Genomic DNA, 72,089 nt, shown 5'->3' on the forward strand with positions numbered 1-72,089 from the left:
CTCCGCCACTGCCAAATTTCTCCCAGTCTGTCTCCTAACCTGCCCTATCTTCTGCTGATAGTAGCTTCGCGCATGGACTTTAAATGCGTCACAGCTAGAAGGTGGGTCGGTTGCAGGGGGATTAGAATTCCAGTATCAGCCCCACATGCCAGGGTGCTAGGGGTAATAACAAAATAGTGGGTTTGCGCTATGGATAGGCCACCATGAAGAACGATAGATACAGGAGGGCTGCCACTACCCAAGATTCACAACCAAAAGTTGGAACAGTATGCCAATGTAATATAAATATAGATAGTAAGGGCGCTCTGCTCTGATAATAAATATCTTATAACTCCAAGAAATATTACAAAATGGAAATAAAATGAATGGGTGTGTTTTAAAAAAATCTGTGCAAAGTGCAGTGTGCAAATCTAGTAAATTCCAATAAAGTGCAAAAAAACCCCCAAAAAAACGCACAATATATAAAATTAACCAAATCCGAAATGATGATTTTTAAATGATGATGTTTAAATTATACCATGTGCTGAGGGGGGTGGAGCCACGGAAGATGGCGCCACATAGCAGCTGAACGCCGAGGCTGAAGGCGTGCCTCCCTATCTCCCTAGAGGCGAGCTGAAAGTATGCCTGTAATGCGCTATTAATGTGAGAAGATCCCGGAGCCCAATTGTCCTGCTGCTAGAGCCCCGAGTGGAGCCGAGAACCAGACGCCAGAAGCTAGATCGGTATCTCTCCCCCATGTTGGATTCCTGAAAGGCGTCTGATGGACACAGGAGCATAGCGAAGGAGGAGAGGGAGGAGAAGGAGCCCGGTGGAAGGAGGAAGGACTCAGGTTACCTGAGGTAGAGACGCGGATCACTACGGAGTCTGCTGCTTAATCCCTCCCACGAGAGTGGTGAGCATGTGAGTAGGAAATCAGCGGAGCGGCACGGAAAGCGGTAAGGAGAGATAAAGAGCTGCTGCAGCAGGCCACATAGCTGTGGATGTACGGTAGTGGAGCCTGAGAATAAAGACTAGGGTCTGGGAAGACTGAAGGATCATTGTGGTGAGGTTGGTTGGAACAGCTGCTCACCTTGAAAAGCCATAAAACATTTATGAAAGACTGTTAATCTACATTATTATCAACTTATGCTCCTACCACTGTCATTAGCCCCCATGGATCTTAATTGCATGAGGGATCTGCTGTCCTACTTGATGCTCTGTATTGAGGCCAGGAGAAATGTGAATTGAAACTGAATAATAGAAACAGCTGAAAGCAAGGACATATTGCTGCATATAAACGTTTCCTCCTTTCTCTGTCTCTTTTTGAGAAGGTGCAGAATATATGGTATCACACCGTAGCTGGAAAGCTATATAAGAAGACAGATATTTAAGAAGTATGAACTATATAGTCTGCATGAAAATATGAGCTGCAAAATATCTAATATATAAGGCAATTATTTATAATATCTATAATCAAATATAAGCAGGGGTGAAGGCTCCAGCCGAAACCAATGGATATTATTTGTACATTCCCCCTGCACTTTTTTTTTTTTTGAATGGATATCTGGACATTTGATATAGATATTTTGTCTGTAGTAATCATTGCATACTATTTCCTCTTTTGTGATTCTTCCTCTGCAATTTTTAATTGGAGTAGAAATTTGGATATTTGATATATTGAATATATTTATGATATAATTGCCTATTTATTTACTTCCCCTTGTGCTGTCCCCTACCCCCCCCCTTTTTTTTTTTACATATTTTCTCTTGCACTTTTTGCACTTTTGCAAATTCTGTAGTTTGTGCACTGGTTGGGCTCTGCCCCCTTCCATTTCCGACCCCCCCCTTTTTTTTTTTGCACTTCTGCAAGTTCAGCAATTTTTGCACTGGTCGGGCTCAGCCCCCTTTCATTTCCCCCCTCCCTCTCTTCTTTTTTTTTATATATATTTTTCTGCACTATTTTGCACTTTTTGCACTTTTACAAGTTTTGCACTTTCTGCTCTGGTTGGGTTTTGCCCCCTTCCACTCCACCCCCCCCCCCCCTTTCTTTTTTTTTTTTTTTCTTTTACAACTAATGGGATTTATATTTTAAAAATTTGTATAGTATTAGGAAAAATACCTCACATAAATGAAAAGCACATAGCACTTTAGTATTTTAACATAGGGCGAGGAGGAGAAGGAGAGAAGAAAGGGAATAGATAAGAAAAAGCTGTTCGCCATCTGGGGATAATTGTAATCTTGGGAGGGGACTAGGTGGGTGAATAAAGTGCCCTGGGGTAAAATAGCATCTGTGCAAAGTTGAAACCCAATTTGAAGGGGAAGTGGTAAGAAGGTATAATGGTGAGGAGGGGGGCTAAAGCTGCTCAAACGGAAAGTGGGAAAGGGAATTCTATAAAAACCTATATGGCCCAGGGTAAAGTAGATCAGAGGGGGGAACAGGAAGTAGAAAGAGGAGAAGAAATACTCCCTGCCCGGGAAGGGCAGGTAAATAAAAGTCCCAATATAGAAGAGGGGATCACCCCACAGAAAAGTTGCAGAGAACAATATCAACAAAAGGAGATAGGAAAAATGAAGGGAATAGAAAAGGAAGGAATCAACCCCCAATCACTCCCTATTAAACAGGACCTGGCGGAAATTATGTCACATCTGGAAGGAATGATCAAAGGTGAATTGAAAGCAACCCATGCAAATATTCAGAACATTTTAAAGAGGGTAGAAGAACAAAAAAAAGCTATCTTGGAATTACAGAAAAGGGCTGACTTGGACTGGATAGAAATTAGAAATATTAGATATAAATTGGAGGACCAGGAAAACAGGAATAGACAAAATAACCTAAGAATCCACGGACTACCAGAATCTGTTAGTAGTACTGAGTTGGAGAAGGTGATCTGTGAAGTGTTTAACAAAATAATGAAAAAAGAAGTAACATCTCCTATAGCTTTTGACAGAATACATAGAATACAAACAAAGGGAAAGTTAACACCTAAGATGGAGAGAGATGTAATAGTGAGATTTGCCCAATAGTGATGGACAAACTTCCGACGGGACGTTTCGCGAATGCGGACCGCGAACGCGGCCGATAGTTTGCGAACCGGAACGTTCGCGGCGGGCCCCATTGACTTCAATGGGAGGCGAACGTCGCAAACCTACAGGTCAAATTTGCAGCCACAAAATAATTAATAGCTGTGCAAACATAGTCCCACCACATGGCCAATGACATAACACATGTATGAGGTGAATCTGGGATCGACAACTACAAGCATTCTTTTTTTATATGGAAAATTGTTGTGACAATTCAGGACTGTGGAGCGCATTAAGGCAATGGAGGAGAGGGAAGGTCAGGGACCAGGGTAGGCAAAGAAAAGGGTGCAGGGGATGATCAACAGCAGCGTGACATACAGCAATGACACCTGCACCGTGATAGTCATCTGACACCTGCACCGTGATAGAGAGCACTGACATCAGCAGCGTGACATACAGCAATGACACCTGCACCGTGATATACAGCACTGACAGCAGCACCGTGATAGAGAGCACTGACATCAGCAGCGTGACATAAAGCACTCACACCAGCACCGTGATATAAGGCACTGACAACAGCACCGTGTCAGAGAGCACTGACATCAGCACCGTGACATAAAGCACTCACACCTGCACCGTAAGCAGCCCCAGGAGGAAGTCAGCATAGCACAGGGATGGTGGGAGCCCCTCATAATGAGCATAGCACAGGGATGGTGGGAGCCCCTCATAATGAGCATAGCACAGGGATGGTGGGAGCCCCTCATAATAAGCAGCCCCAGGAGTAAGTCAGCACAGCACAGGGATGGTGGGAGCCCCTCATAATGAGCATAGCACAGGGATGGTGGGAGCACCTCAAAATATGCACAGCAGAGGTACAGCTCCAGGAGGAAGTCAGCACAGCACAGGGATGGTGGAACCCCCTCATAATGAGCATAGCATAGGGATGGTGGGAGCACCTCAAAATATGCACAGCAGAGGTACAGCCCCAGGAGGAAGTCAGCACAGCACAGGGATGGTGGGAGCCCCTCATAATGAGCATAGCATAGGGATGGTGGGAGCACCTCAAAATATGCACAGCAGAGGTACAGCCCCAGGAGGAAGTCAGCACAGCACAGGGATGGTGGGATCCCCTCATAATATGCACAGCAGAGGTACAGCCCCAGGAGGATGTCAGCACAGCACAGGGATGGTGGGAGCCCCTCATAATAAGCAGCCCCAGTAGAAATATGACACCGCTCAACCTCTTCAAAGAGGAGGGTACGGGCATATAGTACGGTGTGCTTTTTTTGGACAAGGAAGTGAGCCAAATGAAGAAAGAAGGTCTGTGTGCTCGATTAAAAAAATTGTTTATAGACATATACATGGTCTACTGGTCACATGTGTTGAATTCCTCCGAGATCCATGCCTCATTCATTTTTAGAAATGTGAGGTAGTTAACACTGTCGTGAGCTAGGCGAGTACGCTTATCGGTCACGATCCCCCCTGCTGCGCTGAACGTCCTTTCGGACACTGGATGAGGGGCAAGCCAACAGTTCCATTGCAAATTGGGCAAGCTCTGGCCAGAGGTCAAGCCTGCCCACCCAGTAGTCCAGGGGTTCATCACTCCTCAGAGCGTCCACATCGGCCGTTAACCCGATGTAGTCGGACACCTGACGGTCTAGGCGTTCCCTGATGCTGGATCCGGATGACACCTGTCGATGGGTCGGCTGAAAGAATGACCTCATATCCGAAGTCACCAACACATCTTCAAACCGGCCTCTTCATGCAGGCGCTGTTGGATTGGTACCCGCAACTCCTTCTCTGGGAGTGGGTATTGCTCCTCTGCCAGCGCACGCAAAAGCAGAATGCAGCATTTCTCGAAGCAAGGCCTGGAAGTGCTGCATTCTGACAGCCCTCTGCGACGGCGGTAAAATTTCCGCCATTTTGTGTTTGTACTGGGGGTCTAAGTACGTTGCCACCCAGTACTGGTCCTTGACCCTTATGCTTTTTATACGGGGGTCCCTATTAAAACACTGGAGCATGAAGGCCCCCATTTGCACTAAACTGGAAGCGGTGTGGTGGCCTGGCTCCTGCTCATCATCCAGGATAATGTCGTCCTCTTCATTCTCCTCTCCCCATCCACGCACAACAGGGATCCCAGAAACGTTTAAAGCATGCTCTTCTTGCTCCTCCTCATCCGCCCCGGCACCATCCTCCTCTGACTCCTCTTCAGACTCCTGTTGTTGACTTGTCTCAGATAGAGTAGCCCCCCCTGGGAATTCATCCAGCATTGCGACTTCCTCATCTTCCCGCTCCTGCTCCTCCACAGCTTGATCAATGACACGACGCAATGCACGCTCCATAAAGAAGGCATAAGGTACCATGTCACTGATGGCGCCATGGCTGCGACTGACCAGTTTGGTGATCTCCTCAAATGGGCGCAGAAGTCTGCATGCATCGTGCATGAGCAGCCACTGGCGCGGTGAAAAAAACCCCAGCTCCCCAGAACCGGTTCTGCCGCAGAGTTCATACAGGTAGACGTTAACTGTACGTTTCTGCTGGAGCAGCCTATCAAGCATATAGAAGGTTGAGTTCCATTGCGTCTGGCAATCGCAAATAAGACGTCTGACTGGCAGATTGTGTCACCGCTGAATGTCAGCAAGGCCATGGCCGTGTAAGATCTTCTGAAATGGGCCGAGATTTTCCTTGCCTGCCGCAAGATGTCCTGGACCCCAGGGTATTTGACAACGAATCGCTGCACGACCAAGTTTAAGACGTGTGCCATGCATGGCACGTGCGTGATTTTGCCGTGTTTCAAGGCGCTAAGCAGATTGGCACCGTTGTCACACACCACTTTACCAACTGTCAAATTGAGCGGTGTTAGCCACTGATCTGCCTGTGAACACAAAGCTGAAAGGAGTGCCGGGCCAGTGTGGCTCTTGGCTTCCAGGCACAACAGATGCAGCACGGCATGGCAACGTCTCACCTGGCATGTCGAATAGGTTCTGGGGAGCTTGGGCGGCGCAGCGGAAGAGACGCTAGCAGCGGAAAAGGAGGAGTCAGCCGAGGAGGAGAGGGAGGAGGATGGAGGAGGAGGAGGAGGAGAAGAGTCAGGCCTGCATGCAATCCGCTGCAGTAAAACCAAATCTACACGGGTGCCACAGATTACATGCTTGACGGCCGTCAGAAGGTTCACCCAGTGGGCAGTAAAAGTGATATACCTTCCCTGCCCGTGTTTGCTAGACCACGTGTCTGTGGTCAGATGTATCTTGGCACCGTCACTGTGTGCCAGAGATACATTCACTTGCCGCTGAACATGGCCATATAGCTCTGGGATGCCCTTCTCTGAGAAATACTTCCTTCCTGGGACCTTCCATTGTGGTGTTCCAATGGCCACAAATTTGCGAAAGGCCTCTGAGTCCACCAGTTTATATGGCAGTAGTTGGCGGGCTATGAGTTCTGACAAGCCAGCCGTCAACCGTTGGGCAAGAGGGTTATCCGGCGTCATCATTTTTTTACGCTCGAACATTAGGCCCACGGAAGCCTGCCTTTTTGCAGAAAAACATGAGCTTGGCGTGATGGAAGGTGGAGTGGAGGACAATTGTGAGGAGAGAGGAGAAGGAGAAGTAGAAGACGAGGCTGGACTGTGAGAGCCTGCAGTGTGGCTTTGTGTGTTCCGTTGCTCCCACTCGGCTCGGTGATGGCTGCCCATGTGCCTTCTTAAGGTGGTCGTCCCTAGGTGAGTGTTGGGCTTACCGCGACTAATGCGTTGACTGCAAAGATTGCAGATGGCAACGCTATTGTCAGCAGCGGACACGTTAAAAAAAGCCCACACTGCGGAGCCATGTGCCGGTGTCCTGGGAGCACAAGATGTGACCGTACATGGTTGATGACTCGCTCCTGATACATTTGCAGTCTGCTTTGTCCCTCCTGTGCAATGTAAGTTATTCCTGCTTCTCCTCCCTATCTGCTGGTCCATATCTCCCTCTGAACTCCCCTCCTCTTCCTCTCTTGTGGGCACCCACGTGACATCACTAGACACGTCATCATCAACGTCACGTTCCCCACCGCTATAAGTAGAGATCTCGGAGTAGGCAGCAACACCGGGGACCAACCTCCTCCTTGGGCTGATCTGGGTACTGTCGTCAGACTGCTGAGTAGCGGTTGTTGCTACCTCCTCTTCCTGATCCAATACCAAGAGTGGCTGCGCATCAGAAATGTCCTCTTGATATGGATCGGAAAATAATTCCTGTGACTCAAGCGGAAGGTATGTGGTGGTGGTGGTGTTGTTGGTGGTAGTGTCTTTGGGGGTGCACATAGCAGAGAGTGAAGAAGAGGGTGCAGATCGAGAGGATGAGGAGGGTGCAGAAGAGTAAGGCTGAGCGAGCCATTCAACCAAGTCTGGTGCGTCCTTTAAAGTAATTGAACGCACCTTCTGCAACTTCCCACTTTAGCTCAAGCCTGTTGCTCCTGCCCTACCCCTACCACCCCTGCGGAAGGGCCTGCCTCTTCCTCTGCCTGTCATTTTTTAAATGACCCTGTGACAAAACTCTCAGTCCCTATACCGATGAAGGACTGCTGCAGTATAGGGCAGCGGTCAGCAGTAGTGCACCTCAACCCTATGTATTGTGGACCGATACCAGTCCTTATAGAATAGCAGACTGTACCTCACTCAACCCTATGTACTGTAGCACCCTAGACAGACCAAGTTACCAGTCCTTATAAGGAGCTTTGTGGACCAAGTAGGTTGTGTGTGAGTGATTAGCAGACTTACGTCAGTCCCTATACCGATGAAGGACTGCTGCAGTATAGGGCAGCGGTCAGCAGTAGTGCACCTCAACCCTATGTATTGTGGACCGATACCAGTCCTTATAGAATAGCAGACTGTACCTCACTCAACCCTATGTACTGTAGCACCCTAGACAGACCAAGTTAACAGTCCTGATAAAGAGCTTTGTGGAAAAAGTGAGTTGTGAATGATTAGCAGACTGCAGCAGAAGGGCAGCAGTCAAGTATAATATTCTTTCTATATTTGGAAGAAAGAATATTATACGTGTACAAGCCTATTACCATACCACTGATACCAATCCTGAAAAGAACCTTTGTGGAACTAATAGTAACAGCTACTGATTAAACTGACCCTCACTGCCTGACACACTGCTTCCTGCCTGTCCCTATATAAACTGACAAAACAGAGGCTACTGGAACAATAACTGGAATAGCACTTTTGTGGACCTGATAGTAACAGTACTAACAGCTAATGATGATGACTAAACTGACTGTCCCTACAGCAGACACAGCGTCCTGTCCCTTTCTCTAAACTGACAAAAGACACTCAGGCTGCTGCAACAATCAGTAGCACAGCAAACCCATATACACCTAACACCTATACCAGTCCTGAAAAGAACTTTTGTGTACCAAATAGCTAGCGATTTGGGTCACTGTAATCTCTCCCTGCTCCACACAGCAACCTCTCCCTATAGAGGCAGAAGAAAGAATGTAAAATGGCCGCCGGATCGGGTGTATTTATAAGTTAGGGGGAATGTCCAAGTGTCCATGTGCTGTAATGTCTCAATTGGCTGTCCTGTACCCCATGATGGATGTGTCATCATAGGTCAAAGTTCTTTTACACAGTAAACGCGGAAGTCCGCTGGGCGAACGGCGCCAATAGTCCCCCGAACGGGCGGACCGCGAACAGCGGAAATTCGCCATCACTATTGCCCAATATGAAATAAAACAACCAGTCCAGCAAGGTGCTAGAAGCCCTGAAGCTATTGAATATGGTGGAGTCACGCTGCTTATTTTTTCTGATCTTTCACAAGAGACACTGAGTCGTAGAAGGGCCCTGAAACCCCCTAATAAGTCAATTACAAGAAAAGAAAATTCCTTATAGATGGGGTTTCCCTGCATGCTTGATAGCTAAAAATCAGGGAATATCAGCTACATTACGATTTACAGAGGACTTGAAAGAATTTTGTAACAAATTAGATATGCCATGTATAAATCTAGAAAATTGGGAGAAGAAACCTCCAGAATGGTCGAAATCTAGAAATCAGTCTTGGAATAGAGTATAGAATAGAGTATAGGGCCTTTCTAGAGGGGGAGGAGAAGGGGATGGCAGAGGAAAAGTTAGGGGAAATGTATGATGAATAAAAGGTTCCTGTTTAGGAACAAGGGAGGAAAATGAAGAAATAATTTTAGGGTAGGGATGAAATAAGTAGGCTCGCTTTGGGGAGGGCGCTGGAGGCTCGGCGGTGCCCACGTGCTCCCTCGAGACCACCCCCGAAAGGGGGTGAGGCTCGGGGGCCCACAAGGGCACCCAAGCCCCTCAGGGAAGGTCCAACCAGGGCTGGGGTCTGGCAATAGGCGCTAGCCTGGAGGACTATAACATTGATATTCAATGTATGGAGGGGAGGGAGGGGGGAGAACATGGTTGGGGAAGAATATGTTTTTTCACATTGGTTATTGTACGGTATACCGACTGGATCGATCCTGGTAAAAAATTCTCTTTTATGATTTTTGACATCACGATTGAATGTCTATGGGTATTTACATTTAATTCCTGTGAAAATGCCCCCCTTGAAGATTGTTACATATAATGTGAGAGGGCTAAATAGCCCCAATAAGAGGTACCAGATTTCGCAGGAATTGAAAAAGTGGTCATCAAATATTGCTTTTCTACAGGAGACTCACCTTAAGTGGTCACATAGTACTGGGTTAAATTCTAAAAATTATCCAACTTGGTTCCATGGATATTCTTCTAGTAAGAGGCCTAGAGGAATTGCTATTGGGTTCGATAGAAACACTCCCTTTATTTTAAAATATATGGAATCGGATTCTGAAGGGAGGTATCTATTTATTAAAGGCTCTATCTTTAATAAAAATGTATACATTGGTTAATATCTATTGCCCTAATTCTCGCCCCTGTCCCTTCTTTGGGAAAGTATTGAACAAATTAGGATGTTTTAAAGAGGGAGGGGGGGTGATTGTGGCAGGGGATCTTAACTTTGTATTTGATCCTGCCCTGGATGCCCAACCTCCATCTCTAAGCTCGGAAGGGAAATATTTCAAGGTATTTAAACAAAAATTACATCAGCAGCAATTAGTGCAGGTATGGAGAATTGTGCATCCTAGGGTGAAGGACTTTACTTATTACTCTCAGGTGCACCGCTCCTATTCAAGAATTGACTATATTTTCATTGATCATCAGCTCTTGGAGGGATTGAGGGGAGTAGAAGTGAAATCAATAACCCTCTCAGACCATGCTCCTGTTATCGACACTTTGGACTTAGAGGACATACTGGCTAGGCAAAGATCATGGAGGTTAGATGAATCTCTCCTACATGACCATAAAATAATTGAGGCTCTAGAAATGGACCTGAATTTATTTTTCATATAAAACAATGTAGAGAATATTGCACCAACTGTATTGTGGGAGACTCACAAGGTATATATGAGAGGGAGATTGCTGCAGATAGCAGAAGCAGCTAAGAGAAGGAAAACATGGACAGCGCGAAAACAACTGATCCTACAAGGAATCCAAGAGCTAGAACAGCTACATAAAGGGTCAAACGACCATAAAATAATGGTCTAACTAATAGGAAAACGGGAAGCATTGAGAGATTTATTAGATCAGGAAACTAGGCGGGCTTTCTTGAAGTTTGCTAAAAGGCAGTATGAATTTGGTAATAAACCGGGGAGAATCCTGGCAGGGGTAATTAAACCTAGAAGAAATCTTAATTATATTGCAAAAATTAAAGATAAAGAGGGTGTGCTAAACTATTCAACAAGAGACATTAGTAAAAAATTTCTGAATATTACCAGCAACAATATAAGGTGAATGATAGCCAAGATCCCAAAGATAAACAAAATAGAAGGGGAAAAATTGAACAATATCTCCGGAAGATAGAGCTGCCAAGGATATCGGAAGAAGATTCAAGTAGACTTGATAAGAGATATTTCTAGGGAGGAAATAGAGAAGGCAATCAAAGATAGCAAGAGTGGGAAAAGTCCAGGGCCCGATGGGTATACATCACTATATTTTAAAAAATGTATGGGACTTCTGATACCTTTTTTTCATCAGTATATGAACTCAATAGGGGGAGGAATGAAGATACGTAAGGAAGCTTTGGGGGCCTATATAAAACTCTATTAGCAAAAGAAGGGAAACATCCAACATTATGCTCCAGCTTTAGACCCATTTCTTTGATTAATGAGGATGTAAAAATTTACGCAAGGATCTTGGCTGAAAGATTGAAACAGCATATGCCAGATTGCATAGAAGGGGATCAGGCAGGCTTTGTCCCCGGGAGGGAGGCGAGGGACAACATACTTAGGACAACCCTTTTAATGCATGAAGTTAGAAAAGGGGAAGAAATCTTCCCTTTTTTTATCAGTTGATGCCGAAAAGGCCTTTGATAGGCTAGATTGGGAATACATGCTGCAAACATTATATAAATTTGGTCTTGGCCCACGAATGCTTAGGTGGATAGAGGCTCTGTATTCCAACCCTACAGCCCAGATTCAGGTGAATGGAACCCTATCAGATACCTTTCGGCTCTATAATGGGACACGCCAGGGATGCCCACTCTCTCCCTTACTTTTTGTGTTCTCTTTGGAACCTCTTTTAGTATCCATAAGAGCGAATAATGAAATTGAGGGAATAAAGGTCTCAGAATATGAGCATAAGATATCTGCATTTGCGGATGATATTATGCTTTATATAATGAACCCTAAGCAGTCACTCCCTAGGATTCTGCAAAAGTTAGATACATATGGGATGGTTTCGAATTTTAAGATCAATAGGGAGAAAACCGACATACTGAATGTTTATACCTCCCTAAGGGAGAGAAGAGAACTTAGAGCTCTTTTTCCTTTTGTGTGGAGAGAAAAAGGCCTAAAATATTTGGGAGTGTGTTTATCGGCACCACTAGTAGATCTATATCAGGATAACTATTTACCTCTCCTTAATAGAATTAAACAGGATCTGAAAGGATACCCGGCACATAGACTCTCATGGTTCAGAAGGATAAGTGCAATTAAAATGATGATTCTCCCAAAGGTTTTATATATTTTTCAAAGCCTTCCAATTAGTGTACCAGGGGCATATTTTAAAATTATTAAATCCTTTATCCAGAAATGTATATGGAATAGAAGGAGGTAGCCGTATTTCTTACAAGATGATGAGCAGACCTAAGGATAAGGGGGGGGGGGGGATATCCCTCCCAGACTTTCAGAAATGCCACACAGCAGCAGTAGTGAGGAGAATTCTGGACTGGGTGTATAATGCCCCATATAAAAAATGGGTTCTATTGGAAGATAATATGAATAAAGTTGCCCTGGTTCAGATCATATGGATTCCAATGAAGTATAGAGGTCTCCCTAGAGGAATGCCCCCAATCACAAGTGAAACATTAAGAGCATTGGACGTGGTACTCAAGAACACAGTAGGGAAAATGATGCCCTTGACAGGAAATAACTACTTTCCCCCAGGGAAAGAGAATAAAATGTATTCAAAATGGACCCATAGGGACCGACTGAGGCTAAGGGATGTGATAAAAGTAAATAGCTTGTGCTCATTAGCGGAGCTACGAGAGAAATATGGCATAACACCGTGGGACGGCTGAAGATATAGACAACTCCAGCATTTCGTAGAATCCCTCCCTAAACCTCTTCATTCAGGTCATAGCTTAACCCCGTGGGAAAGATTGGTTGACCAAGGGGGGATGGGTAGACAAGGGATCTCTAAAATATATAGGATCCTAATAACTTTGATGGAGGAGGGGCTACGCCGCTTTTGAGGAGGTGGGAAGTAGAATTGAATCAATCAATTTCGGAAAAATTGAAAGGAAAGGTTATGGATTATGTCCATTCCACCTCAATGGACACAAGGATAAAATAAATGAATTATAAATTAATGGTCAAGTTGTAGTATGTTCCATCCAAAATGCACAAAATGAACCATGACCTATCACCTTTATGTTGGAGAGAATGCGGGAAGGAGGGTACTCATGCCCACATATGGTGGCAATGTAGCTCAATTCAATTATACTGGAAAGAAGTGCTAGGTCTAATTAAAAAGATTGACGGGACAGAAATAGAATTGGACCCCTGGAAATGCCTGTTTCACGCTACTGGGGGCCCCAGGGAAAGATATAGGGCAGCACTTACTCCTCTCTTGTTGAATGCAGCAAAAGCTCTAATCCCGGGATATTGGAAAATAAAGGAAACACCAATGATAGGGGAGTGGTTTAGAGAAATATAGATAGAATGAGGACTATGGAAGAACTAATACACCTTCTAAGAGGAGCAGGAACAAGATCTCAGGATACCTGGAAGAATTGGTTGGAATTTAGACAGTCTTCAACGTATCTGGGAATTATGGGGGGTGTAGAGGGCGCCTAGAGATTTTTTTGCTGGGCGCTTTCTCTTTATTAGGTATGTTTTTTAGGGGGGCCGGGGATGGGTGGGGGGAGGGGATATGTAGGTGTGTTATATATATGTGTGTGTGTGTGTTTTCCTTCACAAAATTTTTTTTTGGAGGAGGGTAGTGGGGATAGAAGGAGAGGAATCCCCACCTTATATATACTGAACTTAAGGAAGACAGCTACAGGTAAAAGGGAAATAGTAAGATTAAGATAGGATTTCTTGGGTGAGAATGTAAGTCACAGGAGGTAGAATACCTACCCCCCCCCCCTTTTTCTTGGATGGGTCGTAATGTGGATACATTTAAGGGTGAAGTCTCCTCTCTGCCTTTACTTTTTATAGAGGTATATTAAAAATCGATCCAGTCGGGTACCAAACTTAAATCTATGAGAAGTAGTATAAGAGATCTTTTTTTTTGTAAATGTGGAAAATGAACTAAAAATATTTAACTATAAAAAATAAATAAATAAATTATACCACGTGCTAAATGTATACCTCATGGTATACTTCAGTGATGCAAATACAAGTCTTCTAATCAGTGTCCATAATCAGCAGTGCTAAAACATATAAAAAAAACAGTCCAACAGTGCAAGGTGCCTGGTGCAAATAATCCTTGGGGGGTAAAAAACCCGGTGTGATTTTGTGCAATTTTCATGCAATAGGCAGAATTCGCACTCACCAACTCCCCTGCCCCTGCAGGGGTAGAAGCACCTCCACAGTATTAGCCACGGTGTAGCTATTTGTTGGTCCTGGTATCCCGCTCTCTGCTGGTCCCAGTAGTCTGTTTGTTGCCTCGGGATGTGCTGTTCTCATTGAGTATAAGGAAAAAAAACAGCCCATAGCATAATATTGTAACAAACATTCAGTATTTGTTTAGAATAAGAAAACTACTCACAAAGGTACAATTTAAAACCGCAATGTATGCAAGTGCTGCCGCTTGAAGGGAGAGTCTGTGTATGACCTAGGCCTACGCATTTTATATTACATTGGCATACTGTTCCATCAGGGTGCTAGGGGTAACCTTAGACTCCGAACTGTCCTTTCAGGCCCACATATAAGCCCTGTCCAAATAAACCATGCCGCCTTACCCTCCGCAACATTTCCAGAATACGCCCCTTTTTAACTAATGACACCACCAAGCTTCTAATTCACTCCCTGGTCATCTCTCGCCTCGACTACTGCAACTCCCTCCTCATTGGATTACCTTTACATAGACTATCCCCCCTTCAGTCCAGACTCATCCACCTTACCAGCCATTCAGTGTCCTCCACCCCTCTCTGCCAATCCCTCCACTGGCTTCCACTCACCCAACGAATAAAATTCAAAGTACTAACAATAATTTACAAAGCCATCCATAAATTTGCCCCCACTTACATCACTAACCTAGTCCCAAAATACCAATCAAGCTGCTCTCTTCAGTCATCCCAAGACCTCCTGCTCTCTAGCTCCCTTGTCACCTCCTCCCATGCTCGCCTCCAGGATTTCTCCAGAGCTTCTCCCATCCTTTGGAACTCCCTACCCCAATCTGTCCGACTGTCCCCTAATCTATCCATCTTTAGATGATCCCTGAAAACCCTTCTCTTCAAAGAAGCCTATGCTGCTTCTAACTAACACTGTTTTACTTCCTCCATCAGCTCATCCTCCCCACAGCTATTACCTTTTCTTATCAATTGACCCTTCCTTTTTAGATTGTAAGCTCTAACGAGCAGGGCCCTCTGATTCCTCTTGTACCAAATTGTAATGTAACTGTAATGTCTAACCTCATGTTGTAAACCGCTGAGCAAACTGTTGGCGCTATATAAAACCTGTATAATAATAATAATAATAATAATAATAATAATAATAATAATATCCCCCGTGGTAAAATAGATATTTTCTGGACCTTAGGCAGGACTGAGCTACTGACATAGACTAGGTCTATCCTGGACATGGCCACATAGGTGGCAGACTGGCATGTATACCCTCTCTGGAGGGGGTTCTTCCAACTCCATACATTAGTAAGGCCAAAGGTGGAAGCCCAGCGAGATAACGGGGAGTCTACAGCCCCCCCCGGCATCAACTTGTTCAGTGCAGGGCAGGGAGGCATGTTGAAATCTGAGACATTGGATGACCTTATTTAAAATAGTCATATAACCCCACCACCGCCATGGGTACATTTGCAATGACAGCATGTAATATTACAGATTTGCCCCCGGGATCCAGATGTAAATCAATTCAAGTAAAAGACAGGGATTTGTGGATAAGCATGCCTACACCTCTAGCATATGAGGAGTACGTTGCATGATAATAAATGCTCCACCCAAGGTTTTTTAAGTCCAAGGACCCTACTACCCATCAGGTGGGTTTCCTGAAAAATGTATATGTTAGGACGATGGGATTTCAGAAAGTTAAATACTAGATAACACTTTATTCGGGAGTCAAGGCCCCAGACATTCCACGATATGATGGTTAAGGGGGCCATAATTGAGGGCAAGAATAATTTTGGCGCTGTAAAGACAGCCTGGCTAACACTACATCCAGATCCCGGGAGGCAGTCCACATCTCTCCCCACCACATCCCCCCAAGATAGCATACAGAGAAAACATAAGCATGTTCTAAATCAATAAAAACACTTTGAGCACATTCCTTCTTTTGAACTGAGAACCATTTGAAACTGTGCCAAACCGCCCTCCCCCCACACCCACCCAAACTGGGGCATGCTAATGTCCCAAACCAAACCATAGTCAATGACTATCTGGGGTCATGAACAGAAGGCAGCTACCTGTTTGCAACTTTAGAAGGGGTGAAACCAAAAGGGGAAACTGAACAGTATGATGGTAGAGCTAAACAAAGGGGGTGTGCAGATACACCATGTCTGGAGGAGATGCCTCCATCGGCTGGGAGGCATTAGATGGACTCCTGAATATTGTCCCATGCACAAATTGCAGTGTAAGAGCATTGTGAAATGGCCAAATCCATAGGGGACACACATAGAAGGCCAAAAAACATCAGGTTTAATAGCTACCAGTCTTTCCTTAGGCACCAGATCATATAGAAGTCTCCAGCTATAAGTGGTCTCTGAAGGAAGTGAGTCCTATATCTCTCTGGACAGGGATGATGGAAACAGGGGTACAGAGCTAGATCTATTTATGTCTGTCCAACATTCTGGATGCCCCTGCATATTCAAAACAGGAATAGATTGTGTTTTCCCCACGTTTCTCTGAATATGTGCAAGGGGATAGGGACTCATCCACATAGTGTTCATACAGGGATGATAATAGCCAGGGCAGTCATTAGAAAAGGAACAGTTTAGTACTCACGGAGTTTGTACGCCAGTCAGCTGCAGGTGCAGGAGATCCCTGGATCAGCGGGGCGGCAGGGTATTCAGCCTTAGAGAGGCCTCAGCTGGCAAGGTAAAGAACCGCATGGCTTCACCATCCTGCAGTCGGAAGCGCACTGGGAATAACATACTATATTTAATGGCCTTGGCTTGCAGAACCTGTTTCACCTCATCAAATGATCTCCAAAGTTTTGGTTGTCAATTTGAAAACTGTAGAGCAATTCTTAAATACTGCATTACAATTTAACTACACCCATTAGATTTTAGACAACTAAAATTTGTTTTAGTCAACTAAAATGTTCGGGAGATTTAGTCAACTAAATTAGACTAAAACTAAAACACTTGCAGAAGACAAAAATAGCACTAAAACTAAAATGCCATTTTAGTCCTAAGACTAATGCCCTGTACACACAATCAAATTTTCCGACAACAAATGTTGGATGTGAGCTTGTTGGATGAAAGTCTGACAGTGCGTATGCTCCATCAAACATTTGTTGTTGGACTTTCCGCCAACAAATATTGGCTAGCAGGTTCTCAAATTTTCCGCAAACAAAACTTTGTTGTCGGAATTTCCGATTGTGTGTACACTGATTGTACCCACCGATCGACTTGGGTGCAATCAGCATGCCAGATTTTTAGCATGTGATTATTGCCAGTGGCTACAGCCTTGCAGGGATGGCTCCCTGCACCCCCCAGCTGGGAGAACGCAATAGCTCCGCAGGAGGGCTTCCCCCATCAACACTGATTATGTTGATAGGGGAATCGAGTGATTTTGAGCGATTTCTTGTGGTTGCAGGAAATAAATTTGCATGATCTATGGCCAGCTTTAAGGGATTCTTTTGCTTTTTCCTGCTTTAGCCAAGCACAGGTTTCATGTTAAGGACCCATGGACAGTATTCCTAAGCCTGAAGGCTTTAACCTTCTGTATAGCTAGAATAGATAGTTAACCACTTGACTACTGCGCACTTCAACACCCTTAATAACCAGTTTTCAGCTTTCGGTGCTCTCACATTTTGAATGACAATTACTCAGTCATTACTCAGTCATGCAACACTGTATCCATATGTATCCATATGAAATTTTTGTCCTTTTTTTTCCCACACAAATAGAGCTCTCTTTTGGTGGTATTTAATCACTGCTTTATTTTTTATTTTTTGTGCTATAAAAGAAAAAAGACCGAAAATTCTGTAAAAAAAATAAAATTTTCTTTGTTTCTGTTATAAAATTTAGCAGATTAGTAATTTTTCTTCATAAATTTTGGCCAAAATTTATACCACTACATATCTTTGGTAAAAATAAGTACAAATTGGTGGATATTAATTTGATCTTTGTGAAAGTTATAGGTTATAGTTATATAGTTATGGTGGTCGTTGCAACTTTTTATCTCGCTCGGTATTTGCGCAGCAATTTTTTGAACACGCTTTTTTTGGAAAAAAACTGTTTTGTGCTTAAAAAACTGTAAAGTTAGCCCAATTTTTGCATAATTTGAAAAATTAAGTTATGCTGAGTAAATAGATACCTAACATGTCACTCTTCAAAATTGCACACACCCGTGGAATGGCGCCAAACGTCGCTACTTAAAAATCCCCATAGGCGACTCATTATTTACTGGTTACATGTTTTGAGTTACAGAGGAGGTCTAGGGCTAGAATTATTGCTCTCGCTCTAATGTTCATAGCGATACCTCAAATGTGTGGTTTGAACACCGTTTTCATATGTGGGCGGGACTTACGTATGCGTTCGCTTTTGCATGCGAGCACATGGGGACAGGGGCGCATTAAAAAAAAAAAATTATTGTTCATTTTACTTTATTTTAGTTTGACAATTTTTTCCCCAAAAATTATTTTTTTGATCACTTTTATTACTATTACAAGGAATTTAAACATCCCTTGTAATAGGAATATGGCATGACAGGTCCTCTTTACATTGAGATACGTGGTCAATAAGAACCCACATGTCACCTCTAGGCTGGAAAAAAAAAAAAGATTCTGGCTTTGATCATATTGGAGAGTCGGTAGAAGCACCGGAGGGCGGGGCGTCTATGGCTGGGTATTGCAGGGTATCACAGAGTATGGCTGAGTATTGCAGAGTATCTCCAAGTATGCCTGGGTATCTCCGAGTATGGCTGGGTATGGCAATTTATGGCAGAGTATTGGCAGGGTATTGCAGAGTATTGGCAGGGTATTGCAGAGTATTGGCTGGGAATTGAGGGGTTAAATTCGGTGAGCAGCCATGTGGGCACTGCAGATGCAGCCAACAGCGCTGCTGACACCGATCTCTTCTCCCTCCGCTGTACCAATCGGTACAGAGAGGAGAGGGAGGAACCGGCGTCATAACATGACGCCGGTTTGTTTACAAGTGATCACTCCGTCATTTGACAGAGCGATCACGTGGTAAACGGCCGCATGATCCGTGATGCGCCAGGTCCACACGGATGCTCTCGAGTGCGCGCCTCAGGGGGCGCGCGAGAACTGAGTTCTGGGAGGACGTCATATGATGGCCTCCCAGAGTTAAGAAACCGCCCTGTAGCCGTCATTCGGCTATGGGGCCTTTGTTAAGTGGTTAAGCTGTGACAAACAGATAAGATATGTGAAGCGGTACTGTTTATGGCCCAAATACCTTAATTAGGCTCTTGTATGTGTGCCTTCCTGTATGTGTGCTGGCCTGGTTGACTAAAGTAAACCAATTATGTGTCCTATTCATGGTGATCACCACACAGCTATTTTAATAATAATATCTAATACAACTGTGGATGACATGAATCTTTTTAAAACCATCAAAATGTTTTTGAGAATTTGATATTTAGTATGGTGTTAAACAGCATTAGTCTGGCAATGTGAAGAATTAAATAAAAATGTATTTTGCCTGCTGACAAGTAATGTGGAAAGTTTGATATACGATAACATTAAATGCACACTTCCTGAGAATTTGTGTTCATTTGAATAAAATACTCTAAAAATTACCTGCAATAAAGACTTTTTTAATTCAAAATAAAATAAAATGTAATCTTTTAAATTAACATAAAAACTTTATTAAAATAAATTATGGACAGTCAGGGTCAGGAAAGAATGCACCATTCATATAGCTATGTGTCATAACATGTTTTTTGGTTTCATCAAATGGATTTTGTGAAACATTGTTCATTTGTGACAGATTTATTTTCTTCACATTGTCCTGTTTTTTGCCAAAATTTCCGAATAATGCTAACAGCACTGGCAAAACAACCAGTCCATGGAGCATTCCAAAGGCGATAACAAGGAATATAATCTTGAAAAATGTTCTGAAGATGTAACTCTCTGAAGTGGAGAGTACTATGACGCCCAGGATGGTGGAGAGTCCTCCCTGTACTATAGGATAGCCAAGAGAGTGCAATGCTTCAATCATCCTCTCATTTGCCGTGGGTTTCTTGTTTGAAACAAAGGCGTATGAGATATGCGCTGAGAAATCCACTGAGAACCCAATACAAATAACGAGGTTGATCATGGATATGGAATCTAAGTTAACATTCCACAAAGCCATGAATCCAGTGACCCCTACAATAATAGATGCTATTGCAAATGTCACCCAGAGAGAACACAGAGGGTTTGGAATTAGAAGTAATGAAATAACAAGCATAACAATAGCAGCTACAGCAACATTTTGAATTGTATTCTGGATGATTACAGCATACTGATCAAAGTATATAAATGCCGGATGGTACACAAGGACAGGGACTTCACAACTCTTTGCTGTGTCCCGAACTTGATTTAGCATGTTTTTCTCATCTACGGCAGACGTGACATTCATAGTCTGGATGAAGAAACGGGAAGCTTTTATAGTTCCTGACTGAATGTTCACATCTTGTTTCAAAACTGGAAATCTTGATAAATTTCCAATAAAGTTACTTCCATCTTTTATATCCAGGTCAAGCATTTCAGCAAACCCTATGTATGCTTTCAACCAGGACTCAGAGAGGTCTTCACAGACATAGGGGGTCAATTTAAATGACTCTATACACGTATCAATTTTATTACGGGTGTCTACATCCCAGTAAGAAACTTCCTGTGTTACCACAACCATAACTCTGGGACCATAGTCTTCAAAATATAAATCTTCATAGTCGTAGAAAGAACGGACATAGGAGCTGTCGGTAGCCAAGTTACGTAAATCAATTCCTTCCTGTACCTGAAAGCACCCGTATATGCTGCCAGCTAAATATCCACCATAAAGACCCAACACAATGATCTTAGTCCAAATGTTGGTTAGAAATGGACCATAATATTTCTTGAAAAAATTTGTCATGAGATGGTCAGTTTCCGTACCAGTGATTGCACTGAATGTTCCCCCAACACAACAAGCATTATAGAAAGTGGAACGGTGGTCATCTTTTTGCTCTGGCACTTTTTTACAAACCAACCAGTGCCTGTTACTCTCTTCTCTTCTCCCATTGAGGGCTAAAAATGCACCAAAACAAGTGAGGTTATATAGGAAACAGAACAGTATAGCTGTTCCAGTATAAATACAGAAAGATTGCACCGACCCAAAAGAAGTCATAATTCCTATATAGAAAGCTAGGACATCTGTGAGGGTTGTAATTGTTATGGAGACAGCAGCTTCTTCATATGTCTTGCCCACTCTTTCTTCAACCGGACTCTTAACTTTAGTTTGCTGCCAACTGGAAACCATAATGAACATGTCATCCACTCCAACACCTATACCGAAAGTATATTATTACATCAATAAACCATAAACAGAAACAACAATTGTTATACATGACATTCTCTTGTCTATTCCTTGGGTACCTAATCTAGGTGTACTTTATATTATATTAATGATTACAAATAAATGTGAGGAAATCTAAAAACAATACAGAAAAAAACAAATCTGGATTTAGTATATACCCACACAGACACAATAGGCACATTTTTTATCATTAACTTAATTATTAAAATTATTTAGTATGATATTTTCTTAAACATATTCTTTAACTATACAAATGAGGTGAAACACATGTCAATGTAAAAAAGAGAGAGAGAAATAATTCCACAGTAGTGCACTAAATGAATCTACAAATCTCCTTGACATAATGAAGTGATCAACATAAAACACCCATACATTTCCATGGATCAATTGGAAATTTATAATAGTATCTGGGGAAAGTGGCTGGAATTTAAGAAGACAAGGAAATATTTTATAATGAGTGAGATTGAGGGGGAGGACAAGGGGAGGGGGAGGGAGAGAGTGGGGGGGGAGAGAGAGAGAGAGGGGGGAGGGGAGTTATAAAGAAATAGAATGGGTAAATGAAAAATATACTTTGTAATATGTAAATACCTTTGATATAACAGATTCATTAAATAATTAAAGAATAAACGAATCTTTTGGACATGCTCCAGACTGAGGGAGTTTTGGGATGGGGTACGCCGCATCACTCAGCAATTTACGACATATGAGGTTCCAAATGAGGCGGCCTACTTTTTACTACACCACTCCCCGACACCAGTCAAACAGTATAAGAGATCTCTGGTCTGCCACCTTCTCAATGCGGCCAAAGCGTGCATCCCTCTGTATTGGAAGCAAAGCTCTCCCCCAACTGTGGCACATTGGTTGAGGAAGGTGGAGGACGTGCGGAGGCTGGAGGATGTGATTCTCACAGCGCAACACAAACAAGAAGTCTTTAAAAAGACCTGGGACATCTGGTGCATATTTATATTCTCGACCGAAGGTCAGCGTCTATTGTCGCCCTGATTCTTCTCCACCATCCCGAGTGGGAGTGGGCTGGGGCCACCGTCGTGTCCATGCTAGTTCTTCCCCTCTAATCTCTTTTATGCCTGATCCCTGCCTTTCTCTTCCCCCCCCCCCCCCCTCTTTCTTTTTTTTTCTTTTCTTTTTTCTTCCCTTTTTCTTTCTCTTTCCTTTTCTGACCCCTCTATGTCTTTAGCTTCTATTACCTTTTGGTCCCGAGCTTCCCTATTTAGTAGCTCGGGACGTCCCCCCCCCCCCTATTTACAGGGGGGGGGGACATAGGGGTCGACTTGTGCTCCGATGCTTTCCAACTGAACGTTGACAGGGGCTACTAATAATTATCCTCCTTCTTTCTTTGGGTTGCATGTACAACGGAATATTATTTGTTATCACCTGTCTTATGACTTGATTTTTGTACTGCCTCTTTGGTAATCTTTGCCCTGTGTATATGTTTTATTATATGTACTGAGGAGCTTCGACCCCTCTGGAAATCAATAAAATTATATATTTGAAAAAAAAGAATAAACGAAGATGAAAATGGGAAAAAATAAATAAATAAATAAAATAAAAAAGGTATGCATGTGATGCGAAAGAAGCACAGCCAATAAGTAAATGGTGGCGATAAGCAGGAGGGAATTAAATTGACGAGGGCGTAAGGCATGCCACAAATATGTCGATGAGACAGAATGGCTTGCTGCATACTGATGCTAAAAAAACAATAAAAACAATAAATAAAAATAAAACACCCATATATAGTGAAAAGTGTCCATATGGCATTTCCAAAAAATATATATGCTCCAACATATGCCAATTAATATGGTAATACAGTCCAACTTAATGTGATGAAAAGATAGTGAAACAAAATCTCGTTGATCCACCAAAATCCTTCATCAAAGTGATGTGTGCCAATTCCACTCTCTTAAGAATAAAGCTCACTAGATGCTGTTGTCATTCACTCTCATGTCTCCATCCAGATTAATAAAGACACTCTCCACATTTGGGAACAGAAATTGAGACAGAGCCTCCAATAGTGTAAAAACCCCTTAAGTTTATAAGCTAAGTGAGCATTATTCTTAAGAGAGTGGAATTGGCACACATAACTTTGGCGAAGGATTTTGGTGGATCAATGAGATTTTGTTTCACTATCTTTTCATCCTTTTAAGTTGGACTGTATTACCATATTGATTTGCATATGTTGGAGCATATATATTTTTTTTGATATGCCATATGCACACTTTACATTACTGTATGTATGGGTGTTTTATGTTGATGATTTTATTATGTTAATATTTAGGAAATTTGTAGATTAATTTAGTGTGCTAATGCGGAATTATTTGTCTCTCTCTTTTTTTACATTGACATTTGTTTCACCTCATTTGCATGTTTATTGAATATTAAGTGGCAGCACAAACAGATTTTTTTCATTAGTGCAATGCGCACACATATATTCTTTAACTAGACAAGATCTGTATGTTCCATATGCTTTTCTGGAGATGGGTTCTTTATATACATGAGTGTTTAACCACTTCAGCACCGGATGATTTTACCCCCTTCCTGACCAGAGCACTTTTTACAATATTGCACTGTGTCGCTTTAACTGACAATTGCGTGGTCATGCGAAACTGTACCCAAATGAAATTTGCGTCCTTTTTTCACACAAATAGAGCTTGCTTATGGTGGTATTTGATCACCTCTGCAGTTTTTATTTTTTGCACTATAAACAAAAAAAGAGTGACAATTTTGAAAAAAATACATATTTTTTACTTTTTGCTATAATAAATATCCCCCAATTTAGAAAAAAAAAATCTTTATCAGTTTAGGCCGATATATATTCTTCTACATATTTTTGGGAAATCAATGGTAAAATCACAATAAGTGTACATTGATTGGTTTGCGCAAAAGTTATAGCGTCTACAAACTATGGGAAAGATTTATGGCATTTTTATTATTTCTTTTTTACTGGTAATGTCGGTGATCTGTGATTTTTTACCGTATTACAACAGACAGATCGGACACTTTTGACACATTGACATTTATACAGCAATCAGTGCTATAAAATGCACTGCTTACTGTATGAATGTCACCGGAAGGCAAGGGTTTAACACTAGGGGGCTTTGAAGGGGTTAACTGTGTGTTCCCTCAGTGTTTTCTAACTGTATGGGGATAGGACTGAGTAGGAGAGGAGAAATATCGCTGTTCCTACTTAGTAGGAACAAACGACATGTCTCCTCTCCTCTTACAGCACAGGGATTTGTGGCACACGTGGACGAGATCGCTCGTAGCCTCTGGTGGCCGAAAAGGGGAAGGATGTACCCATATGGGATTTCGCCCAGGAGAGCCATTCTGCCGCAGTACATCTGCGGGAGCTGGTCCGGAACCGGTTAATCTGGTTGCTATTATAGTACATTTACAATATAAATTAGACCCACCTAAAATTAACAAGTCATCAGAAGAGATAATGGAAGATATATGCAGAATTGTTGGGGGTGGTTCGCAAATCAGACGGTACCTAAAGTGATATTACATGGAAGGTTTTTTTTTTTATTCAAACATGTTATACTTACCTACAGTTGTTTTATGCATAGAGCAGCCCCAAACCTCCTCTTCTTGAGTCCCCTGCCAGCACTCCTGGCACCTCCCTTCTGGCAAGCGCCCCCAGAGCAAACGGCTTGCTGTGGGGGCACCCGAGCAGGTTTGCTCCCTAGCTGCTCCTCTGCATGTCCATTCACACACAGAGATGTGGCTCTGCCTTGTCCCTTCTCTCTTCTAATTCGCTCACTGGCTGTGATTGATTGGCTTCCACTGGTATCTCAACCAAGGAGTAGGGAGAGTCTCCGGAGAGCCGAGGCTCTTATGCACATCGCTGGATCGCAATGGGGCTCAGGTAAGTATTAGGAGGGCAGCTGCACACAGAAGGTTTTTTACCCTCATGCGTACACATGAAGGTAAAAAACCTTGAGCTTTTAGAACCACTTTAATCTAAGTAATCTAATCTAAGGGTAGGCAAGTAATTAATATTTTCATAAGGAGTTTGGTAGTGGCATCCTACATATTCCTTTACATCAGTGTACTCTTGTCTGCTGTCTAATACTGATTTACTTATAAACATATGTTTGAAACTTACCTAAAATGAGAAATGGGGCATTTGCTGCTGTGACAACAAAAGGCACTCCACAAAGTAGCAAAAGACCAAAACTAGAAAGTACAGCTAACCCAGCGGAAATAACTCCAAAAGAGGCCACCCAAGTTTTATTCCTCACACAGTCACGCCTATAAAGAAATATAAAAATATTATATAAAGAAATAGATATATAAAGAAATAGAGATATACGATTTCAGTAAATATGTTTTTTAATTGTGCGATTTCTAGTCTGAGATTCTTTCCTAAGTGAAAGTACAGCCAAAGATTTTGTTTCTCTTCAGGGAGCCTGGGAACACTGTAAATGTTTGGGTTGGCAGTGCACAGGGGAGAATGAGAAACATTCATTCCTTCCCTTCCCTGTGATGAAGGAAGTTGGAAGCGACAAGGAGATTTAATCACTTCTGGTTTCACTTTAGAGGGGGGATCAGGGGTTTAGTACACCTTAAAGTAGATGTAAACCCAAATGTTTTTTTATTTTATTTTTTTTGGATGTCATAATGTAGAGTATAAGATTTCCTATAATTTGAGCCCAGTCTTGCCACAAAGAGTTAATCCAGCTCTGAGCAATCCTCTTTTATTGTTCAGTGAGATAAATCTTGACAAACAGAGAAAAACTTTGTCAAATCCTCCCCCTTGCTGTGAGTGACAGGTGATTTTCATGTCTCGCGCACTAGCCTAAGAGTCATGCATTATTTTTTAATTCCCTCCCACTCCTTTCTTCTGCTGCTCTTCCAGGATTGGATGTTCCCCACCTCAGCATGATTTGGCATGCTGAAGTCATTTGGTTACTTTCCTGTCTTTTCACTGGATGTTACTGATCATAGCAGAAGTTCAGTGTAAGAAATACACAGGAGAAAATGCATATTGACAAGGGGAGTGTAGAGGTGGGCAGGGAGTCTACTTACATCACGACTCCACCCACCAAGCTCCAGACAACAGACCCACCCACAGAATTTGCAGTTTTTGGGGTCTCATAGCAGACAAAGGGGAGACATTTGACAGGTAAAGATACATGCAGGAGGCGTATATAACTTTATAGATAACCCCTATGGCAGTAGTTTAGAAAGGATGACATTGGGGTTACATCCGCTTTAAGTAGACCTTAAATTTCTCCATTAAGAGAACCTGTCACTGCTCAAGCAGTTGTTTATCACTTGTGATAGCAATAACGTTTAATGAAAAAAAAAATGTTAAGTGTAAAATTACATTTAAATAAAAAAAAAAAATTATTTTGAGTGCCCCTGTCCCTTAATGCTCATATAAAAACACACATGTAGGTCTCACGTACATATGTAAATGGTGATAACACCACACATGTGAGGTATCACCAAAAACATCAGAGTGAGAGCAATAATTATAGTGCTTGAATGCACATGTAATGCCCTGTACACACGGTCGGAAATTCAGACGGAAAAGGTCCGATCGGATTATATTGTCGGAAAATCCGATCGTGTGTGGGCTCTATCGGACTTTTTCCTTCGGAAATTCCGCTGAAAAAAAAATGAGAGCAGGATCTAAAATTTTCCGACAAAAAAAAATCCAATCGGACTTTTTCAGATCGTTTGTAGAGAATTCCGACGGATAAAGTGCCACGCATGCTCAGATCAAATTACGGGACCAAAGCTATTGGCTACTAGCCTCTATGTAGTCCCGTCATACGCAACGAACGTCACCACATTCCAAACGATCGGATTTTCCGACAACTTTGTCTGACCGTGTGAAGGCAACACCAGTTTCGGACAAAATCCGTTGGATTTTGTGGTCGGAATGTCCGACCGCGTGTACAGGGTATAACTCTATACTGGTAACCTGTAAAGGATTTTAAAGCATTGCCTAAGGAAACATGTATTTACCAGTTTGTTGCTATTAACAGATCTTGACATGTTTGGTATCTGTTTAGTTGATGCAACATAATGGTTTAAATTTTACCCCAAAAAATTGGTATTTTGTTGTGTTTGCTTGTACTAAAATTTATTTAAGTGTATTTTCTCCTGAAAATTTGGGTTTTAGAAATGGTTGCGCAAATATCCTGTGACAGAAAAAAATTGCATTAACCACCATGTTATTCTCCAAGGCCTCTGCTTTCCATATTCAAAGTCAATTTAAATTTCGAATATATAATGTTTGGCGGTTTTAATACATTTTCTAGCAAAAAAATGCTGATTTTTACATGTGAGAAATGTCAAAATTGGCCTGGATGGCAAGTGGTTAAAAATTATGATATACGTACTGGAAGACTGTCTTTTTTGAGTTTCTCCTGCATACCTGAGCCCAAATGTATTTACAAAAGATAAAGTGTGGGGATCCTGTTAATCTTTTAAACATTCAGTCATGGCCAGATATATATTAAAAATATAGCTTTTTATTAGAAATTGTGTTTAAAATAGTTCAGCTTTAAAAACGCTTCTGATATTGCATCTAGTATTGCGGTCATCATTGGTTTAATTTTACAAATGTGTCAAGTATTTTATATGTCTTATTTTCCACAAAGTGGAAAAGAATAGTAAAATATAATAGAATTAATATGCAACGCTAATCAATAATAATAATTATAAATCAATACATAAACACTAAATTCCATACATTATAATACCCTGGAGTATTTCAATGTATGGACTATAGAGTTTATGTATTTTTTTCAGATTAAGATTGATAAATTATTATTGATTAGCGCTGCATATTAATTATGTTAGGATTTATGGAGGATACTTTAATGTAGCTGCATTTAATTTTTGGAGGGTTTTGTAGCACTTTCTTTTTAACATCCAGAAGCGAAGCTTAAGGAAGGTCTTGCTATAGTAAAATAGCTCGGTATAGTATATAGCAGGGATATGCAATTAGTGGACCTCCAGCTGTTGCAAAACTACAAGTCCCATCATGCCTCTGCCTCTGGGTGTCATGCTTGTGGCTGTCAGAGCCTTGCTATGCATCATGGGACTTGTAGTTCTGAAACAGCTGGAGGTCCGCTAATTGCATATCCCTGGTATATAGTAAACACATATAATATAATAAAAAAAAAACAAAAAAAAAAATCAGGTGCAAGTATTGCTGCGTACACACAATTGGACTATCTGGCGGACTTAATTTGACCTTGTGTGGGCTCCAGCGGACTTTTTCTTCCCAAAATTCCAGCGGACTTAGAAAGAAGACTTGCTTCAAAATTGTCCGCTGGACTTGGCTTTCTAACGGACAATCCGCTCGTCTGTACGCTAGTCCTCCGGACTTTCCAAATGAATGGACTTGCCCACACACAGACTAAAGTCTGTTAATTTTGAATGTGACTTCAGGTACAACGGGACTAGAGAAGGAAGTCAATGTCGCCGCTTTCATCGGCGAGATTGACACCTTGCGGGGCCCCGTCACCTGGTATGGGTTTTAAGGGTAACCCCCTACGCCAAAGAAAACGGCGTGGGGGTCCCCCCAAAGTCCATACCAGACCCTTATCCGAGCACGCAGCCCGGCCAGTCAGGAAAGGGGTTGGGGACGAGCGAGCGCCCCCCCCTCCTGAACCGTACCTGCGCCCCCCCCCACCCCAAAGCACCTTGTCCCCATGTTGTACCCATTCACCTGAGGGAAAAAGTGTCAATAAAAAAAAAAAACACACTACATAGGTTTTTAAAGTAGTTTATTAGGCAGCTCCAGGGGTCTTCTTCGGTCTTTGGAGTCTTCTTCCGACTTCTCTGCGCTTTTCGGTTCTTCTTGCCGGGCTCCTCCGCTATCTTCTGCTAGCGGAGGAGCCCGGCTTTCTCCTTCGTCGTCGCCTTCTTCTTCTTCCTTCTTCTGTTCTTCCGATGTTGACACAAGGCTCTCTCCCGCTGTAATGCACGGAGACTTATATGACCCCGCCCCTTATGCCTATACAAGTCGCCAAGCACCGTGTCTACAGCATTACAGTGGGAGAGAGCGTTGCGTCAAAAGAAGAAGTACTTTAAAAACCTGTGTAGTGTGTTTTTTTATTGACACTTTTTCCCTCAGGTGAATAGGTAGGGGTACGATGTACTCCATACTCATTCACATAGGGTGGGTGGGCCAGGATCTGGGGGCCCCCTTATTAAAGGGGGCTCCCTGATTCCGATAAGCCCCCCACCCGCAGACCCCGACAACCATTGGCCAGGGTTGGCGGGAAGAGGCCCTTGTCCTCATCAACATGGGGACAAGGTGCCCCCCTTCTCCAAAGCACCCACCCCCCATGTTGAGGGCATGCGGCCTGGTGCAGTCCAGGAGGGGGGCGCTCGCTCGTCCCCAACCCCTTTCCTGACCTGCTGGGCTGCATGCTCGGATAGGGGTCTGGTATGGACTTTGGGGGGGCCCCCGCATCTTTTATTGGCATGGGGGTTACCCTTAAAACCCATACCAAGCGACGGGGCTCGCAAGGTGTCAATCTCGCCGATGAAAGCGGCGACATTGACTTCCTTCTCTAGTCCCGCCATACCTGAAGTCACGTTCAAAATGAACGGACTTTAGTCCGTGTGTGGGCAAGTCCGTTCATTTGGAGAGTCTGTCGGACCTCCGCCAAAAGTCTGTTTGTGTTTGGTCGTGTGTGTGCGCAAGTCCGCTCGTTCGGAAAGTCCGGCGGACTAAGTCCACCAGATAGTCCAATCGCGTGCACGCGGCATATCAGTTTTGCGCCTACATAATCTTACCTTACACATGATGTAATGGAAAAGAATATGGTGATAAAATATGTGATCGAATACAGAGGAATTACAGTTTTTGTTGTCCCTTCAAACTCCTGTTGTCGTGATATTGATGAAAAGTAAGATGTCTAGAGTAAGAAAAACAAATGATTTTACTAAGAACAGTTACAATCAAATCATGTGGCAGCAGCCTTGTCATTCACTACAGGACACATTGGTGCAAATTGTTTTCTATATTGTAGGTCTTTGCAGCAAACCATACACAAATAACAGAAATCTTGATCAGGTTTATATATCCTAAACTATTTTTTAAACATTTGTTTCACTTTTAGTTTTTATTTAAATAATTTAAACTTATTTTTAGAAAACTAGTTAAAAACTTTAACAAAAAAAAACTAGACTAAGCAAAATAAGCAAATCTCTGAAAAAAAATTCAAAAACAATCTACATTTGGCCAAAACTAAGCAAATCTCCAAAAAAAAAAAAAAAAAACAACATGCATGTGAACAAATTTAAACTAGAACTTCAATTTTTTTTAACAGCAATTTTTTTTCCTCTTGAGCCTAGCACCCAAAGTAATTTTTTGCCTTTCCCTACTAGATCTTTCTAGTTGTTCAGGGTCGACTTGATTGACATTATCATTTAAACCACTTTCTGGAACCCCAGGCTGTTATGGAAAAACCTTCTGGGGTGCATCATCTTGCTGGCCTGAGCGCAGTGTACTACTGTACTGAGCATAGCTCACACTCCACCATGTGATCTCTGTTCTCTGCAAGAGGAAGGACCTCTTATGTCATCAAACTGACCAGTAGACCCTTGAAAAAGAATTATACTGTATATGTATATAGTCATTGATAAAAACTGTAGTTAATGCTTTTAAGCTTTGTCTAACAACTGAGGCAGCCTTGATTTGAAGTATTATATTAAAGAATAGGAGTAACACGCATTGAGATTGATTTACTAAGGGCAAATATACGCGAGTTGATTTACTAAAACTGGATAGTGCAAAATATGGCGCAGCTCTGCATGGTAGCCTATTAGTTTCTGACTTCTTGTTTAATTAAGCTTTGTTTAAAAAAAAAAAAAACTGGAAGCTGATTGGTTTCAATGCACAGCTGCACCAGATTTTGCACTCTCCAGTTTTAGTAAATCAACTCCACAGTGCACTACAAGTGCACTTTAAGTACATTTCCTCTAGATCTGAGAGGAAGCTCTGCTGGTTTCGATCATTTAATCAAGTACAAACAAAAATACAATTTTTTTTATTTTAATTTACCTCGCATGTGATTGAGTATTCTTTGCAAAGTGAAGTTGTACCTCATTTACTAAGCTCTGGAGCAAGTGCACTTGCAGTGCACAGTATATTTGCCTTTAGCAAATGAACCCCATTATCTTTTGCATGGAATACCCTTTTTTAGAAAAAAATCCCATGGACACAATTAGATATTTCAATTGAACACCAGTTCACTTCACCTCCCTTTCATAGACCATCTATCTGTCTGTCCGTCTTTTCAAAGTAGAAATAAAGAGAACAAAAATGACAAAACCATTTTCCTTACCTGTACAGTCTTCAGTTGCAGCATTTCTATATTCTGAGACACATTTTTGATAAAGTGTTCAATCCATTGCAGGCTTCTTTCTCTGTCTTGCTGGTTGTCTTCTCTCAGATAATACACTAACCTTACTGCTTTTGCCCTCTGTACAGTGTTGTTGGGGTTCAGTGTCACCCCACCCAAGTATGTTCCCAGGAATGCTGTCCCTTCAAACATGGGGTAACTAATATGTATTGTCTCTATCAGGTCTACATTACTTTGTACTTTGGATAAGAGTGGGTTGATTGGCACACATTTCCCCCCAATATCTTTTGCGCAGAGCTGCTGGAAATTCAAGATTACATTAGCATTTTGTTCCTTTAATGTGACACTAAGATTCTGCACCATCTCATCCAGTTTCACAAGCTCTCTGAATGAATCAACATTGATAATATTATCAGACATGCTGACAGCAATGAGAGAGACAAAAGAGCCTTCTGTATAGAGTCTCTGTGCAGAGAAATGGCCAGAGTCGTTGGTTGGGAAATGTGTCCTCAGAAATTCTCTCTCAGATTTAGCTGGACCTCCTATTGGGGTGAACTCATTTTCTATGTCATTGGCCTGCCTTTGGGGTAAAAAGTAAAAGCCGGCTCCCAGACCGGCAGATATGACCATGGGAATAAAGAGGAACCACCAGGGGTACCTGCCCACCACTTTCCCCAGCTTGTAGAATACAAGAGAGAGGGGTCTCTGTATACAGTCTGTCCGACAACCAGTCATTCTTCACCCTGCCGTAAGCTACTGAATGATACAGACTTAGAGAAAAGCAGGCTCTGTTAATAAATAAAAAAGGAAAATATAAATTGACAGCAGATAAGACAGTAGAATGGTATAACTTGCTCTGCAACGCCTTATGCAGAACAATAAAACAGTTCATTTCGAAGGAAGTTTATTTACTTTCTGATAACATAATTTCTAGTACTAGAGCTTGATTGACTCAACTGACCTTTGTACCTCTAAGTCCAAAGAATTGACTGTCATTTACAGTACAACAAATAGCACAATTTTCTCATGTTTAGCTGTTACTGTATAATTTAACCAATCTTGCAGCTGTATACTACTTTTAGATCAGAACAATGTTTACATGTGCTATGGAGACACTATACGTAGAAATAGATATATTTTGTGCGATTAGCCACTTGCCAACCACCTACAGCAGCTGTACTGCGGCAGGTCGGCTCTACTGCGTGAAACAACGTACCTGTACATAATTTCATGCAATAAACACTAGGGGGCGCGTGTGTGCCACCGGAGGCACGATCGTGCATGGATTGGACACAGTGGATGCTAACCAATGAGTCTGGTGTACCCGTTGTACCCTGGCAACCCACAATCGTTTCCCAAAGAGGCAGAATGGTGATCTGCCTATGTAAACAAAGCAGATCGCGTTCTGACAGGGTAGAGGAGAGAGATCGCTGTTCCTGCTAAGCATCCAGTCAGAGTATCCCCCATACAGTTAGCAAGCACCAGCTAGGCACAGATTTAAACTTTTGATAGCCCCTGATTTTAACCCCCTTCCCTGCCAGTGTCAATAGTACAGTAACAGTGCATATTTTTAGCAGTGATCACTGTAATAATGTCATTAGTTCCCAAAAAAATGTCAGTTAGGTGTTTGATTTGTCCGCCGCAGTCCCAGTAAAAATTTTCCGATCGCCAAAAAAATTTAAATAAAGAAAAATGCCATAAAAATATCCCATTTGTAGACACGATAACTTTTGCGCAAACGAATCAATATACGCTTAGTGGGATTTTTTTAACCAAAAATATGTAGCAGAATACATACTGGCCTAAATTGCTGGAGAAATTAGATTTTTTACATTTTTTTATTGGATATGTTTTAGCAGAAAGTAAAACTTTTTCTTCAAAATTGTTAGTTTTTTTTGTTTATAGTGTAAAAACAAAAAGACACAGAGGTGATCAAATACCACCAAAAAAAAGCTCTATTTAGGGGGGAAAAAAAAGGACACCAATTTTATTTGGGTACAGGCAACAAGCAGGGAAGGAAAACCAAGGCATACACAAGGTCACAAAAGCACAATAAGTATTGCTAGTGGCATTAGCCACTGGCAATAATCACATGCTACAAGTCCAACATGCTGCTTGTTCCTAAGGCCCCTTTCACACTGGGGAGGTGCGGGCGTCGGTGGTAAAGCGCCGCTATTTTTAGAGGCGGCCTGCAGTCGCTAGCGGGGTGGTTTTAACCGAAAAGAGGTTAAAGCCACCCGCAAAGCGCCGTGTCCCATTGATTTCAATGGGTAGGAGCGGTTTAGGAGTGGTGAATACACCACTCCTTTCACCTCCCCAAAGATGTGGCTAGCAGGACTTTTTTGACCGTCCTGCTAGCGCACCGCTCCGGAGGGCTTTCACACTGGAGTGAAAGGGGCCGGTTTTTTCAGGCGCTACACAGGCGCTATTTTTAGCGCTATAGCGCCTAAAAACTGCCCCAGTGTGAAAGGGGCCTAAGCCGTACAACAATTGAATACAATCAGTCTGGACCATAGGTGATTTGAATCATGGCTGGTCCCTGCTGAACCGGCCTATATCTGAACCAGCTATGGACAGCTTAGGAGTTCAACTGGTTAAGCCTCAATACAGTGTGGATGGTATTACTTTGTGTATTAAATTAGTAATCCCTGACAAAAATTTGATGTGAGCACCTTTTGAACAGGCAAGCGTGTGAATTGGAGCTCAGAGTTCTACCTGCTGGAAAAATGGTGGTCAACTTTCAAAATATAGTGGGCCTCAAGTATAGGTTCTGACACCAACAAAGGGCAGCACATTATATTCTGTGAATGAAATACTACAGAAAAGGGTCAGAGAGTGCGGATATGCTACAGGAGATGGTCAGAGCCTATAAAACATACTGTAGGGGTTTTCGGAGACTGAGGACTGTAGTGATATAGTAGTAGGGAATTGAGGATTAATAATTATTATTATAATTCAAATTTTTCCCGCAACAACTAGGTCATCCAGGCAGATACATTTTATTGGGTCCTAGCACAGAACAAAGCCCACAAGATACTTGCAACAGATGACAAAATCCAGCAGAGTAAATATTACAACACTGAAGAAATGGCTAGTGAGACAGGAAACCTAATGATATCACAGGTGCCAGCCTCGGCTAGCCTCCTCATACGATCAACACTAAAGAAATGGCTGCACTCAAAGATCCATCAAAATTCTTATTTAATAAAACGAACATCCCAAGTGTTACAAACAGTTCAAATGGTAGACGTGTTTCATAAACTAACAGGTGCACTTATTCATTACCTTCATTGGTAATGAATAAACGCACCTGTTAGTGTGTGAAACGCGTCTACCATTTGAACTGTCTGTAACACTTGGGATGTTCGTTTAATAAATAAGAATTTTGATGGATCTTTGAGTGCAGCCATTTCTTCAGTGTTGATCGTATGCGGAGGCTAGCTGAGGCTGGCCCCCTGTGATATCATTAGGCATCCTGTCTCAACTGGAGCAGCGAGTTCTTTTGTTTAGAGTAAATATTACAGTGAACATCAGACTTCAGAGTCCCATTCGTCATTCATATTCTAGCAAGAATAGAGACACTACAATCCTACATATGTCCAATCTATAAATATGCACCTATATAGCTTCCATACATGCAATAATGTGTATTATAATCTAGACCTGTGCTTCCATCTTGATGAGGAAAGAATATGTATATATGAATAAATGAATGCGTCTAACAGCTCAAAACTTCACCTGAAATACCAGTGTTTGACACTGGAGGGGTTTCTGATTGGATGACAACATACGTTTGATCTTAGCATGAAAAACCTTACTTATAATTAGGCCAACATATAACCATTTCCTATGAATACCCTGTCAAGTCTAATTAACATCAAGAAATACTTCTTGAATGGTCAAATAACATACTTTATCATCCCTAAGTATGTAAACAATGTACTCTTTGAAACTTATAATACATGCCTATATATTCTTTGCTTATATACCTTAGGAGGTCCAAGGGAGGGGCTATGCTTGTGTATTCGCCCTGACCACACTAGGAACAAGCTGTGATACTACATGTGGGATAGAGGCTGTAACACACAATAGATGAATTCTCCCTAGATAAATTCTATTGTTACATCTTGCACCACGGGGAGACGCAGTCAAAAGATTCCAACATACTCTGTAAATCCATACAAAATAACTTCTTACTGTAAGTGCCATATTGAACTATGGATTATATTATGCAGTGTAGCGCCTCTTAAGAGATAATTACGTCTGTACATGTAAACACTATACTCTACCCACTTAGGTATATCCCCATATCTGCCTATCTATGGGGGCCCTATCTGCCGCTGGTCCTGTTCCTCATTCTCTGTGATCCACACATGTTGTCTGTAAGTACCTAGGTTCATTGCTCTAGTATATAGTATGATCAGTACATTTGTTTAAATTGTAATTTTTGTGTTTATTCCTGAACAGGGTTTAATATTGTAATTAATCTTTCATGCTCCTGAAGAGTCGCTAATTGACAACGCGTAACATGTTGAGCACACTACTGTTTGCCTAGCGACAGGCTACGTGCCCCTCTACAGCTATAGCCCCCCGCTCCATTGTCGGTCCTTGGTGATCTGTGGATTTGTTGCACAATTGCCAGTGTTAATACTTTGGAGTTTTCCTACCTGTATCCTATTAGGGGGTGGGTATGCTAGCACAGCAGTTTGGGTTAATATCCTCAATGTTTATAATCTGTTTTCTAATAAAGGACAATATCTACCTTTATATAGGTTTTTCTGTTTTTGATATGGTGGTTACAAAAATCCCACTACCTGTGGTCTCCATTTTTCTCCTGTACCCTTTCAAATGCCTAATTAGATAAATAGGCTTCTTTTCCCCAATAACGAAGTGACCTTGCATAAAATTAACATAGCAGCAAGTCATCAGCCCTCCTTCTGTTATGTAAAATATAGTAGGCTTGGACAAATTCTGGCCTGGTCAATATGTCAGTACTATATGTGTGTGTGCGCATGTATGTGTATATATTATATATATATACAATATATCCTACATAAACCGGCCAACAGGGACATGCTCCAGGACTCATTACATAAGACACATTATATAAGACTGTTAGAGATCACTGCTATAACAGACCCTTTACAAATCCATGCTTCCACAGCCCTATGGGCCAATTATAAAATGATTTGTGCCAAGGCAAGGTCCATTATAAAAGATCAGAGATCCGTTCCCTGCTCCTTTCATTTCCCTTCATATAGATTTGTAACATTGGCTGAACATACAGCTTGCTCTGATAGCAGTTGGCTAAAGCAAGCATCAGTGATTGCTGTCTAAATTCTTTGGGCAGCTTGTAATGCCTTCTCTGGGGAAACTGCACATAAACACCCTCACTCTTGGTACTTTCTTGGGAATACACCAACCACGCTCTACCTGCATCCAGGGGAATGGGAATGCCTCAGTTGGGCTGTCTACTTGGATCATCAAAGCATGCCGCAAAGGCTGCAGAAAAGGCACCTGCATGGCCACTATCAGAACACAGCTGCAACTCAACATCAACTGCCCAGTTCTGCCTTATCAGCTGGCCATCTATCAACCTTCCATTATCAATATGCAGATCTCTCTAAGTGACTACACACATATCCATGCTAACATTTTATTTTAAATGGGTTATACTCCCCTTAATAAACAAAAATAGCAGGCATTCTAAATAATTTATAACTAACCCTTTAAAATAAGCATGCACACAAAAAAGTAATGTTAGAGAAAAGTGTGAAGTGTGGGCCTTAACTTTTGTCTAACCAAGCATTCATCTTGGGTCATTTAAAACAAAGAATAAATTCAGGTATGCCCAAAGATAGACTATTTCCCCTTAACGGTACAAGTAAAAATACCAAAAGCCTAGCACAACTCAATTGCAGATGAAGACCTCTAGCTTGTCAAATATACATTTAATTTGCACCTTGAGGCCGCGTACACACGGGCGGATTGTCTGTCCAACTTAGTCCGCTGAACCGTGTTTCAGCGGACAATCCGCTCGTGTGTGGGCTTCAGCGGACTTTTTCAGCGGACAATCTGACGAACAAAGTCTTACGTAATTTCCGTAAGACAGTCCGTTCAAAATTGGTTTTGTCCGTCCAAACTTGGTTTCAGCGGACAGTCCGCTCGTGTGTAGGCAAGTTGGACGGACTAAGTATGGCGCATGCTCAGAAAGGGTTTACACGGCCGAAGGTTGCATTGCAGTGTATAGGACGTCGTTTTTCTAGTCCCGTCGTACGTGCTGTACACGTCATCACGCACGCTTTCAGCGGACTGTCTGCTCATCGTGTGTGGTCAAGTCCGTTCATTCAAATTTTGAACGGACTGTCTGTCGGATTGTCTGACGAACTTAGTTGGGCAGACAATCCGCCCGTGTGTACGCGGCCTTACAAATCTTACTCAACATTAGGCTCAATCTATGCATATCTGTCTCATCATTAGGCTCAATCCATGCAAGTCTCTCATCACCAATTCTAGCCAGAATAGAGGACATCTTTTTAGACCCACCGGTCACAGAATTAATGTCTGCATGTAGATCCTGCTGCTCTTCTGATCATTTTGATACATACCTTAAACTGAAGACAACTTCTCCATATGCTTTTTTTTTTAAATCATATACTTACCTTGAATTACACAAAATTTGGCCAGATTGCTTTAAAGCCTGCAGTACATAGGATTTTTATAGTAGTACATTCTAGTAGCAAGTAAAACTATGTTCTGAGTCAAGCACTCTTGTGTAGCCCCTTTTTGCAAATCATTTTTCAGTATTGCTCAAAGCTAGATTTCTGTAGTCTAGAGCAGTGGTACTCAACCCTGTCCTCAAGTACCATGTTTGCAGGTTTTCCTTTATCTTGCACAGGTGCTTTAAATCAGTGTCAATGGCTTGGTATTTTGGACAGCAATTTTATCTGAGAGAAATTCCCAAAACATGGCCTGATGGGGGTGCTTGAGGACAGGGTTGAGAACCACTGCTCTAGAGCAATGTTTCTCAACTCCACTCCCCAAGTACCCCCAACAGGTCATGTTTGCAGGTTTTCCATTATTTTGCACAGGTGATTTGATTAGTTTCACTGCCTTAGTAATTACCACAGCCATTTCATCAGAGGGAAATCCTGAAAACATGACCTGTTGGGGGGACTTGAGGACTGGCGTTGAGAAACATTGGTCTAGAGTACTAGAGAGGGCACCTGGCCAACCTTCCCTGTCAGTTTTCTTGAATTTTCCTACCCCTGGAATGGACACATCATTACCTATTGTTACTAGAGATGAGCTCAGTGTTTGGTCCGAATGTATGGTAAGACCTTATACCAGTGATGGCGAACCTTGGCACCCCAGATGTTTTGGAACTACATTTCCCATGATGCTTCTGCACTCTACAGTGTAATGGAGCATCATGGGAAATGTAGTTCCAAAACATCTGGTGTGCCAAGGTTCGCCATCACTGCCTTTCTGGTTAATTATTCAAATGCTGAACATTTATAAGGGTGTTCGGCATCGATGAACGTGACAGCTTCTGGCTTGGAGTATGAAGTCATCCACGCTTGGTGCCATGGGGAGAAGCCTGGAAATAGGTAAGTACAGTTAATAATTTTTCCCTATATGTATTTTATGTATTGAAGCTTATTGGCGTTAAGGTGTGGAGTGCAAAGTAAATAAGTGAACTTTTATTTTAAAGCCGATTTAATAACTGCTTTTACCAAAGAACTGATGTGCACTGGTGATAGTAGCCGATTGTCTTTTTGTCAAAACTTGATAGTTTTGCGGACACTGCTCAAATCACCCTCATGAGTTTTAACAGTAACATATTGCATTATGAAAACGTTAATAGACAATTACATGATTACACTTAAAAGACACTTCATTTAGAGATATATTATTTCAGGTAAAACACATATTTTATGGATGGCTGTTAAAATACATCGTAACACTGAAGCCATAAAGTGTACTAACATTTTTTTTTTTTATTGACTTCTGGGTTCACATTTATGTCATTACATAGATACATAGTAAGTGAGGTCGAAAGAAGACACAAGTTCATCAAGTCCAACCTATGTGTGTGATTATATGTCAGTATCAGTGGAGGCCTGTCCAAAGGGGGTGCCCGGGCGCCCCCCCATGTAGTTAAAAAAAAATATATTTTTTTTAAACATGTCCCTTTTATAGTTCCCTCCCTATGTGCACTGTATCCTGGTGCCGGGCACAGTGCAATATAGGAAGTGCCACGTCTATGCAATCACAAGATTGCAGACGAGGCGCTTCATTTGGCCAAAAAAAAGCGCTCTGTGGCGCAGCCGTTCGCGCCACAGCTTCCGGCGTGATGGACTGGCCGAGCGAGTGCATAGACTTGCACTTTGAGTGAGCGATGGGCGGTGCTTCCGACGTCACTCAAGGAAGTGACGTTGGCACGACACTGCTCTGTTCTCTGTGAGAGGATCAGGTAAGGATGCCGCATGGCTGCTTACCACTTCTTCATTATTTATTCAGCGCCGCCGCCGGTACCCCCTCTACATCCACAGGGTTACTATTGATGGTCGGCACTCGGCAGCATACCCCACCCCCTGCTAATCAAGATTTAAAAAAAAGTTATTATCGGTGGTTGGCAGCATACCCCCCCAAGAAGCTTTAAAAAAAGGGGGGTTATTAATTTTTTTTTAAATCTTGTCGGGGGGGGGGGGGTTAATGCTGCTGACCACCGATAATAACCCTTTTTCTTAAATCTTGTTTGGGGGGTATGCTGCGACCACCGTTAATAACTTATTATCGGTGTTCGGCAGCATACCATACACCCCATCCCCCCCCCCGCTAAACAAGATTTAAAAAAAATGGTTATTATCGGTGGTGGGCAGCATACTCCCCCTCCCCTAAACAAGATTTACAGGTTGTAGATATGTGCAATTTACAGGTTGTAGATATGTGCGATTTACAGGTTGTAGATATGTGCAATTTACAGGTTGTAGATATGTGCAATTTACAGGTGCTAGATATGTGCGATTTTCAGAATGCAGATATGTGCGATTTACAGGTTGTAGGTATGTGCGATTTGCATGTTGTAGGTATGTGCGATTTACAAGTTGTAGATATGTGCGATTTACAGAATGCAGATATGTGCGATTTACAGAATGCAGATACCAGAATGCGATTTACGATTTACAGAATGCAGATATGTGCGATTTACAGAATGCAATTTGTGCGATTTACAGAATGCAGATTTGTGCGATTTACAGAATGCGATTTACAGGTTGTAGATATGTGCGATTTACAGAATGCATATATGCGCGATTTACAGAATGCAGATATGTGCATTTTACAGGTTGTAGATATGTGTGATTTACAGCATGCAGATATGTGCAATTTTCAGGCTGCTGTATGCAGTTATGTGCAATTTACAGTTTGCAGAATGCAGTTATGTGCGATTTACAGAATGCAAGTATGTGCAATTTACAGGTTGTAGAATGCAGATATGTGTGATTTACAGGTTGCAGAAAAGGTGCCTGATGTGGTTATACACAAGATAGGCATGATTCATCTGCTTTAGTAGAGCCCTGTGTATAATGTGCAGCCTGGTATATGATGTGCAGAGCCCAGTGTATAATGTGCAGCCTGGTATATGATGTTGATTCGATAAGGGGTGTGGCTTGTGAGAAGTGGGATGGGCCAAATCTGAAGGGGCGGGGTCTTGCGCCCCCCCATCCTAAAACTTCACCAGCCGCCACTGGTCAGTATTACCTTATATATCTCTTTATATCTCTTTATGTTGTGGTCGCTCAGGTGCTTATCTAATAGTTTATTGAAACTATCAATGCCACACGCTGAGACCACCACCTGTGGAAGGGAATTCCACATCCTTGCCGCTCTTATCCTTTGTACACACGGTCGAACATTCCGATGGACAATATCCGATAGGACCGTGTTGTCGGATAAAGTGTGTGGGCTCCTTCGGACTGTTTCCCTCTGAATATGGCTATAAAATTTTCCGACATGATCTGATCACGTCAGTTCTGATCGTGTGTATCCTAGTCTAACGGACAAGGTGCCACGCATGCTCACAATAAAATTCTGAGACGGAAGCGCTGGCTCAGGTAAAACTACTGCTTGTAATCGATATAGCACATTCGTCACGCTGAAATGTTGAAAATTCTTTCATGCAGCACATTCTCTTTTTCTTTACAGTGCTACAAGAATGAAGTTGTTTTGCTACTCATATTCACACACACACACTTCTCCAAAACGTATTTCTTTATTCTTTTGACTAATTTCAGCAATACAATATTTTAATTTGTCACATCTACCCAATTTTTATTTTATTTTATTTGTGGTTGGTTTTTTTAGTCAGCATCTCCTTTTTTGACAGTTTGCATTTTTTTTGGTGTTTTGTGTGTCAACTTACCACAACACCATTATTATCTTTTTAATTTATTGTTTTCTTTTTTAATCTACAGGAGGTTGTTTGGTGTTGGTGCCCCTTGTTATTCATTTGACTTTGTATTTTTGAAATGTACCTACCTACTCACAAATAAACTGTCCTTTTTGAAGTAAAACACATATGCAAGTATTTCTTTAACCAAAAAAAACCCTTTATTTAGGTGTCAAACAAATAAACAGGAAGGCAACGCTGGAGAAACTGCTCAATTTGGTGAAGCCTTTGGCCCCCAGGGCAGACATGAACTAATTTGAAAATGCAAAATTGCTGGCCTGAGGAGTACATATCTCAGGGAGAGCAGTCTGGTCCAGAAGTCTAAGGCCGCGTACACACGCGCGGACTGTTTGCCCAACCTTGTTCGTCAAACAGTTTCGGCAAACAGTCCGCTCAAAATTTGCATGAGCGGACTTGCCCACACACGAGCGGACTGTTTGATGAACAAGGTTGGGCAAACAGTTCGCTCAACTTTTGAAATGAACGGACTCGCCCACGTAAGGAGGAGGCAAATCCGCCCATTTCGAGCGCGTGTACAGGTAGGCGGGGCCCGCGAAGGAGACGTCGCGGGCTCCGCCGCCTGGAATGGGCTTAAAGGGGAACCCCAACGCCGGAAAAAATCGGCGTGGGGGTTTCCCCAAAGTCCACACTAGACCCTTGTCCGAGCACGCTACCCGGCCGGCCAGGAAAGGGGGGCGAGCGAGCGCGCCCCCCCTCCTGAGCCGTACCAGGCCGCGTGCCCTCAACATGGGGGGGTGCCTTGGGGAAGGGGGGGCCGCGCGGCCCCCCCCACCCCAAAGCACCTTGTCCCCATGTTGATGAGGACAAGGGCCTCTTCCCGACAACCCTGGCCGTTGGTTGTCGGGGTCTGCGGGCGGGGGGCTTATCGGAATCCGGGAGGCCCCTTTAAGAAGGGGGCCCCCGGATACCGGCCCCCCACCCTATGTGAATGAGTATGGGGTACAATGTACCCCTACCCATTCACCTGTGAAATAAAGTACAAAAAAAAACACAACACAGGGAAAAAATATTTTATTGCACAGCTCCGGGGGTCTTCCGTCTTCGGGGGTCTTCTCGCCGGACTCCTCCGCTATCTGTGTGTAGCTCTTTTACTAGCGGAGGAGTCCGGCTTTCTTCCTCCCCGCCGCCGGCCTCTTCTCCCGACTTCGGGGGTCTTGTCCCCCTCTTCGGTTCTTCTGCCGGGCCACCGCGCCTTCTTGTAGCTCTTTTACAGGCGGTGGCCCGGTCTTCTGTCGCCGCTGTCGTCGTCGTCACCGCCGCCGCCGCCTTCCGTTCTTGTTCTTCTTCTTGTTCTTCTTCTTCTCCTGGAGATGTTGACTCGACGATCTCTCCGGCCGGAATGCCAGAGCCGCGCTGTGCGGTCACTTATATAGTGACAATGGGGCGGTGTCACATGGTATATGTCACATGGGTTGGTCACATGGGTTGATGTCACATGGGGACTATGACATCGTAAGGGGGCGGGGTCACCATGTGACCAACCCATGTGACATATACCATGTGACACCGCCCCATTGTCACTATATAAGTGACCGCACAGCGCGGCTCTGGCATTCCGGCCGGAGAGATCGTCGAGTCAACATCTCCAGGAGAAGAAGAAGAAGAACAAGAAGAAGAACAAGAACGGAAGGCGGCGGCGGCGGCGACGACAGCGGCGACAGAAGACCGGGCCACCGCCTGTAAAAGAGCTACAAGAAGGCGCGGTGGCCCGGCAGAAGAACCGAAGAGGGGGACAAGACCCCCGAAGTCGGGAGAAGAGGCCGGCGGCGGGGAGGAAGAAAGCCGGACTCCTCCGCTAGTAAAAGAGCTACACACAGATAGCGGAGGAGTCCGGCGAGAAGACCCCCGAAGACGGAAGACCCCCGGAGCTGTGCAATAAAATATTTTTTCCCTGTGTTGTGTTTTTTTTTGTACTTTATTTCACAGGTGAATGGGTAGGGGTACATTGTACCCCATACTCATTCACATAGGGTGGGGGGCCGGTATCCGGGGGCCCCCTTCTTAAAGGGGGCTCCCGGATTCCGATAAGCCCCCCGCCCGCAGACCCCGACAACCAACGGCCAGGGTTGTCGGGAAGAGGCCCTTGTCCTCATCAACATGGGGACAAGGTGCTTTGGGGTGGGGGGGCCGCGCGGCCCCCCCTTCCCCAAGGCACCCCCCATGTTGAGGGCACGCGGCCTGGTACGGCTCAGGAGGGGGGGCGCGCTCGCTCGCCCCCCTTTCCTGGCCGGCCGGGTAGCGTGCTCGGACAAGGGTCTGGTGTGGACTTTGGGGGAACCCCCACGCCGATTTTTTTCGGCGTTGGGGTTCCCCTTTAAGCCCATTCCAGGCGGCGGAGCCCGCGACGTCTCCTTCGCGGGCCCCGCCTACCTGTACACGCGCTCGAAATGGGCGGACTTTCCGAGCGGGAACAGTCCGCTCATTTCGAAAGTACAGCGGACAAGCCCACACACGGGCGGACTGTTCGCTCAAACACAGTTTCAGCGGACAGTTTTTCGGAATTTCCGAAAGACTTTGTCCGTCCAACTGTCCGCTGAAACTGTCCGCTGAAAGCCCACACACGAGCGGACTGTCCGCCCAAACACTGTTCAGCGGACAAGGTTGGGCGAACAGTCCGCCCGTGTGTACGCGGCCTAAGAGATCAGGAAGAGCAGATGCCATCTATGTCCCCAGGCTGTGGTTCTACAAGAGGCTGCATCTTCTGTCAGACCAGACTGAACCCAGGCCATCACTCTCTGGTCTTCCTTGGGCACTTCCCTCCAGGCTTCCTTCCAGGCTGTGGCTCGGCTCCTGTAGTTGTGGCAGGAGGAGGAGGAGGAGGGCGATGGTTGACCTCCTGGCTGCCACTTGCCACAGCCTCCTCCCGGCTGAGGTCTTCCTGTGTATGAAAATGGGACATAGTTTTAGTTTTTTGGTCATCAATCACACAATTTTGTGCTCATGACTGTTGCAAATTGAATGTTACCAAATAGAACCGACTATCATTCTGAGCCCAGCATTTTTCATTCTTGTCCCAATCATTTTTGGTCACTACTGTCTATTGATATGTAAACCACTTTGTTAATTCACAACTTACTGATCAATAATAACATCTAGTTAACATCATTAAATGTACAACACGAAATATGTTCAACAATGCTATACCTGTCTCAAGCTGGGCCCCTCCACATGTTGCTGCCTGGAAGACCCAGGTTGTACATCAGAAGCCTCAGCTGGGGGTGAAAGAAGCCTTAAAGGAAGAGTGGAGAGTGGTGGCGTGGGTTCCCCGTGGTCTGCCAGAAAATGCAGCCTCTCATAGTACACCATCCTGGGGATATGAATGGCATCTGGATCTCCTGATCTCAGGGAATCCTGGTGCTTCTTTCGTTACCTGAGATATGTACTCCTCAGGGCACCAATTTTAAACATCACATAGGTCATGTCTGCCGTGGGGACCATGATCCTCACCAAAGCAAGAAGTTTCTCCAGCGCTGCCTTCCTCTTTCTTCGGTCATTATAAAAGGGGTTGTTCTTCTGCCACAGGCAGGGCACCTCCGTGAGCAGATCAATGAATAGCCCCATAAAATTTGTGTTCTTGACGGGATCCATTTTGTCTGCAAGACACAACACAAGACAAACCCTAATAATAATGTCAGACTAAACTCTCCTAATCTTGTCCCAACATAGGCCTATATAGAAGCAGTATAGGCTAGTGATGTGCCAAGTTAAAATTGTACCTTTGTGTGAACGATTGGCACGTAAGCTCCTGACTCTGCTCACAGATCGCGTGTTGCGTTTTATATACAGTGTGCATGCGTGAAACTCTGCCCGCCCCTGACTTTCTTTCTAGACTATTCCCCGCCCCTTCTCTTTCGGAACAGTGGGGAGAGCACATGGCGGAGAGAACGCAGGTGCGCAATCAAAGTTCCACTAACGAGGAGGAGGGCGAGGAAAGCCCGGAGCCTGAAACGTCCCGATCCTGGAAGAGAAGATTTAAGGCCTCAAATATGTCTTTTGGAGAGTTGTCGGATAAAGTGTGTGGGCTCCTTCGGACTGTTTCCCTCTGAATATCCGATGGACCAAGTTTTACAGCTTGGCTATAAAATTTTCCGACATGATCTGATCACGTCAGTTCTGATCGTGTGTATCCTAGTCTAACGGACAAGGTGCCACGCATGCTCACAATAAAATTCTGAGACGGAAGCGCTGGCTCAGGTAAAACTACTACTTGTAATCGATATAGCACATTCGTCACGCTGCAATGTTGAAAATTCTTTCATGCAGCACATTCTCTTTTTCTTTACAGTGCTACAAAAATGAAGTTGTTTTGCTACTCATATTCACACACACACACTTCTCCAAAACGTATTTCTTTATTCTTTTGACTAATTTCAGCAATACAATATTTTAATTTGTCACATCTACCCAATTTTTATTTTATTTTATTTGTGGTTGGTTTTTTTAGTCAGCATCTCCTTTTTTGACAGTTTGCTTTTTTTTTGGTGTTTTGTGTGTCAACTTACCACAACACCATTATTATCTTTTTTATTTATTGTTTTCTTTTTTAATCTACAGGAGGTTGTTTGGTGTTGGTGCCCCTTGTTATTCATTTGACTTTGTATTTTTGAAATGTACCTACCTACTCACAAATAAACTGTCCTTTTTGAAGTAAAACACATATGCAAGTATTTCTTCAACCAAAAAAAACCCTTTATTTAGGTGTCAAACAAATAAACAGGAAGGCAACGCTGGAGAAACTGCTCAATTTGGCGAAGCCTTTGGCCCCCAGGGCAGACATGAACTAATTTGAAAATGCAAAATTGCTGGCCTGAGGAGTACATATCTCAGGGAGAGCAGTCTGGTCCAGAAGTCTAAGAGATCAGGAAGAGCAGATGCCATCTATGTCCCCAGGCTGTGGTTCTACAAGAGGCTGCATCTTCTGTCAGACCAGACTGAACCCAGGCCATCACTCTCTGGTCTTCCTTGGGCACTTCCCTCCAGGCTTCCTTCCAGGCTGTGGCTCGGCTCCTGTAGTTGTGGCAGGAGGAGGAGGAGGAGGGCGATGGTCGACCTCCTGGCTGCCACTTGCCACAGCCTCCTCCCGGCTGAGGTCTTCCTGTGTATGAAAATGGGACATAGTTTTAGTTTTTTGGTCATCAATCACACAATTTTGTGCTCATGACTGTTGCAAATTGAATGTTACCAAATAGAACCGACTATCATTCTGAGCCCAGCATTTTTCATTCTTGTCCCAATCATTTTTGGTCACTACTGTCTATTGATATGTAAACCACTTTGTTAATTCACAACTTACTGATCAATAATAACATCTAGTTAACATCATTAAATGTACAACACGAAATATGTTCAACAATGCTATACCTGTCTCAAGCTGGGCCCCTCCACATGTTGCTGCCTGGAAGACCCAGGTTGTACATCAGAAGCCTCAGCTGGGGGTGAAAGAAGCCTTAAAGGAAGAGTGGAGAGTGGTGGCGTGGGTTCCCCGTGGTCTGCCAGAAAATGCAGCCTCTCATAGTACACCATCCTGGGGATATGAATGGCATCTGGATCTCCTGATCTCAGGGAATCCTGGTGCTTCTTTCGCTCCCTGAGATATGTACTCCTCAGGGCACCAATTTTAAACATCACATAGGTCATGTCTGCCGTGGGGACCATGATCCTCACCAAAGCAAGAAGTTTCTCCAGCGCTGCCTTCCTCTTTCTTCGGTCATTATAAAAGGGGTTGTTCTTCTGCCACAGGCAGGGCACCTCCGTGAGCAGATCAATGAATAGCCCCATAAAATTTGTGTTCTTGACGGGATCCATTTTGTCTGCAAGACACAACACAAGACAAACCCTAATAATAATGTCAGACTAAACTCTCCTAATCTTGTCCCAACATAGGCCTATATAGAAGCAGTATAGGCTAGTGATGTGCCAAGTTAAAATTGTACCTTTGTGTGAACGATTGGCACGTAAGCTCCTGACTCTGCTCACAGATCGCGTGTTGCGTTTTATATAAAGTGTGCATGCGTGAAACTCCGCCCGCCCCTGACTTTCTTTCTAGACTATTCCCCGCCCCTTCTCTTTCGGAACAGTGGGGAGAGCACATGGCGGAGAGAACGCAGGTGCGCAATCAAAGTTCCACTAACGAGGAGGAGGGCGAGGAAAGCCCGGAGCCTGAAACGTCCCGATCCTGGAGGAGAAGATTTAAGGCCTCAAATATGTCTTTTGGAGAGATGTTGGAGATGGTGGACATATTGAAGAGGAACGACTATGATGGGAAGTATGGACCTCACCCAAACCCAAATATCAGAAAGGCCAAGGCCATGACTAAAGTTGTGAAGAGTCTTCAGAAGAATTTTGGGTTATGACAATCCAAGGATCAACTGAGAAAACGCTGGTCAGACCTGAAACTGAGGGAGCACGATCAGTACAGAAGGATCAAGCGAGTTCTTCAAAAAAGTAAGTAGTTGTCATGTGTTCATATTAATAATAATAATAATAATAATAATAATAATAATAATAATATTGCTTGCATACTGCTCCATGTGCTTTGATTTAATGTTGTACAGTTTAAAATGGCCACTTTCAAGTTCATGGGTTCAATTGTTTGTACTAAACATCGTTCGTTAGCCCACTCCCAAAATGATGTTTTTCCAAATTACACTTCACTACATTTGTTCACACTGCAGGTAAGTATTCCAGCTTTAGAAAGTGTCCAAAATAATGTTCTCACCTTTGAACTCGACCAAAAAACACAATTGTACGACACTTCCAAGCAATGTTTCATATTCCTATTTCTGCCCTCTGTGTGCTAAGTATTCCTTTTTTACATTCTCATAGGGGAGAGAAGACTCGGGACGTCTGAGGACACTGGGGACCCCACACCTCCCAAAGAAGAGGGAAATTCCAACACCAGAAGCGGAGGAGGAGGAAGGAGAGATTGTTTAAGTTGGACAAATTGTCACCACAACGGGTGAGTGTTGAAGACCACAGCTTCCGCTAAGCTAATTAACCACTTAACAACCGGCCCATAGCCGAATGACGGCTACAGGGCGGTTGTTTAACTCTGGGAGGCCGTCATATGACGTCCTCCCAGAATTCCGCTCTCGCGTGCCCCCTGGGGCGCGCACTCGAGAGCATCCGTGATCGCTCCGTCAAATGACGGAGTGATCACATGTAAACAAACCGGCGTCATCTTATGACGCCGGTTCCTCCCTCCCCTCTCTGTACCGATCGGTACAGCGGAGGGGGAAGAGATCGGTGTCAGCAGCGATGTGGGCTGCATCTGCAGTGCCCACATCGCTGCTCACCGAAATTTAACCCCTCAATTCCCTGCCATTACTCTGCAATACCCTGCAATACTCTGCAATGCCAGCTAATACTCTGCAATACCCTGCATTACTCTGCATTACTCTGCAATACTCTGCAATACTCTGCAATACTCTGCAATACCCTGCAACACTCTGCAATACCCTGCAACACTCTGCAATACCCTGCAACACTCTGCAATACCCTGCAATATCCTGCAACACTCTGCAATACCCTGCAACACTCTGCAATACTCTGCAACACTCTGCAATACCCTGCAACACTCTGCAATACTCTGCAACACTCTGCAATACCCTGCAACACTCTGCAATACCCTGCAACACTCTGCAATACCCTGCAACGCTCTGCAATACTCTGCAACACCCGCCAATACCCTGCAACACTCTGCAAAGCTCTGCAACACCCACCAATACCCTGCAACACTCTGCAATGCTCTGCAACACCCGCCAATACCCTGCAACACTCTGCAATGCACTGCAACACCCGCCAATACCCTGCAACACTCTGCAATGCTCTGCAACACCCGCCAATATCCTGCAATGCTCTGCAACACAATACTCTGCAACGCCATACTCTGAGATACCCAGCCATACTCAGAGATACCCAGCCATACCCAGCCATAGTTGGTGATACCCTGCAATACCCAGCCATAGACATCCCCCCCTCCCGCCGCCCTCCGGTGCTTCTACCGACTCGCCAATACGATCAAAGCCAGAATCTTTTTTTTTTCAGGCTTCCCAGCCTAGAGGTGAGATGCGGGGTCTTATTGACCCCATATCTCACTGTAAAGAGGACCTGTCATGCCATATTCCTATTAAAAGGGATGTTTACATTCCTTGTAATAGGAATAAAAGTGATCAAAAAATTTATTTTTGGGGAAAAAAATGTCAAACTAGAATAAATAAAGTAAAATTAACAATACAATTTTTTTTTTTTAAAGCGCCCCTCTCCCCATGTGCTCGCATGCAGAAGCAAACGCATACGTAAGTCCCGCCCACATATGAAAACGGTGTTCAAACCACACATGTGAGGTATCGCTGCGAACGTTAGAGCGAGAGCAATAATTCTAGCCCTAGACCTCCTCTGTAACTCAAAACATATAACCAGTAAAAAAAAATTAAATCGTCGCCTATGGGGATTTTTAAGTAGCGACGTTTGGCGCCATTCCACGAGCGTGTGCAATTTTGAAGAGTGACATGTTAGGTATCTATTTACTCAGCGTAACTTCATCTTTCACATTATGCAAAAATTGGGCTAACTTTACTGTGTTTTTTTTTTTTAACCACTTCAATACAGGGCACTTTCATCGCTCTAGCGCTTTCAGTGACAATTGCGCGGTCATGCTACACTGTACCCAAATGAAATTTTTATCATTTTGTTCGCACAAATAGAGCTTTATTTTGGTCGTATTTATTCACGACTCCGTTTTTTATTTTTTGCGATATAAGCACAAAAAAAGCGGAAAATTTGGAAAAAAAACAATATTTTCTTTTTTCTATTTTAAAAGAAATCCAATAAAATCAAATTTTGTCATAAATTTAAGCCAAAATGTATTCTGCTACATGTTTTTGGTAAAAAAAATTCCGTTAAGTGTATAATAATTGGTTTGTGTGATCACGGACATATGTACGCAAATGATCATGTACATACGTGTGCAGATAATCATTGGGACATGTGATTTTAGTGGGACATATGTGGGGGACATGTTTTTATTATTAGGGACATGTGTTTTATTATTTGGGGACATGTATGTTTTGGGGACATGTGTGTTTTGGGGACATATGTGGGGACATTGTGTTTATACTGTGTGGTGTGTTGTGTGTATTACACTAGACTGGTGATCAGTGAGTAAAAAGCTGTAAAAAACAGCTCATACTCACTGATCATCAGCCGGCTGCAGCGATCTGCTCTCCTCTCCTCAGCGATGACTTCTGTGTGAGGAGAGGAGGAGCCGATTGCCTAGCAACCGGCTGTTTGTTTACATCACATGACGGCTGTGATTGACACGGCCGTCATGTGATCAGGAGGGCCAATCACAGAGCCCTCCTGCCGATCTGAGATGTGCCGTGTCCAGGTGACACGAGCACATCGTGATCGCGCCCCTGCGCGGGCACGCGCGTGCGCGATCCCGCTCCTTCTGAAGGACGTTCCTGAACGTCCTATCAGAAGTAGACAGCTTCCACCCGGCCAATGCATATATACGGTGGTTATAAGTGGTTAAGCACAAAACTGTTTTTTTTCCAAAAAAATGCATTCGAAAAATTGCTGCGTAAATACCGTGCAAGATAAAAAGTTGCAATGACCACCATTGTATTCTCCAGGGTGTTTGCTAAAAAAACATATATAATGTTTTGGGATTCTATGTAATTTTCTAGCAAATAAATGATGATTTTTACATGTAGGAGAGAAATGTCAGAATTGTCATGGGTGCTCCAGAACGCCTGATGGCGCTCCCTGCATGTTGGGCGCTGTATGTGACCACGCTGTGTAAAAGTCTCACACATGTGGTATCGCCGTACTCGGGAGTAATAGCAGAATGTGTTTTGGTGGTGTAATTTGTGGTATGCATATGCTGTGTGTGAGAAATAAACTGATAATATGCCAATTTTGTGAAAAAAAAAAGTAAAAAGAATCTTGATTTTGCAAAGAATTGTGGGAAAAAATGACAACTTCAAAAAACTCACCATGCCTCTTACTAAATACCTTGGAATGTCTTCTTTCCAAAAAGGGGTCATTTTGGGGGTATTTGTACTTTTCTGGCATGTTAGGGTCTCAAGAAATGAGATAGGCCGTCAGTACTTCAGGTGTGATAAATTTTCAGATATTGGCACCATAGCTTGTGGACTCTATAACTTTCACAATGACCAAATAATATCCACCAATTTGTACTTATTTTTACCAAAGATATGTAGTAGTATAAATTTTGGCCAAAACTTATCAAGAAAAAATTACTAATCTGCTAAATTTTATAACAGAAACAAAGAAAAATTCATTTTTTTAACAGAATTTTCTGTATTTAATTTAAAAAATAATAAACCGAGCAGTGATTAAATACCACCAAAAGAAAGCTCAATTTGTGTGAAAAAAAGGACAAAAATTTCATATAGGTCCAGTGTTGCATGACTGAGTAATTGTCATTCAAAATGTAAGAGCACCGAAAGCTGAAAATTGGTCTGATTATTAAGGGCGTTTAAGTGCCCAGTGGTCAAGTGGTTAATGTATGTTCTGCATATTTATAATACATGGTGTGTTTATTTATTTTTTTAGGTGATGTGGAAGAAGAATCACATTTTACCAGTGAAAGTGCCCAGATCCTCATTGGGGAGATAATGGGGTGCAATCGTGATTTAGAAAATATACAGAAAAACATCAATGATGTTCAACAGAAAATGAAGAACATCATTGATGTTTTGGGGAGAGTCTGAAACACCCCAAACTAGCTAGCATAGTTTTTTTTTCAAAAAACTTTTATATTTTTCAAAAAGCCAAATTTGGAAGATGCACACAGTGTGTCAACATGTACTATCTTCCATCACGGGGGGATCAATGTACGTGTTTTGTGGAAAGTGGATGAGATGAAGGGGGTGCACCCCCAAAACATGTACATTGATACCCCATGATGGGAGATAGCACATGTTGACATTAGGCATGGGATCAGGAGAAAAATGGCCACTTTTGTATTCTCAGTGTGTGCATCTTCCAAATTTGGCTTTTCCAGGGGTGACACCCCATGTGATGAAGGCAATATCAGCACAGTTTGTACATACTCATGTCTGATATTGTCTTCACTTTTCAAAGTTGAACTTTGTAAGTTCCTGTGTACTGTAGGTTATGCTTTGATACATGCCTGTTTACACAAAAAAGCCAAGTTATAAAAATGTTACCCAAAATAATGTTTTCTATACACCAAATATGTTGGTTTGTTGTAAAACCCTTTTTTAAACACACATGTGAATGTGCTTTGAGTAAAAAGTGAAATTATCAACAATGTGTGGCTTCCTTTTTCAATGCGCAAAAGCAGAATTTGGAGTAAAGTTGTTGGTTTCTGTGGCAATGGGTGTTATTTACTAAAGGCAAATCCACTTTGCAGTTTCAGGTGCACTTGTAGTGCATAGTGGATGTGCCTTTATTCAATAACACCCACAGTGATGTTTACATTTCCCTAATCACGGCATTTTCATGACCCCACATATTTCTGCCATGGTGCTGAAAATGAGCAATATTTTTATCAGTAATGCACTACATACATTAGCAACAAAAACAAGGTGTGTGTAGAAGACCCACAACATAATAAGATTATCTGAAGAAGAGACTGGCACCTCATCTTGCTCAGAACTTGGGTTTGCACTGTTGTAGAAAAAGGCCCAAAAAAAACAGCAAAAATACCTATGAGACACCTAAAACAAAGCCAAGTAGTAAATGAAAACAAAGATTATTAGATTGGAGTTTCAAAGAAAAATGTATTAAAAAAATGCCTCTCAGACATTGTCTGGCATATCAATGGCCCCCCTACCCACAAAGTACTCCATGTATTGGTTTCTGACCTTGCGGGCGCTTTGGGGGGGCAAGCCAGGACGAGCAGCTTCAAGGGCCGTGAGGTTGTCATTTTCAGGCAAGTCTGCATCTTAGCCAACTGAGACCACATACTTTGCTGAATGTCTTTTCAAGAAATTGTGCAGAACACAGCAGTTGAAGGAAACTGTGGAGTGAAACAAGACAAAAAAAATTAGTAATTTTGCACATCAACATTGCAAGCAGATTAGACACAAACATTTTTGGACAATATCAGTATAACATTTGGGGAAATTAGTATTTAAAGCCTAAAGTATAAGGTCCCCTTATCAGAATCATCACCCCCCACCCTCCCCATCTGATGGGCCCTTGCAAAAAATGAAGGGGGGGGGGATGTTTTGGACAGGTAACCCTCTCCACTTCATTGAGAGCTGAATGCAGAAATAATGTGTGATACTTTGGCCAGCCCCTCCTTGCTTAAAAAGAAGAAATGGAAGCACGTTTTGACATTCTGCTATTACCTATCAAGATAATAATAGGAGAAAAAAAAAAACTTGAAACTGTAGCATTTGAAAGTATTGAGGCAGACCCTTGCACTACATGCTTTGGTGAATTCATCCATAAATCTGACCAGGAAAAAGGTAGGTAGAGTGGATATTGGGTTTGGCAAAGTCAGCAGATAGAGGATTGCTATCAGCTGACCTAGCAGTTGGGGGGAGGGGGGTTCCTAATGAGTTTGGCCCAACCAAAAAAATAATAATCTGGCACTCTGCATGAATTTAAGCACACACACAACATTTGTACACATTTTAGGGGGTGTTTAGGGGAAAGCAATACTATGGAGCTGACAAAATACATTGCTAAGTGACTAGTCTATAGGTTTATGGGCCCAGAAGAGCATGCTGGGGAAGTTAGTGAAGGCAAATACGCATGAAGGACAAAATAAGAACTTGAAAAGCTTCCAGCATGCATGAAGACAAAGGGGCACAGCATATCAATTAGAGCATATTGCAATCATGGTAATTAGGGAATTAGGAAAGAAATCCAATACATTAGCAATCATTAAATACATAGAATGTGATGTTAAAGGAGAAAACTTACCTTCATATAGTCCTTCTGCAGGACCTGAATGATGGCAGAACAGGTCTCTGGAATAATGATCCCCAGAGCCTGGGGGGAGATGCCTGTGGAGAACTTGAGGACCTGAAGGCTTCTCCATGTCGCCAAGTAGCGCAACGTGGTGATGAGCCTCTGCTCCGGAGTGATGGCTTGCCGCATGCAGGTATCTTGCCTGCTGATATAAGGGGACAGTAAAGCCAGCAGACGGTGAAAAACGGGGACCGTCATCCGGAGATAATTCCTGAAATCATCAGGATTATTCTCCCGGATCTCACGAAGCAAAGGCATGTGCGAGAACTGGTCACGCTGGTGCAACCAATTCTTGGTCCACAAACTCCTCCTCGCCCTGTTCATGGACCGGGCTTGTGTCAAAGCTAAAAGCCCAACACCAAGCCTCTGCACAGCATGAACTCTACAACGAGTACGTACACGAAACATGGCTTAAAATGGTCAGCTGGTCAGAACGGACAACAGAAAGCAGCGATAAACAGCAATGCCTGAAAGAACGACCTGAAAAGCAGAAACGAGCAGACAATAAGCAATGTAAATCAAAGTGTACTATACCAAGATATAGTCCACAATGAGCAACAAATGCTTACTGACTACACACACTGATAAGCAGATACGCACCGACAAGCACAAACTGAAGAGCAGTAACGAACTGAAGCACACACCTGAAAAGCGCGAATCGTCTCTCACCAAAATTCTACTAACACGTGATAAACAAGAGATCAGCAGAAGGAGCCCAAAGGGTGCCGGACGTGGTGCTGAACTTCCCTTTTCTAGTGCCGTCGTATGCGGCTTACGTCACCACGTTCTTGGCAACCGGAAATTCCGACAACTTAGTCCGACCGTGTGTATGCAACACCACTTCCGGACTAAATCCGTCTGCATTTATCCAACGGATTTGGTTGCCGGAATGTCCGACTGTGTGTACGGGGGCTTACAGTAAAGAACTCTCTACATAGTTTAAGGTAAACCTGTTTTCTTCTCATTTTAATGAGTGGCCACATGTCTTGTTAAACTCCCTTCCGTAAAAAAGTTTTATCCCTATTGTGGGGTCACCAGTATGATATTTGTACATTGAAATCATATCCCCTCAAGCGTCTCTTCTCCAGAGAGAATAAGTTCAGTGCTCGCAACCTTTCCCTATAACTAATATCCTCCAGACCCTTTATTAACTTAGTTGCCCTTCTTTGTACTCCCTCCATTTCCAGTACATCCTTCCTGAGAACTGGTGCCCAGAACTGGACATCATACTCTAGGTGCAGCCGGACCAGAGTCTTGTAGAGTGGGAGAATTATCGTTTTTTTTCTCTGGAATTAATCCCCTTTTTAATGCATGACAATTTTCTGATGCTTTGTTAGCAACAGTTGGCATTTCATGCCATTGCTAAGCTTATCATCTACTAGGACCCCCAGGTCCTTTTCCATCCTAGATTCCCCCGGAGGTTCTCCCCCCAGTGTATAGATTGTATTCATATTTTTGCCACCCAAATGCATTATTTTACATTTTTCTACATTGAACCTCATTTGCCATGTAGTTGCCCACCCCATTAATTTGTTCAGATCTTTTTGCAAGGCTTCCACATTCTGCGGAGAAGTTATTGCCCTGCTTAGTATTGTCCACAAATACAGAGATTGAACTGTTTACCCCATCCTCGAGGTCTTTTATAAACAAATTAAACAGGATTGGCCCCAGCACAGAACCCTGGGGGACCCCACTACCCACCCACCCCTGACCATTCCGAGTGCTCCCCATTTGACACCACCCTCTGAACTCGCCCTTGTAGCCAGGTTTCAATCCATGTACTCACCCTATGGTCCATACTAACGGACCTTATTTTGTACAGTAAACGTTTATGAGGAACTGTGTCACATGCTTTTACAAAATCACCACATCTACAGTCCTACCTTTATCTAGATGGCAACTCACCTCCTCACAGAAGGTTAATAGATTGGTTTGGCAAGAGCGATTCTTCATGAATCCATGCTAATGACACTATTCTCATTACTAAAATCTTGTATATAGTCCCTTATCATCCAACCCAATAGGTCTTGTTTTCAGGATTTCCCTCAGATGATTGGCTGTGATAATTACTAAGGCAGTGAAACTGATCAAATCACCTGTGCAAAATAATGGAAATCCTGAAAACATGACCTGTTGGGCGCCTTGAGGACTGGAGTTGAGAAACACTGGGCTAACTGGTCTGTATTCCCAGGGATGTATTTTGGGCCCTTTTTAAATATTATATTAGAAAGAATGGTCTGGCAATTACTTGACTGAATTCCCTAAGTACCCTTGGGTGCAAGCCATCTATCTGATCCCGGTGATTTATTAATGTTAAGTTTCCCAAGTCTAATTTTAATTCTGCCCTCTGTTAACCATGGAGGGGCTTCCTGTGATGTGTCATGAGGATAAACACTGCAGTTTTGGTTACAGAAGCGCCCCCCCCCCCCGATTCCCTTGTGAAGACTGAGGAGAAGAATAAATACAACACATTCACCATCTCCCCAAACTTTGTAACCAGATGTCCTTCCTCATTCTTTATGGGGCCAAGATGGTCTGTCCTTCCTTTTTTACTGTTTACTAGGGATGAGCTTCGTGTTCGAGTCGAACGCATGTTCGAGTCGAACATCGGTCGTTCGTGCGTTCGCCGAATTCCGAACGTTTGGGCCGTTCGCGGCAAAATTCGTGTGGCCCACAATGCACTGCGATGGCGCAATGCATTGCTGTCTCACGATTGGCCAAGCATGCACTGTGACCCCGCATGCTTGGCCAATCGCAGCGCCAGCAGCGAGGAGAGCAATGGTTGGACACAGGCATCCTGCCTGTGGCCAATCATAGCTCAGCCTGTGTAGTGCACGCCCCACACTATATAAAGCCGCCTTTCAGGCGGCCTCGTGTAGTGTTTGTTAGCATCTGAAGCAGTGGGTGTTCTGTGTACCTTCAACACAGTTACACACCAATCGTTTTTGGCTGATTTACTATTTTGCTCTTGTGTAGTGGTTACTGTCTGTGCCCTGACCGCAGTATACACCACTATATTCACCTCACCTATATAGCTAGTGATCTAGCTTTAATAATAGAGCTTGCAGTCAGTAGTGTTAGTGCGTGCTGTCTGCGTGCTCTGTACCCAGTACATACCACTATATACACCTACATAGCTGTTCTCTATTTGAGCCCGATTGTCATCTGCTGGAGTTATTGGAAGTTGTGCTGTGCTTCCAGCACAGCACAGTATACATCTGTATATACCCCTTTAACTCTGCTGTTTTCTGGTTATTGTCTGCGTGCCCTGACCGCAGTATACACCGTGATATTCACCTCACCTATATAGCTAGTGGTCCATCTTTAACAATAGAGCTTGCAGTCAGTAGTGTCACTCAGGAGATAGTGCGTGCTGTGTGCGTGCTCTGTACCCAGTACATACCGCTAATATCCACCTACATAGCTGTTCTCTATTTGGGCCCGATTGTCATCTGCGGGAGTTATTGGAAGTTGTGTGTGCCTCCAGCACAGCACAGTATACATCTGTATATACCCCTTTAACTCTGCTGTTTTCTGGTTATTGTCTGCGTGCCCTGACCGCAGTATACACCGTGATATTCACCTCACCTATATAGCTAGTGGTCCATCTTTAACAATAGAGCTTGCAGTCAGTAGTGTCACTCAGGAGATAGTGCGTGCTGTGTGCGTGCTCTGTACCCAGTACATACCGCTATTATCCACCTACATAGCTGTTCTCTATTTGGGCCCGATTGTCATCTGCGGGAGTTATTGGAAGTTGTGTGTGCCTCCAGCACAGCACAGTATACATCTGTATATACCCCTTTAACTCTGCTGTTCTATAAAAAAGGCATCTGCAGGAGTTAGTGGGTGTTGTGTGCCTCCAGCACAATATAAACTACCCAACCACTGTTTTACCCAACTCCCTTCAGGCCATTACCATGTCTGGAAGGCCAGCAAGGAGAGGCAGACAGGCGCGAGCAGATAAAAGAGGGCAAGCAGGCTCTGTGTCTAGAGACAACAGTGCTGGTCGTGGACGCGGTGCATTGTCATCAGCACGTGGCCATGGGACATGCTTGTCCTTCTTTTCTGCAGCTGGACATGTTGAACCGCAACATGCCAACGACTTGGTAGAGTGGATGACCAAGCCCTCTTCATCCTCCTCATCCTCTCTCACCCAGTCTCAGGGTAGTAGAAAAGCAGCTGCCAACACATCGTCGTCCCTCCTCTCAATGTCATCATCAGTGACTCCTTCCCTAGACCCACCACGTCCTCCTGAGGAGTCTCCTGAACTCTTTGAGCACAGTGTTGGGTACATGCTCCAGGAGGATGCCCAGTGTTTGGTGGGCTCTGATGATGACACTCAGCTAGAGGAAGGCAGTAGCGTGAGCGCAGAGAGAGAGGATGCTCAAGAAGCACAGCAATCTGGCAGTCATGTTCCACAAGCTGCAGCATACTGCCAGGTTTGCTACAGCGATGAAGAGGGAGGGGATGATGAGGGCACTGACTCCACGTGGGTGCCTGGAAGGAGGGAGGAGGAGGAGGAGGAGGCACATGTCCAACGAGGCAGGATGCCCTCCGGGGGCCAGCTTAGGGGCAGCACACCGACGGAATCACACCGCAGAGCTCCGCCTGCGCAGAGCGCTTCCTCTGCGCGTTATTCTAAAAGTTCTTTGGTGTGGGCCTTTTTTGAGACGAGTGCATCAGATCGCACCGCTGCTATTTGCAACATATGTCTCAAGCGTATCTCACGTGGCCAAAACATCAGCCGCTTGGGCACCACATGCTTGACCAGACATATGTTGACCTGCCATGCAGCTCGTTGGCAAGCGTACCTGAAAGACCCACACCAAAGAACAAAGCGGACCTCTCCTTGCTCCTCATCAGCTGGCATCTCTAACCCCACAAGACCTTCAGTCCTCTCTGAAACCTGCTCTGAGAGGAATGAAGGTGTAGAATTAGGTGTGTCACAGCCAAGTGCTTCCTGGAACTCTGCTAGTGGTACATCCACATCCGATTATAGCAGGCAAATGTCCCTGCCCCAGCTGCTGGACCGGCGGAAGAAGTTTACTCCCAGCCATCCACATGCCCAGCGGTTGAATGCTAGCTTGGCTAAATTGCTAGCACTTCAATTGCTGCCTTTTCAGTTGGTAGACTCGGCCCCCTTCCGTGAGTTTGTACAATGTGCGGTTCCTCAGTGGCAGGTCCCCAAATGCCACTTTTTCTCACGGAAGGCGATTCCGGCTCTCTACCGGCATGTGGAAGGAAATGTCCTTGCCTCGCTGGACAGGGCGGTCAGCGGTAAGGTGCATATTACCGCTGACTCATGGTCCAGCAGGCATGGACAGGGACGTTACCTGTCTTTCACGGCCCATTGGGTCACCCTTCTGGCTGCTGGGAAGGATGCAGGACAAGGTGCAGTAGTGTTGGAGGTTGTTCCGCCACCGCACCTCCAAAATGCTACTATTGGTTGTGACACACCTCTCTCCTCCACCCCCTCCTCTTCTTCTTCCTCCATGGCCTCTTCCAGTGCTCTGTCCTCAGAACCAGCGGTGCTCCGTAGGCGTTGCAGGGGCTACGCAAGTACGCAGGCAAAACGATGCCATGCCGTGCTTGCGCTGGTTTGTTTGGGGGACAGGAGCCACACTGGGGCGGATGTTTTGTCAGCTCTGCAGGGGCAGGCCGAGAGGTGGTTGACGCCACGCCAGCTTAAGCCAGGAATGGTGGTTTGCGACAATGGCACCAACCTCCTCTCCGCCCTCCGACAGGGACAACTGACCCATGTGCCCTGTGTAGCTCACGTCCTTAACCTGGTGGTGCAGCGGTTCTTGGGCAGGTACCCCGGCTTACAGGATGTCCTGAAACAGGCCAGGAGAGTCTGTGTGCATTTCCGCCGATCATTTAATGCCTGTGCTCGGCTGGCTGAGCTCCAAAAGGAGTTGAACCTGCCCAAGAACCGCCTTATATGTGACATGCCCACCAGATGGAACTCAACATTGGCCATGCTGCAGCGGCTGCACACGCAGCAGAGGGCCATCAATGAGTACCTGTGCGACTACGGCACCAGGACAGGGTCAGGGGAGCCTGGTTTTTTCTCACCACGCCAGTGGGGCATGATCAGGGATGCATGCACTGTCCTGTCACCGTTTGAGGAGGCCACAAGGATGGTGAGCAGTGACAGTGCATGCATCAGTGACACTGTACCTCTTGTCCACCTCTTGGAGCATACGCTGCGTGGAATAATGGACAGGGCACTTGAGGCAGAACAGAGGCAGGAAGAGGAGGACTTCCTTGCCTCTCAAGGCCCCCTTTATCCAGACAGTGTTCCTGCTGTGCCACCCATCACACAGGAAGAGGGTGAGGAGGAGGAAGAGGAGGATGAGGATGATTGTGTCAGCATGGAGGTGGAGGCTGGCACTCAGCATCAGCATCAGCAGCAGCAGTCTTATAGGGATGATTTACAGTCCCAAGAAACACGTGGACTTGTACGTGGCTGGGAGGAGGTATCTGCGGATCATGTTGTCCTTAGTGACCCAGAGGACTCCGGACCGAATGCCTCAGCTAACCTACGCTGCATGGCCTCCCTGATCCTGCAAAGCCTGCGGAAGGATCCTCGTATTCTTCGGATCAAGGAGAGGGACCATTACTGGCTGGCCACTCTCCTTGATCCACGGTACAAGGGTAAGGTTGCCGACCTTATCTTGCCATCGCAGAGGGAGCAGAGGATGAGACATCTCCGGGAGGCCTTGCAGAAAGCTCTGTGCAACGCGTTCCCAGAGACTGGGAGGTCACAAACTCCTGGTCCTGGACAACGTGTTGCTGAGGCATCAGTCAGAAGGAGCGGTGGAGAAGGTGGCCGTCTGACTGATGCTTTCAGACAATTTTTTAGTCCGCAGCCCCAAGGTATGATTGGTTCCAGCACCCATCGCCAGCGTCTAATTTACATGGTGCAGGAATACCTAGGGGCAAGGTCAGACTTGGACACCTTTCCCACTGAAAATCCTCTGGCTTACTGGGTCTTGAGGATGGATCACTGGCCAGAGCTTGCACAGTATGCAATTGAGCTACTGGCCTGTCCTGCATCCAGCGTTCTTTCGGAACGCACCTTCAGTGCTGCTGGTGGCTTCGTTACCGATCACAGGGTGGGCCTGTCCACCGAATCAGTTGATCGACTGACCTTCATCAAGATGAATCAGTCTTGGATCACCCACAGCTACCAAGCACCTGAAGCTGATGTAACCGAATAATTTTTTTTGAAATACCGCATCCCTTCAAGACTGCCTATGCTGATGCTGAGTGACTGTCCTGTTATGTTGATTGTCTATCCTTTTCCTCCTCCGCTGATATGTTGGAAGAACATTTTTGGTTCTGGGTGATGCCAGCAGCCCAATTTTTCTGCCCCTGTTTAACAGGGGCGTTTAAGTACAATTTTTGATGCAATGCTTTGCAGCAGGGCTAATTCCTGCAATAAAACTAGAGTGTATGGCAGAGGTTGCAGTGTGATGGCACCAGTGCCTAAGGCCCAATTTTTCTGCCCCTGTTTAACAGGGGCGTTTAAGTACAATTTTTGATGCAATGCTTTGCAGCAGGGCTAATTCCTGCAATAAAACTAGAGTATATGGCAGAGGTTGCAGTGTGATGGCACCAGTGCCTAAGGCCCAATTTTTCTGCCCCTGTTTAACAGGGGCGTTTAAGTACAATTTTTGATGCAATGCTTTGCAGCAGGGCTAATTCCTGCAATAAAACTAGAGTGTATGGCAGAGGTTGCAGTGTGATGGCACCAGTGCCTAAGGCCCAATTTTTCTGCCCCTGTTTAACAGGAGCGTTTAAGTAAAATTTTTGATGCAATGCTTTGCAGCAGGGCTAATTCCTGCAATAAAACTAGAGTATATGGCAGAGGTTGCAGTGTGATGGCACCAGTGCCTAAGGCCCAATTTTTCTGCCCCTGTTTAACAGGGGCGTTTAAGTACAATTTTTGATGCAATGCTTTGCAGCAGGGCTAATTCCTGCAATAAAACTAGAGTATATGGCAGAGGTTGCAGTGTGATGGCACCAGTGCCTAAGGCCCAATTTTTCTGCCCCTGTTTAACAGGGGCGTTTAAGTACAATTTTTGATGCAATGCTTTGCAGCAGGGCTAATTCCTGCAATAAAACTAGAGTATATGGCAGAGGTTGCAGTGTGATGGCACCAGTGCCTAAGGCCCAATTTTTCTGCCCCTGTTTAACAGGAGCGTTTAAGTAAAATTTTTGATGCAATGCTTTGCAGCAGGGCTAATTCCTGCAATAAAACTAGAGTATATGGCAGAGGTTGCAGTGTGATGGCACCAGTGCCTAAGGCCCAATTTTTCTGCCCCTGTTTAACAGGGACATGTAATTACAATTCTTGATATAATATTTCACAGGAGGGCCCCTTCCTGTGCCCACCCAGAGTAACGGTGAGGACTTATAGTGTTGTGGCACCAGCACCACAACCACCAAAGGTCAATTTTTCTACCACTGTTCAACAATGGCATGTAATTACAATTATTGATATAATCGTTCACAGCAGGGCGCTCCAGCGCCCACCAAGAGTCACTTTGAGGGCTTACAATGTTGTTGCAAAACCAACACCTTGTTCCGCCATTTCTGCAGAGCATATAGGGCAGGCCCCTACTTTCAAACATCCAATTTACAAACATCTCCTACTTGCAAACGGAAGGAGACAACAGCAAGTGAGATGAAAAAAGATGGACGACAAAACAAATTATACAGGGGTGATAACCCTTCCCTATGTTTTCCAAAAAGCTTAAAAATAGTTTTTTTGACTGGAGCTACACTTTAAAAATGTACCAGTTTAAAATTACAAACAGATTCAACTTAACACAACAAACCTTCACAGTCCCTGTCTTGTTTGCACCGCCTGTATACTGCTGTTCTGAGTATATAGGGCCTGGGGGCCACACGCATTTCCTTTTTTTTAATATGGGTACGGGGTTCCCCTTAATATGCGTACGAAACCCAAAGGGGCTGGTAATGGGCAGGGAGGGCTACCCATGCCATTTTTCTCAATGATTTTCAACCATATTGCAGGAACCAGATATAACATTAAAACCGCAAGCAGTTTTAAATGGTGTTATTTCCGTTTAATGTCATTTTGTGCAGGGACTGTTCTAAACACGGGAAACACGTGGCACTTCACAGGCATACTACAGACACCCCCCAGGCACCATATTTAAAGGAATATTTCACTTTTTTTTTTCACTTTAATCGTCATTAAAATCAGTGCTCCCGCCAAAACGGTAGTTTTTAAAACTTTTTTTTGCAGTGACCCATGTCCCCTGAGGCAGGAGACAGGTCGCCAAACCCTTTTTAGGACAGTATCTTGCATATTAGCCGTTAAAATTAGCACTTTCCAATTCGAACGTTCGAGTCCCATAGACTTCAATGGGGTTCTAACGTTCGTACCGAACGCGGGGGTCGTTCGCAAGTTCTGGTGCGAACCGAACCGGGGGGTGTTCGGCTCATCCCTACTGTTTACATACTTAAAGAATTTCTTGGGATTTTTTTTGCTCTCCTCCGCTATGTGGATTTCATGTTCTATCTTAGCCGTCCTTATTGCACCCTTACATTTCTTGTTGCATTCTTTATAAAGTCTGAATGCTGATCCTTCAACCTTGTATTTTTTTAAAGCCTTCTCCTTTGCCTTTATATTCATTTTTACATTGGAGCTAAGCCATCCAGGACGTTTGTTCGCTCTTTTAAATGTATTACCCAATGGGATGCATTGGCTAATGCTCTTATTTAATATGATCTTATAGCAAACTCATCTCTCCTCCGTGCTCTTTGTTTCTAATGCCGCTTACACACGATCGGAATTCTTGTCGGAAAAAGCTCTGATGGTTTTCCTGATGGAATTCAAGATGTCTTGCCTACACACGGTCACACCAAATTCTGATTGTTTATAACGCGGTGACGTACAACGGGACTAGAAAAGAAGTTCAATAGCCAGTAGCCAACAGCTTCTGTCTCGTAGTTGAATCTGAGCATTCATAATTTTTGGCATGTCGGAATGGCATACACACGATTGTAATTTTCAATAGAAAGTTTTTCCGTCTGGAAAATTAAGAACATGCTATCAATTTTTGGCTGGCGAAAATTCAGACAGCTAAATTCCGATGGAGCATACACATGGTTGCATTTTCTGATGAAAAGCTCTCATTGGTCTTTTTCTAGCCGGAATTCCGATCATGTGTACGCGGCATAAGATTTTATCCCAATTTATGCCTTCTAACAAGGTTCGTAGTTTATGTAGAGTTGGCTCTTTTGAAATTCAGTGTCTGTTTTCCCCTTGTGTTTCCTATTTGTGTGATTTATACTGAAGCCACTTAACCTGTGATCGCTGTTAGCTAAATTGCCCCGTATTTCCACATCCATGATCAAGTCTGTATTGTTGGTAATCAGTAGATCCAGTAACGCTTTATTTCTAGTTGGTGTGTCTACCATCTGACCCATAAAATTTTACAGCAAGACATTTAGGACCTGGCAAACCTTAGATGAATGTGTGGTTCCCTCAGCCCTGTCTATGTTATGGTAACACTTCCCATCCTTGCTGCTAATCCAAATTTTGATAGGAGAGATGTCTCCCTTTCCTCCCTCAGGTTAGGCCTATAGCATACTCCCAGTATTATTTTCCCCTTAGCTTCATCCCTTGGGAGCTCTACCCATAAGTATTCCACCTCCTCCCTAGCTCCTTTAGTGATGTCATCTCTCACATTCACTTGTACATTATTCTTGATATATAGGCATACCCCTCCCTCTTTTTTACCCTCTATCTTTGTGATAAAGGGTATACCCTTGAATGGTTGCCAGCCAATCATGAGAGCTGTTGAACCAGGTCTCTGAAATGCCCACAAAATCCAAATCCGCCTTGTACAACAGTATCTCTAGTTCCCCCCATATTGTCCTTCAGACTCCTGGCATTGGTGAACCTGCCACGTAGTTTAGACAGGTCATTATCCTCTTATTGTGTGTTCCGAGATTCCAACTAAGACTTGCTACTATACTTACCTTGGGTTTATGTGCTTTGGTCAACCTACCATTAATGCCCCCAATACTACCCTCTCGAATATGTTCCACGCTGACTATCTCTATCTCTGGACCCTCCCCCCATCGCCTAGTTTAAAAATCCCTCTAACTTTTTGTCCAGCTTAATTCCCAGCTGATCTGCACCCTCCTCAATTTGGTACAGTCCATCCCTTCTATAGTACTGGTTATCGACTGAGAAGTTGGCCCAGTCCTCCAGGAACCCAAACTCCTCCTTACTACACTAGCTCCTCAGCTACTTGTTTACTTCCCTAATCTCCCTTTGCCTTTCTGGTGTGGCTCAATGTACCGGTAGTATTCCTGAGAATACTACCTTGGAGGTCCCTTTCTTCAATTTAGCTCCCAAATCCCTAAAATTGTTCTTTAGGACACTCCATCTGCCTCTGACTTTGTCATTGGTGCCAACGTGCACCATGACAGCTGGGTCTTCCCCAGCCCCTCCTAGTAATCTGTCCACCAGATCCGAGATGTGCCGAACCCGAGTGCCCACGAGAACAACATACAGTTTGGCACTTCAGGTCTTTATTACAAGATTGCCGTCTTTGTTACAGATTGCCCTCTCTCTCCTTCTAAGAAATAAATCCCCTACAACCAGAACCTGTCTTTCCTTTCCCTTCATTTCCCCCCTACTCTAAGGCCGCGTACACACGGGCGGACTGTTCGCCCAACTTTGTCCGTCAAACAGTTTCGGCAAACAGTCCGCTCAAAATTAGCATGGACGGACATGGCCACACACGACGAACGAACAGTTTGCTGAAACCGTGCGCGATGACGTGAACGGCACGTACGACGGGACGAAAAATACGACGTCCTATACACTGCATTATAACTTTCGGCGTGAAAATCCTTTCTGAGCATGCGCGCAACTTTGTTTGACGAACAAGCCTACACACGAGCGGACTGTTCGCTGAAACAAGGTTTCAGCGGACAGTTTTACGGAATTTCCGAAAAACCTTGTTCGTCAAACTGTCCGCTGAAACTGTCCGCTGAAAGCCCACACACGAGCGGACTGTCCGCCCAAACACTGTTCAGCGGACAAAGTTGGGCGAACAGTCCGCCCGTGTGTACGCGGCCTTACTGGAGGAGTTCTTCCTCCAGCAGCTAGGAGAGTCCCTCAGCTCCAGCAGTGCTGGTCCCTGACTGATTTCACCAATGTCACTCAATGGAGCGTACTTATTGGGTTGCCCAGCCCTGGATCGGCCTCCCTGGCACTTCCCCCTCTACCCTTCCTGACTGTCACCCATCTACTCTTTCCTAGTGCCTGCACCTTTTTGTCTCCACTCGCCTCTGTGCTGGCCCCTGCCGGTACCTGCTGTGTACATTCCTGGCTCTCCTTTAGTATGGAGGTACTACTCAGTGCTGACAGTTGCTTCCCCAGATTCAGAACCTGCGCTTGCAAGGAAACAATGTGCTTACATTTTGCACAGCAGTATTCACCCTCAATTGGATGATCAAGGAATAACACCCGCCGGGCATCGTGCCTATTAATTTAATAAGGCTTGGGGATTATAACCTGTTCAAATTACCTGACAACTAGCTTCCTGACACTAGTACTCAACAAGGCAATATGCAGGTACTCGCAGACTTACGTGCACTCACAGACCTACGTGCACTCACAATACAAAAGTACACAATACACAAGTACTAAGGATTCACACACACACTACTCAGACAACACTCAGGTACTCACACTACATAGGTACTATGACCCCTATTACTACCTCCTGTTTAAAAACTCTTGTTTTTAACTCACCACTTAGTCCAGTTCCACTTGGACAGAGTTCCAACAAGCTCAAAGATGAGCAGGCTCAAGATGAATTCTACAGAAATTTATATAGGCCTCAAGTACCTGTGACCAATTATCCACTTCCCTTAATTAGTAGGCTAAAAGAAAAAAAAAAGGCTGTTTAAAAAGTGCCAGAAATAGGTGTTAAAAAGCTGCAAGAACCTAAAATGCAACACAGCAATTACCAGCTGTCAAAAGCAAAACTTGTTTACACTCACCACTCAAGATCCCTACTGTCTAGCCTCCAACCAACAAGTCTGGCAATTTCAGATGTGCTCTACAGAAATGTATATAGGCCTCAAGCACCTGTGACAAATTAACCACTCCCCTGAAGGAAAAAAAAAAGTCTGTTTAATCATATGCCAACCGGGCCATAGCCACAAGACGGGTACAGTGCAGTCGGCTTATTCTGGGAGGGCATCCATGGACATCCTCCCAGAATCTTGCTCCCACATGCCCCCTGAGGGAGTGCACCAAGGAATATCCATGAACATCCCCTCCCCATACCTATTAGTACAGTGCGAGGGGAGAGGTGAGAGGAGAGAGAGATCAAGTGCTGCAGCGCTGTGGGCTGGATGTGTAGTGCCCACAGCGATGCTCTGTGCCCATTCCAGCCATCCATCCCTTCCATATTCAGAAGTATTCATCCATCCATACTCAGAAGTACTCATCCATCATCCCATCCATACTCATTCATGCTCAGAAGTACTCATCCATCATCCCATCCATACTCATCCATGCTCAGAAATACTCATCCATCCCATCCATACTCAGAAGTACTCATCCATTCATACTCATCCATACTCAGAAGTACTCATCCATCCATACTTATCCATGCTCAGAAGTACTCATACATCCATCCATTCATACTCAGCAATACTCATCCATGCTCAGCAATACTCATCCATACTCAGCAATACTCATCCATATATGCTCAGCAATAATCATTCATCCATACTCAGCAATACTCATCCATGCTCAGCAATACTCATCCACCCATCCATCCTCAGCAATACTCAGCCATACCCACCCAGCCATATTATCCATACTCAGCCATCCCCATCCATGGCTTATCCATGCCACATCAGTTCACATCCATGCCACTACAGTGTCGCAAAGCGCAATAGGTAGTCAAATTAGATTTGACATTTATGCCCCTAGAACAGCTGATGTTGCTCCCTGCATGTTGGGCCTCTCTATGTGTCCAGGCTGTGTAAAAAAAGTCTCACACATGTGGTATTACTGTACTTGGGAGGAGTAGGAGAATGTATTTTGGGGTGTAATTTTGGTATGTGCATGCTATGTGTTAGAAATATTGTATAAATGGACGACTTTGTGTAAAAAAAACAAAAAAGCGTTTTCATTTTCTTCACATATTTTCCAAAAACTTGTAGAAAAAAATGACATGTTCAAAAGACTCGATATGCCTCATAGATTATACGTTGGGTTGTTTTCTTTCCAAAATGGGGTAATTTCCATTGTCCTGGTGCTCCAGGACCTTCAAAAGTATAAGAGGTAGAGGTCAAGAAATTAGATGTGTAATTTATGCTCCAAGAACGCCTGATGGTGCTCCCTGCATGTTGAACCTCTGTGTGTGTGGCCACGCTGTGTAAAAGTCTCACACATGTGGTATCGGCATACTCAGGAGAAGTAGTAGAATGTGTTTTTGGGTATAATTTGTGGTATGCATATGCTGTGTGAGAATAATAAATAACCTGATAATATGACACTTTTGTGAAAAAAAAAAGGAAAAAAAAAATCTTGATTTTGCAAAGAATTGTGGGAAAAAATTACAACTTCAAAAAACTCACCATGCCTCTTTCTAAATACCTTAGAATGTCTACTTTCCTAAAAGGGGTCATTTGGGAGGTTAGTTCTACTGTTCTGGCATGTTAGGGGCTTAAGAAATTAGCTAGGCTGTCAGTACTTCTGGTGTGATAAATTTTCAGTGATTGGCATCATAGCTTGTGGACTCTAAGCCCTTGTACACATGGTCGGAGATTCCGACGGAATGTGTTCTATCGGACCATTTTGTCGGATAATCTGACTGTGTGTGGTCTTTTCCAACTGGTCGGTAAAATATTCAGACAAAATGCTCAGATCGGACATACTCCGATCATGTGTAGCCTACTCCGACGGACAAGGTGCCACGCATGCTCACAATCAAATTCGGACACGGAAGCGCTCACTCAGGTAAAACTACCGCTCGTAATCGATATAGCACATTCGTCACGCTGCAATGTTAAAAATTCTTTCATGAAGCGCATTCTCTTGTTCTTTACAGTACTGCAAGAATTAACTTCTTTTGATGCTCATAGTCACACACACTTCTCCCGAACGTATTTCTTGAGTCTTTTTTACTCATTTCAGCAATGCAATATTTTAAATCGTCACATCTACACAATTTTTTATTTTTTTGGGGGAATTTTGTGGTTGGTTTTTTTTCATCAACATCTCCTTTTTTGTCAGTTTGCTCATCTTTGCATTTTTTGGGGTGTGTTTTGGGTTTCAACTTACCACAACACCATTATTATCTTTTTTGTATTTTGTTTTTCTTTTTTAATCTACAGGAGGTTGTTTAGTGTTGGTGCCCCTTGTTATTCATTTCACTTTGTATTTCTGAAATTTACCTGCCTGCTCACAAACAAACTGTCCTTTTTTAAGTAAAACACATACATAATATGAAGTATTTCTTCAAACAAAAAAAAACTTTATTTAGGTGTCAGTAACAAATAGAGAGGGAGGCAGTGCTGGAGAAACCGGGGAGATTAGCAAAGCCTTTGGCCCCCACGGCACACACCAACTATTTAAATGCAAAAATTGGTGGCCTGAGGGAGAGAAGTCTGGTCCTGAAGTCCAAGAAACCCGGAACAGTAGCAGATGACATCTATGTTCCCAGGCTGTGGTAATACAAGAGGCTGCATCTTCTGTCAGACCAGACTGAACCCAGGTTCTCACACTCTGGTCTTCCTTCCACGCTTCCTTCCAGGCTGTGGCTGTGGTGCTGGAGGTGTGGCAGAAGGAGGAGGTGGAGGGGCATGGGCCAAATCACACAAGTGTGTTGCTTGTGTGATTTGGCCCAACAGACCCTTGTTGAGGGTGTGGAGAATTAGCTCCTCACACAAGATCTTTTGCCCCTCCTCCATTTGCTCGAGTTTACATGCAGCCAAGGCGGCAAAGGCCTCTTGATAGGTGGGGGTGGCTTTGAGGGCCGCTGAAGCCTCCCCGATGAGCCTCAGAGCCGACTCCTTCACACCCCCCCTTTCTCGCCCTTTTGTGGGACCTGGGATTCTGTCAGGCTCCTTCTGTCAGGCTCCTCCTGGCTGCCACTTTCCACAGCCACCTCCTGGCTGCTGCATTCCACACCCTCCTCCTGGCTGATGTCTTCCTGTGTATGAAAAAGGATCCGCCCCGGGTGCCAAATGCTCTAGGTACGCCCCTGCTGCTGCAGCTCCAGATTACATGGACTTCAGCACCTTCTTCCTCTCCTTCAGATATGTACTCCTGAGGCCACCAATTTTCACTTTTAAATAGTTGACGTCTGCCCTGGGGACCACTGGCTTCACAAACTCAACCAGTTTCTCCAGCGCTGCCTGACTCTTTAGTTTGTTACTGTAATGAGGGTGTGTCGATTGCCACAGGCAGGGCAGCTCCCTGTATTTATCGATGAACAGAGGGTGGAAACTGTGGTCATTGAAACCGTCCATAATCTCTGCAAGACACAACACAAGACAAACCCTAATGTCAGGCTAAACTTCACTAATTTAGGCCTCAATCTAGAAGCAGTATAGGCTAGTGATGTACCAAGTTCAAAATGTTACCTTCGTTTGCACGATTGTCATGTCAGCTTCTCCTATCTGTTCACAGATCGTACGTCCGACACACGCGTTTTGCCTTTTATATACAGTGCGCATGTGTGAAACTCCACCCGCCCCTGACGTTCTTTCTAGACTATTCCCACATGGCGGAGAGAACGCAGGTGCGCAATCAGAG

The 72,089-nt window shown here is 43.9% G+C and overlaps 1 protein-coding gene across 1 annotated transcript; it reads right to left on the reverse strand.

Annotated features, from left to right (window-relative positions):
- Positions 1–19,731: 19,731 nt before the first annotated feature.
- PTCHD3 (patched domain containing 3) lies at positions 19,732–32,584 on the reverse strand. The gene is made up of 4 exons (XM_077491030.1): positions 31,783–32,584; positions 30,230–30,351; positions 25,569–25,714; positions 19,732–21,414 (listed from the first exon to the last, which is right to left on the reverse strand). The coding sequence occupies exons 1-4, from the start codon at positions 32,533–32,535 to the stop codon at positions 19,766–19,768; spliced, it is 2,670 nt and encodes an 889-aa protein (XP_077347156.1). The 5' UTR covers positions 32,536–32,584; the 3' UTR covers positions 19,732–19,765.
- Between the last annotated feature and the right edge of the window lie 39,505 nt (positions 32,585–72,089).

Source organism: Lithobates pipiens, unplaced genomic scaffold, assembly GCF_037356315.1.
Source record: "Lithobates pipiens isolate NorthernLeopardFrog02 unplaced genomic scaffold, aLitPip1_a1.2 Scaffold_19, whole genome shotgun sequence".
NCBI lineage: Eukaryota > Metazoa > Chordata > Amphibia > Anura > Ranidae > Lithobates > Lithobates pipiens.

What these genes read in the sequence shown, in the direction of transcription:
- PTCHD3 (XM_077491030.1), bottom strand. Translation starts at nt 32,535, where the DNA reads ATGACTGGTTGTCGGACAGACTGTATACAGAGACCCCTCTCTCTTGTA. An exon ending in TGCAACTGAAGACTGTACAG is followed by an intron (nt 30,352 to 31,782) that starts GTAAGGAAAATG and finishes TTCTTACTCTAG; the next exon opens with ACATCTTACTTTTCATCAAT. An exon ending in TCCATTACATCATGTGTAAG is followed by an intron (nt 25,715 to 30,229) that starts GTAAGATTATGT and finishes ATTTCTTTATAG; the next exon opens with GCGTGACTGTGTGAGGAATA.